Below are 72,089 nucleotides of genomic sequence, written 5' to 3'. Positions count from 1 at the left end.
CGGCTGATCTATTAGCGCCTATTTCTGGAGAGAATGTTAATGATCAACCCCAACCTTTCGCAGTCTCAGCTTGAGAGATGAGTAATCAGCATGGGAACACTGCAAGCAGGGGTATTCTGGATGTTCATAACCTGACATCTACTCAGAAAAATGTAAAGGCGCAAATCACTGATAATTGTGGGCAGCATTATGCTCTGAAAGTACATCAATCTAATGTTCCAGCTAACAAAGATATGTCCATGAAGCCCAATGATAACAATTGCCTTAAAATACTTATTCTTAATACCAGATCTATTTTAAAACATGTCCTTGATGTGGCTACGTATATTAAGAACCCGGAAGATAGACACCTGTGCTCTTACTGAGACTTGTTGTCATGATGCAGCAGGTCCTACCTTTGCACTGGCTCTTCCTCCCTGTTATTATTTGGTACGTCAGGATAGACAGGAGGGAAAGGAGGTGGGGTTGCCTTTGGATGTGTGGAAGGTAGAACTACCTGGCATCGAGGGGTGTGACATGATACAGATGAAAATTAGGACGGATGCAGAAACCACTTATAATCTGGTTCTGGTCTATAGACCATCAGGTTCCATGCCAGAGTTTGCTATGCAAATATGTCACACTCTCCTTCCCATCATCAAACCTAATACAAAAGCTCTCGCCTCGGGGGATTTTAATTTTTGACTGGGCAATTAGAATGAATCCCATGCCAGATTTCTGGAAAATGCCTTAGAAAACCTGGGCTTTGAGCAACTCATTAAAACACCCACTTATATCAAAGGGAATACCCTGGATTGGGTTGCCACACATAATATTTAAACAGGCGTGGTGTTTGCTTCCTGTCCTTGGTCAGACCATTTCTTTGTACACTTTACTATACTGTGTGACACGAGGGAGTTCAAAAATGTTACAGTAAACTCGAGGAACATTAAGAAACGTACCCTTGAAGTTATGGAAACTTGGCTATTGTCCATGACAGAGAAGGCCACTGGTCTTACCCTGTCAGATGACATTGTATGTGCCTATCAGCAATCTGTGGATGAGGCGACCAACACATTAGCTCCTCTTAAAACCAAGCAGGTTGTGGAGAGAAATGTGAATGCCTGGTTCCCCACTGATCTTCAAAAACCTAAGTCCACTAAAATCAAGTGCGTCTATGCCTGGAGATGCTCTCAGGGTGCCCAGGATAAGGAAGCATATACAATGGCAGCAAAACAATTTAAAGAAACTGGTATAGCAGCCAAAAATATGATCGAAACAATTGAAATAAGCTGGTATTGCAGCCAATAATATGACATTTAACTCCAGGATCGATAAAGCTCAATTTGAATCTAAAGAACTCTTCAAGTTTTGAATGAGTAAGAGCAGACGTGCTCTAATAAATCTGACACTATTATCAAAGACTCTGTTTGATGCACCTCTATTCGGGATGCTATGCTAGGTAAGCTTAATCAAATAAAACATAGGATTGAGATGAGCCAGGAAATTAGTGAATCAACTATTGTAGCAGCCTGCTAGTGGGCATATCCAATTCAGAGTATGCCAGATTGCACACCCTTCAAAATAGCACAGTTAGAGTAATCTCAGGTCTTAACAGGAGAGGTCATGAATCTGAGACCAGACGCAATCTACACTGGCTAGCAATAGAGGCAAGAATTGAATTCTGCCTCTTATTGATCACTCATAAATGTCTGATGAGATTAAGTTGTTTATTCTTGAGTGAAGTACTAGTTAATAAATCCAGAACAAGGTACTTGAGATCAAACAATACGAATCAGCTCAGAATATCCAATTGTGAACTGACTCAGGCCAAGAAATGTGCCTTTCCCCTGGATGCACCTTAGGCTTGCAAAGCCATTCCACCCAATCTTAGGGAAATAAGATCCACTGCAATGTTTCGAAAAAAGTTGAAGACTCTTCAGTTTAGATAATGTATCCTGGCCTGCTGCAATGAATTTCAGTTTCTGATGTATACCTCTAGTTGCTTTGTTATGGCACTCTTTGTGTAGGCTTGGTTTGTCCCAATCTCAGGGTCATTTGGTGCGCTTTATAAATGTATTGACCGTTTAACTGCCATGGGTCCCCCCCCCAGTGTCAAGGCCTTCTTTGGTGATTTCGATATTTCGCCATTCAATGCCTTCTAACGGTTTCTCTTCCATTAACCCCTTAAGTGCCAAGGACGAGGTATCTCGTACTTGGCAACAGGGAGGTAATCCCAAAGACGAGTAAATGTAAAGTGGTGTGCCTCATCTGACCCTTTGGACCAATCTAGCCCTATTCTTTTTACCGGGTCTGGGTCTTCACGCTGCTTCAAAAACCCCTTTTAGTCCCACCCTCTTCCATTGCACAGTCTTTCGTACAGTCCCTAAAGTCTGCACAAGTTGGTGTTTTTCTGGTGTTCCATCCTGTGTGCACAATGGCAAGTCGTATTTCATGCAAGTTGGTGGGAGCATGGTGTATACCTTAGCTACGGGATCTGTGTCAGATTCAGTGACTGTCTACTTAGCAGATTTCTCCACTGCTCGTTTTATTGGGGATCGTGCAGTCCTACAAGTAATATGCGAGAACTCTGGCTAGAAAAGCGGCTGGATGAAATTGAGTGATCGACAGTAGTATCTCATTATCAAGCATGCACATTCAGGGGGCATAGGGATTAGACCCAAACCCCACCTCCCAAACTCCACATCTGTGTTAAGATCGACTACAGCATACACTGTGTTGAGGAGGGGCCCTATTTCCCCTGAACAGAGTCAAACCCCTGACCCCATCACATGGGGTACGCAGGCTAAAGTCCCTATAGCATTGTTCAAGCTCAAAGTATATGCCTTTTAGAAAGTTAAATAAATAGTAGAGTCTTAAATTACATTAGGGCCCTTAAAACTAGATCTAAAGGACAAAACCACTGCAGATACCTTTCAGGCCTGTTCATTGGGATCAACAGCTTCGATTCAGGCATCAACGTTGTAATTCAAAGTTGGGTCTGTGAGCGGGTTGACAAAGTCAAACACGTGTTGTGGGTCAACAGGCAGCAATGAGTCTTGGCACAAAGATGTTTGGGAAAGGCCGGCAATTTCCAGGATGGTATAGCTCACAAATGGTTTGCAGCAGGAACAGAGCCCACAGTTGATCCTTTGTCCCAGGGTTGTTGTGAGGCCCAATCCAGGGTGTCAACGGATACAGCAAGTACTTGTTCTGCCTTTCCCAGCCAGGAAGGTTGCCAAAAAGCACTTCAAGTGTGCAAAGTCCTGGTTACCAATGTTCAGGCAAGCTTTGTACAAACAGCAGAAAACATACTCTGCTCCTCTGGGATGGGGTAAGGAGAGGGTCCTGCTCCCTGTTTTCACTCTATGGTAGAGGGTTTTGGGCAGACGGTACCCCAATAAAGAATGTGGTGAAGACTTCTTCTGATGTGCAAAGATGATTCAGTTAAAGGGATAGCCTCAGCCCCTTATAAAGGCAATCTGTCCCAGGAGAGTGGTCTGTTTCATGCTTTCCATAATAGTCTAATAGTGGCTGTTGTGATTAGTATCTTTTCCTGGTGATGTCATTCCCAGAGTACTTTGTCTGCAGGAATAGAAAATCCCACATAGTGGAATTCTTTTCTGAGCTGTCACAACTCTCTTGGTTACTCTGACCTCTCCCTCTCCCGGGCTATTCTATATCAAAGGAGGCTCTAGTAATTACCCCCTGAAGTGGCGACCACCTTGCTGGCAGGGCATGTCCTTTGAAACCCTGGATCCATCCTAGCTCTGCAGGAGCTTATCCAGTTTCCTGGGAAGGTGAGAAATCTTCCCAGGCATTAAAGAAAGGCTCTGGAGCTGGGCATATATCTGTGGGATATTTTGCCCCATTCCAACGTGACCCACTGCATCACTTTACAAATGCGGAAAGAAACAGCCAAAAGTGGATGTGCTAACCCCTGTGAGCGCAAAAATCTGCAAAACTGCATTTGGGTCACAACCACAAAAGCCTGCACCCCTGCCACACACAGTCAAAGTGAGGGTGAAAACAGAGTTATTACTGCAGGAGCATGCCAGTGGGCTGTGCCAGATTCAACATGGAGCAAAACAACAGAAGTGTGCTGAAAACCAAAGTGCCTTTTAAAATGTAGCTTTGCAATCTTCAAAGTGCTGTTTTGGCACTAGATCCATTTATTTTACAGTGAATCCTTGAGAGTAAAAGAATTACAGATCATCCATTGCGGCTCAGAGGAGCCGGGCCTCAGTGACTGGCAGTAGCTAAGAAACGTATCTCATGAAAAACCAGCCCAACAACATTTGTTTTCAATTCCACTGGTAAAATGGGGCTAAAATGGCAACATGTAACAATTTCAACTGTGCAGGCAGAAACTCCAAACAAAAGGCTGTATACATGTATCCAGACTGGAAAACAAAACCCAGCACTTAAGGAAAGAACTGGTGCTGAATAAAATGTGTGTGCTGCAGAGGAAAATCTGAATTAAAAGACTCAGTAATGCGCTTTTTCCAGGAAGAAAATGCAAAATCGCCTGTTTAAAGCATGTTTTGTTGAAAGGCCTAATTCTGTAAGAAAGGTCAAAGGATTGCTAAATGTCAGAATCCACCTATAAACTGTGTCATGTTATGTGTTTAATGAAAAATGTAGGTAACCTAAAGTAAAACCCTGTCCTGAGTTAATTAACTATTTAATTCTGATCTGACAGCCTAAGCCTGGGAATGGTTGACACCTCACTGCTGGCACGAAAGGACTAATTGCTGCTGGGAGGTTTTCGCATACTCGTGACAAAGAACTCATCAGACATTTGTCTAGGGCCCCAGCCAGAGACAATGGCAGGCTTGAACACTCATCCTCACAGGGGTGGGGGAGGAAACTTCCCTCTCAAGGAAGAGGAACCCCACCCTGATCAAAGGAATTTGACAGCTGTTTCCAGTTGAAAGAAAAGTGAAAAAAACTGCTAAGACATTTTGGTGGTTAAATGCCTATTTGTAATAGAGCTTTAAGGACTTTTAACTTCGCCACAAGAAGGATGGTAGTTGTAAATCTAATGTTATGCTCTTTCTTTGAAGATATGATTGAACCCTGTACTGCATAAGGGACCAAAGTTACACAAAAACATTAATTGCACAAAGACTATTAATGCTGCAAACCTAATATTGTATACCCGTATTCTAGGGGTGATTGCACATATATGTACTGAATTAGGAATTGTTAGGCCAAATCTTTGATTAAAATTGACAACATTCCACAGAAAGACAAAGCCATCTCTCACTGACATAGGAGTTGGTTGTATATGTAACCCGCAAAATATGTAATTTATGTGTCTGTTTTTATTGGAGGGCATAATTATAGAAATGTGTATTTGTGGGAAAGTAAAATGTTGGTCCTAATAAATGTGCTAGTTTCCCAAGTCACATCATAAAATATGACATCCATTTCTAATTTCCAACCAGAAAAAGGCAAGTGCCTTTTACCTATCAGAGCCTTGTGGGTGTGGGTTGTAAGTCTGCCCCTATCATAAACTGAGTGATGTCACTTGGCATGATAAATAAGTGAACCTCACAACACACACAGACACACTGATTCCTGACTAAATCCTGATATCCACGTGGAGCCCTGTTCCAGAATTCTTCATCTTGTCCTGATCCAGACTACTTTGCAAAACCCAGGCCTCAGCAATTGCTGAACTCTTTTTCAGCTAGGCCCAAATCCTGAAGCCATCCCAAAACTTAATAAGGTAAATAATTCTGATCCAGTCTGGCTTGCTACCATTAAGGCTTTCCTGCTGAAACTCGCAATTCCACTGATTTACAGTGTCCAGCAACCAGAATGGCCAATCCAATCCAGTCCAATTGACAAGAACCGCCCAGCTGACCATCCTACCAGAAGTGCCTTGCTGCCTGTAGACCCGATCCGTGATGACCAGAACCTGACGGTCCAATCTTAATTTACAGTGGACTGTAAGTATAAATAGGAATCATAGTAAACCATAGCATATCTTGTCTTACCTTGTCCTATCCCCATCTCTCAACCTATCCTCTCTTTAACATAAGATCTTGTAATAGTGTCAAACCAGTCTTGAAACCTTGCTTTGATTTCTAGTGCTAGTAACAATTTCTTAAAATCCTGTTATTTTGTGAAATCCCAAACCCTTAAAATCATCCCCTTGGTAATCCGACTGAGTCCTCCAAGGCAGACCCAGAGGTGCTGGAGTTGGTTTCAGCGGACCACTCTGGAGCTTACCGTGTTTCCAACTGGTAATCAGCCTGAATACTCTAGTTTAGATCATAATTGTCATTGTATAAACTGATTTCAGTTTTCATTTTTACGCCTTTATTTTCAAAAACACCTCTCATTCAAACATTCATAACTTCCTCGATTTTATAGCTAGAGACTTAATTTCAACTCTGAGCTAAACCTAAGACCTGTAGCTACATCCACAACCAAAATCCCTAAACAGTGTCTTTGACATGTTTTTATTAAAAATCGCATAGTGAAAATTAGATGGGAATTCGCATTTTTGCAAATGTTTTCCATGTGTGTTTTTCCATTCAAAGTATTTCCAAACTTCCTTTCTGATTTAAAGTGTGTACTATTGCTCATATTGTAGTTTATGTTTGTTAGGACCTGTTCAGTGTTGCTCCCATAGGAATTTATATCAATTTAAGGATTTTTGCATATTTTTCATTGTTTTCCTAAGCCATTTTCAACTGTCAATTTAAAAGTGTAAAAGTGCAAAAAACGTTTTTCTCTCTTGTTTGGGGAGGGAAGATTGTATTCAAACCCTGTACACTATTCTTTATTCCTGAATACCTGTTACCTACTGACATCTGTGTAGCACTGCTCATTTGTGAATTAAGAACTTTGCAGGGGGAAACCTTAACTTAAACGCTACCTTTTCAACAAGCCAAAACTGTTCTTTTCTCTGTGTTTTACATTCTGTGTTGCTAAAAAGTGAATTAAATTGCCTTACTTACTTTCTTATTTGTATTGTCACCACATTGGTGATTGCTGCCCCTCATATATTAAAACATATGCTGATTTGAATTTTAATAAATAAATATATATTTACCTTTACCAACCATCCTGATTCCAGGTCCATTGTGACCGGGGGGGTATTTTGAGAAGGGTGTGATATGGGTGGTATATCACTCAGAATATTGAACCTCTAGACACAATAAATAAGTATTACATATGTGCATTACATGCTAGGCGAGACCCGGGTGTATTGCCTGATTGAAATCCTTAACAGATTTGGGGGCTCGTCCGGGATTTTGAGTTTGAGTTACCACCCGTGACAGTCTAACACAGCAGACTAGCCTGGAGGGTACAAACACCTTGTTTGGTTGTTATACTGTGTTACACTGTACATGCACCTCTAAAAATAAATGCTCCAAAATCAGGCCTGTTTGTAAAAGTAAATTAACCCTTAAATAAGTCATAAGGAATTTGATATTTCCAAAATGGCGATCCCAGTACAAATCAATATGGCTAGGGAACACCTCTTGCACAAACTGTTTGTCGGGGTGAGTGGCCAGAACAGAATGAACATATTTGGCAGCAGGAAATCAAAGAACAGGTCACTGCCATGGACCTGGATATATGGCAGGACAAGGGCCCATTACACCAAGCTCTTAGTGAACTGTACATGCCCCCAAAAGCGAAAGAGGACCTGAGTAAAATTTTCCAAAATAGCGGCCTACCTGTACCTCCACATAGGTGCAATGCAGGAAAAGCATGCTGAGAACATAGTTCTGGCAAGGGATCAAGTGGAAACACTAGAGAAAATCCAGACTGATCTAGATTCTGCAGAGCAAAGGCTACTGGAGCCAAGAATTAGAGACAGAAGCTAGATAGTATGTCATAAAACTAAAAGAAGATCTGGTTCTCCTACAGCAAGAGAACTCAGAGCAGGAAACCCAACTACAGACACTGAAAGAGAAGTGTCAGGAAAGGGTGGACTCTTTACAACAGAGTCAACAGAAACTGGTGCAACAATTACATTTTAATAGAGCCTGCACAGAGCAAGTAGTCACCTTACAAAACCACATAGAAATCTTGAAAGAGGAAAATAATACATCACTTATTAAAGAAATCCACTCTCAGGAGGAATTTGATGAGGAGCACCAGAAATCCAGTGCATTCAAAAAGCAAAGGGACGTCCTGGCTGAACAGGGGAGCATCCTAAATCAGGAGAGGGACACCTTAGGCCAGGAAGTAAGCCAATTAGAAACCAAGCTGGAGGAAAGAAAGCTGGCCCTCCAGGAGCTCAATAAAGTACAAACAGAATATGAGAAGCTACTAGAGCACACCAGGCGGGTAGAGGATGCTCTGGAAAAGAACACCCAGACCAATAATGCTAAAACTCAGGAGGTGGGTCTCCTGCAGCAGAAATGGGCCCAGTATTTCCAAACCAGGCAGGAAGCACAGAAAGACAATGAGGCTCTCTGTGAAAAGAATGATGTGCTCCACAAACAGATCGCCTTGCAAGAGCGAATTATCGAGACTAGTAGGGCCCTGATAGAGGAACAAAAGATGCAGATTTTGGCATATCACCAGGGAATAGGGGCTGGAAGGGAAGAGGTAGAGAGAGACAGAGAAACCCCTGAGCATTACATCAGGACCCCTGTACTCAGGGACTCTAACCCCTTCCATGCAACAAACTCTTCCACCTTCATGTCCACTGACTCATATGAACCAGGGGCCATGGGGATGGTAGACTCCAGCAAAATGGGTAAAATGGGAATAACAGATCAGCGCCTCCCAGAAATTGATGGGCGGGCGTCTCTGTACAGATCCCCAAATATTAGGGCTAACATCTCTGATCAGGAAGACTCCTGTGAGGGGAGAGTCAGGGAACTGGATCCACAAAACTACCGCCTTCCAAGCGATCAGTGTGTTAAATCTGGTAGGGAACTCCAGGAAGTAAAACCCAAAAAGAGTATCCTAAAAACCTCTTCCCAGGCCGGGCAGTGGGGGGGTACTCCGCCAATCCTGGGAGCAGGGGAGAGTCAGAAGACTCTTCTGAGCACCACCGGAATAGGGAAACTAGGCCCCCACATTCTGCAAGCCCCTCTTAAACTCGCAGAATCAGGGAGGGCCTAGAGGATCAGATAGCCACCTCCAGTAGTAGTGACTCTGAGTCAGAGGATGAGTGGAAACGGGTGACTAAGACCAAAAAGGCCAACAAAATCAACAAGGCTATACGAAAAGATCCCCTGAAGCAGACTAAGGCCATTAGGAGTGTTATAACTCCCTATCACAAAAATGGCAAGTATTCAGTCTGGGAACACCTGGAATTATACAAACAGATGATGGATACTTTTCATCTGAAAGATAGTCAGAGTTGCATCCAATATGTGAAATGGACATTCTCCCCTGAGTACTCCAGCTTCTTTGCAGGGCTGGAGGATCAGAACCACTCAAGATGGTCCACCTACAAGGCAACCTTCTTAAAACACTTTTCTGTCCATAGAAATCCCTAAGAGGCCTCAAGGCGGCCTACAATCTGCAGTGTGAGGAAGATCAGGCCCCACAAGAATTTGAGCAGGAACTTAAACATGCCTTTGCGCAGACCACCAGGAGGATGCGCACAGATAGTAGGGAGTTCATTAACACCTTTTTCCATGCACTCCCCAAATACATCATGACCCAGCTGGTGAGGGACTTTTTTTCACGAAAAGAGATCAGTGGACTGGGTCATAGAACAGGCGACCCATATTTATGTGGTGCAGAAACCTGTAGAGAACAAAAACACCATGTAAAAACCACAAACCGGCCAACACCCCTGCAGCTGCTAAGGTGGCGGAGGTGAAGGTTGCCCTTATTTTAAATCTGGAGATGGGGGGGCATAAAGATATACTGGTACAGAAACCATCCAATCAGAGAACCAGATTTCCTCAGGCCAATCCCAGACAAGTAGTCAGGGAGGTAATCCCACAAATGGGACCCCTACCTCCCGTGATTACATTAGCCCCCCATACAAGGGCAACACACCCATCCTGGGGTATGTGTGGACTCCCCAAGCCCAAGTGGGGGGGGTCCAACCAGGTAGGAACCAACCCAGGAAACTTCCCTCCTAACTTTCCCCAGGAGGGCAGTAATCCCCCAAATGCCGGGTTGAGCTTCTTTCCCCCGGTACCCGCAAAACTTCAACCCACAAAACAACCCTCCTTTCTTTCCCCCACTTTCCTGAGCCCAGACAGCCCAATCCGGGAGAGGAGAGAACAAGGGTGGAGGGTTACCCAAACTATCCAAACCCAGGGTATTAATGGAGAAAGGATAGCTACCCTTCCCATGATCCACCTAGGATGGACCAGAGACCCCCGTACCAGCCAGAGCGGGTTTCCCAACTGGAGCACCAGGCCCAGAACTTGTCCCTGGATCTGGGTCGCATGTTGATGGCTCAGCAGAACCCTCAGATGAACATGGCAGCTCAGATCTCCACAAACCAAGGGTGTGGTACTCCAGAACAATGACGACCACTCACCGGCTCCAAGGGAGGAGGCACGGGGGGAGGTGGGGGTGTAAAGCCTTAGAGGAAGCTTCCTTCCCCACTTGTGAAAAGCCCCTGGAAACCCAGGAACCAGAACCAAAATCTTCTGCCCCCGAAAGTCTGCAACCTAAGGAACAGAGGGTGGGTAGAAGAAATAAAGGACCTAAAAAGACCCATTTTGTGGAGTAGGTTAGTGTCCTCCAATTTGAAGGAGAGGAGTCCTCAGAGGACTCTGGGAAAAGGATCTCCTCCTTCAGGGATGGGAGAACACCTCCCAAAGAAAAATGGGTCCCGAGAGATCCTAATAAAGACTGGGCGAATGTGGGAACTGTGTTAGAATTTCCCACCATTGAACCCCAGAATGATTGCTTGGAAAACCACCTTGCCCAAACCTATTCTGGTAACTGCCTCCAAAAAGGGGAGACGGCCGAGAATCAGAACCAGGGGAGCCCAAACCTCCCCCAATATACAACTGCCATATTTTTCTTACAGATCCCCAATCTTCCACACAGAATCCTGCCCAAACTACCCCTGTGTCTGAATCAAGAATCAAGAAACTAATCCACCAACTGGCCCAAAATGCACATTATCTTTGCCTCCTTGAGGAGAAGGAGGGAATATTTTATGCCCCGGTCCAAGCACAAGGGCAATGTTCATTTTTGGCACTGGTGGATACTGGATCCGAAGCCACTCTTTTGTCAAAGAGAGCCTTTGATCAGCTGAATTCAGGAAGGGGGGGAAGAGATATCCAGATCCCTCTCACTCCTCTTCCTGGACAACTTCAGAACTTTGATGGGAACGAAATTCCTGTCAAGGGGACTGCGGATTTGGAAATTAAAATTTGCCGACACAAGAAGAAACACCCGGTCATAGTCGTGACTCCGGAGTGCACACCATGTTTACTGGGGAATGACATCCTGCGTAGATAGTCTCCCCTAATAGACTGTGTAAACAAGGTTCTCTGGACCCAGACAAACCGACCAATAAAATTAAAACATAGTGTCAACCATGCCACATGTTTGAACAAAAACAGGATCACATTGTGTTCCATTTTCAAGACAACCAAATCCCTGACGTGACAGTAATTGCAGTAGGACAAAAAACTGGTGATGGGAATTACTCTCTATTTCTTTTTTTTAACATTCTTTTTTTATTGATGGTCTTGGCAGATACAACTCACTTTGCAATCACAGATTATACATGAGTATCATTAATTACAGTTCAGTTATTCCATGGTATATTAACATTTACATGTCAGTCTCCTCGTCCGAGGACATTTCACATAGATACGTTCGAAGCGGTGCCCATATATCTTTGGGGCGGTTAGTTGGAGTTACAGTTCTCCTATATTGTTCCTCGCACTCATTCACGTATGACAGTTCCCGTAGGAATTGTTCAATGCTTGGTGGTGAAGGATTTTTCCAGCAAGTCAAAATGCATCTCTTTGCAATTACACATGAAATATTAAATAATCGTCTAATAGTTTCAGCACACAGCCAATATCTCTGAATAAATATTTTTGGGGTATCATTGAGGCTGGAATCTGAGTTATCTCCTCTATTATCTCTGCTACTTTTCCCCAAAATTCAGCCACCGCCGGGCATTCCCAGTACATGTGGAATGGCCCCGCCAGAAGTGTTTTACATTTACGGCAGTCATGAGTGCCCACACGTTTATGAATTTGGCTGTTTTGGCATGCAGTACCTGGACCACTTCACGTCTGTGATGGTTGTTTTTAAACCGTTTTCCCATTTGGTCTTGACTTCAATTAGTGTGGGGGAATGTGCCTGTGTCAGCGCATATAGGTTTGAAATTCCTAGTCCAGAACCGGACGTTTTTGCCTGTAGACATGGATGTATGGGAGGGTTCATCTTGGAAGAGTGGCCAGTGTGTGTGAAACATGTCCCGCATTTTGATCTCTTTGTGTGGGTCCCACACCCGTTGTAGTGATTTATCTAATTTTGGTGGGATGTCAGGGTAGTTCCAGAGGGGGACATCTGGATCATAAGGTGTTTCTATTTTTAACCTTTTATATAGTGCACCCCATGCTCGAACCGTACTCCTCACGGGGTCATAGGGACATGTGTCCTTGTATTTGTCATTAGATATGATGGATCGTAGGTCGATAGGGGATGCAGGAAACTTTTCTAGCCATATGTGGGGTGAGCGTTCAGACAAGTCATACCAATGTTTGACAAATTGTGCCTGTGCTACATGAAAATATAGTTTGAAGTCTGGTGCTGCGATTCCCCCGGAGGAGTACGGTTGAACCATTTTCTCCCATTTCATGCAGGCGGTTTTGCCATCCCAGAGGGATGTTGCAGCCATCGAGCGTAGTCGTTTAAAGAATGCTCTACTGGGCCATGAAGGTATGTTTACAAACAGATAGAGTAGTTTAGGGAGGATTATAATTTTCAATATGGCTACCCTACCGTACATTGATATTGGAAGTTTGGCCCAGGTCAGGAGTTTGGCAACAAGTGTCTGTAGGACTTGTTTGTTATTGTCTGTATATAATGTCAGCTTATCACTGGATACCAGTACTCCCAGATATCGGATGTTGTGGGTTGACCATTGGAGCCCTGAGGTTGTTGTGGGGCATGTGGTTGCTGGCGTTAATGGGAAGATCTTGGATTTCCCTCTGTTCATCTTGTATCCTGAGTATTCAGCAAATTTGTGAATGTCAGTTATTACAGGTGCCAGGTTGGTTTCATGGTCTCGTATATATAAAAGGGCATAAGGAAATGGATTGTGGTGGGCCTGACATTCATATACATTTGTCCCTGTGTTTCTGTCTCATCCATATTGCCATTGGTTCTATGGTAAGTGCAAATATTATGGGTGAGAACGGGCAGCCTTGTCTGGTCTACCCAAAAGGAATAATCCGGAGATCGTGTGGTTGGTAAGGACTCTGGCTCCTGGGTTAGTATATGGTAGTTGGACGTATTTTATAAAGTTGGGGCCAATTCCAAATTTCTTTAGTACTGAGAGTAGGTATAACCATGACACTGAGTCAAACGCCTTCTGTGCGTCTAGGGACACTGCCACAGCACTTGCTTGGGGATTTGGGGATTTATTGGTGCGATTATACCAAACAATCTGCGTAGGTTTAACACTGTGGATCTCAGAGGTATAAATTTGCATTGGTCTGGGTGGACCATGGTTGACATGCTGGGCACGTCTGCATTAATTAGTGATATGGGCCTATAGGATGACATGTCCTGTGGAGGGTGACGGGGTTTCGGTAGTAATGTTATTATTGCTTCCCTCAATGTTTCAGGGAGTGTATGCCCTTTGAGTGATTCCTCTCATACTTTTAACATTATTGGAGCTAGTTCGGCATGAAAATCCTTATAGAGTTCGATCCCCAACTCGTCTGATCCTCGTGCTTTCCCTGATGATAGTCCCTTTATTGCCTCGATTATTTCTTCTTCCGTTATTGGTTGTTCAAGAGCTGTTTTGGTCTCTAGGGGAAGCGTTAGGAACTCTATTTCCCCAAGGTATTCTTGTATCTCCAGTTCAGACTTTACGTCCTGGTTGGAATATAAGTTATTGTAAAATTTCGTGAATTCATTATTTATGGCCTGTTCTCTTGTTATCACCCCTCCCTGTGCTGGGTTGCTACTTGTGATTAGGTTCCACTGTTGGTCGGCCTTGATGAGGTAAGCTAGTGATATACCTGCTTTGTTGCTCTCCCCATATCTACGTGCTCGAGCCAGGGTCGTGATATATTGGATTTCCCTATGTGCCAATCCATCAAACTCTTTTATGAGTTTATTTATTTCTGCTACAGTTGTTCTGTCATGGGTGTTACTGTAGGCAATTTCAAAGTTCCAGAGTCGACTCTTGACATCTGTTAATTCCTGTCGTACAGATTTCAATAAGCCTGTTGTTTTGGATATTAGTGCCACCCTCATCCATACCTTGAACGTTTCCCAGATGTAAGAGTATCTGTTGACCGTTCCTACATTATTGGCAAAAAATTCATCTATTTCAATGTGTAAGGGCTCGGCTACATTGGGTTCTTTTAATATGTTGGAGGGCATCCTCCAGCCTTTTGTAGGTCTTGGGGTATCTCTGAATACCAGTTCTAGTGCCAACGGGGAGTGATCCAATAGCGCACATGAACGGATTTCACATTTCTCTAACGAATCGGTGAGGGTTTCGGAGAGTAGCCAATAATCTATTCGTGATTCTGAATCGTGTAATGTGGAGTAGTACGTGTATTCTCTTGCATCGGGGTGCAGTTCCCTCCATGCGTCTATTAATGATAGTTGTGGTATAATTTGATTTAGAGCGGTACTCACTTTAGTTGATGCCCTGATGGTTGTGGAGGATCTATCAAGTCGTGTGTCTAGGACTAAGTTAAAGCCTCCTCCCCATATGATGTTAGATTCGTCCAGGGAAACAAGTATTCCAAGGATGTTCAGATAAAAGCCAGGGTGGTCTATGTTAGGTCCATATGTGTTAACTAACGTGATGGATCTACCCGCCAGTATCCCCCAGACAATCACAAACCTTCCTTGGGGGTCAGCTTTGTGTCCTTGAGTATGGAATCCCAGTGTGGGGTATATTATTGTTATCATGCCTCTGGCCTGAGTGGAGTAATCAGTGTGAAATCATTCCTTACCCCAGGATGATAGTACGTTGGTATTTCCAAGTCCCTGTCCGTGTGTTTCTTGTAGCATTACTATTTGGGGAGAGGTCCTGTTTACGTGGGCACTGATTTTTCTGGATTTTGTGGGGTTGTTGAGTCCTCTCACGTTCCATGACAAGAGCTTAATTCTTAGCCCGTCGCCCCCGTGATGGTTTTGTGTATGTTCTACATATGGGCATGTACCTATTGCTGGAGGGATCATATTTCGCTTGAGTGATGCTTTCATCTGCCAGACCATGCAAATTGAAACTTTTAAAACTTTTAACTGCTCGTTGTCCACCACTCTGAGGTCCTGCTAGTGTGGCCTTGGTGGTGTGATCTCCCTCTCCCTTTCATTCCCCCCTCCACCCTCATCATCAACCCCAACTTGATGATGTACCCTCATAAACTTGTGGAGTTCTCCTGGGGTAGCCATGTTGCGTCACATAGCCGCCATGATCGGGCCCTCAACCCGTCTAAAAATAGTATATGGGCCGCCCATTTAGCTCAAATCAACATATTAACCGATATAAAGGATGTATGCGTGCATCTTGTGCAAGCAGCCGGGTAGCGTTTCTAGTCCGCAGGTCGGGGTCTGTTCTTCTGTTCAGGTCTGTGTTCAATAGGGGGTAAGGGTATGGAAGATCTATTTCTGTCCCTTTTCAAGTTTCAAGTCCTGAGAATACACACGAGGGCCAGAGCGGATGCACTGCGGGGCACACCTGTCCCCCCTTTCGCTACAGGGTTATTGCGCAGTCTTAGGCCCACATACGTTCCCTTCTGGCTGCTGCTACCCACTGCAAGATCTCAAATGTATTGCATGCCCGCTGTACTTAACTCAGTGGGTAGTGATCTTCGCAGTGTGTCCTTCTTCCCCGTTGTTCCGCCGCAGTCCAATCAGCCTGCTTGCCGCTTCTTCTGCTTCCATGTGGTCTAGATGTCTCCCCGGCATTGCAGCTAGTCCCGGCTCGGCCCTGAGTGAGGTCCGCAAGGATCAGCTTCCCGCCTCTGGTCCTGTTGTGTGATCCGGATCTGTATGGCCCCGGCGGGGGTTGCCTCTTACCGATGGCCACCTTGGATATTTTTCGGCCCGCTCCTTGTTGTGGGATGGTGCAGTGTTTCCGTGATCTGGAACTGTGTGGCCTCGTCAGGGGTCGCCTCCTATCGACCGCCGCCTTAGTGGTCTTCTGGGGATATTTTTTGGCCCGCTTTTTGTTGTGGGATAGTGCAGTGTTTCCGTTGGTCTTCAGGAGCCAGCCATGTCTCTGCGCGCTTTTCCAGTCGAGGCTCCGCCCACCAGCGGTCCTTCGTTCTGCGTCTCCGATCGCCTGGTGACGGCCTGTGGTACTCTAGCCCGGCTCGGGCTGCCACCTCGCACCGGGGGATTTTTCAGTCTGTCTTTGCAGGGTGTGGCTTGGCCGGTTCCGATCGGGATTTGTTCCGCATATGCCTGGGTACCTTATCTTCTTGTTTGGGCCATTTCCAGTTCCTTGGGCAGCCTCTTTCAGGATGTTTTTAGCTTAGTATTTCGATTGGGCGGGAGCACACGTATCAGGCAGCTATTTCTATTGTGCGCAACAGCCCGCCCCGAATTACTCTCTATTTCTGAAAGTCAACTTTCCTTCCAGTTTCAAGTGGCATTCCACACTGGAAGGAAATACTCTGAAATTCTATACTAATACACAATCTACACAATCAGAAAACCCCACTTCCATAGTCCAAAATGATGAGAAACCAGCTCAAAGCTTAGCTGACATTCAGAAGATTAGAGAACAGTTGTTTATCCCTATTCAGTTAAATGAGGGGAAGGACTATGTTCTCGCCCGAGCGTGCGTGAACAACGGTAAAAGCTTCATCAGCGAAGCCATGTTCCAAAAACTCCCAAAAGATCCAGCCATTCTCACATTTAAATTGATAGACAAATGGGAAATAGACCTGGAAACTCCCAATTTTAAACATCTCATGCCTAGCAGGTGTATGCTCAAAATGTCTATGGGCAACAAAAAGATAGTGCATAACTGTTGGGTCGTGCAAGATGTCCCTGCTGCATTTTATATAGGCAGTGACATTCTCAATTGCTTTGCCATTAGTTTGGACCTGATAAACTTCAAAGCCTAGTCCCAATTAAGGGGTAAACCCATGGACTTTGAAGATTCAGAAAAAGCATTTTGGTCGGCCGAATTGCTGCCGTATGCAGTTGAAGTTCAAATTGGAGAGGAAGTCACCATCCCAGGACGGACAAGACTAGCCCCACTTAAAGTAAAAATTAAAAGAGGACAAACTGCAAAATCCTGGCGCATATGTTCACCTCAATGCCCATTTCCAACAGTAAGGGTTGGGGTTAAACCCAACACCATTAGTCAATCCAGAACGCAACACCATTCCAATATTGGTGGATAACAGCGACCTTAGGAGTATCACTCTGGGCGCAGGCACCATTGTTGGAATGGCGGTTGATGACGGACATTTTTCCATAGATTTAGGTAATGAACTGATAGGACCCATTCCCAATGACTGTTTTGACAGTGATAGTGACAATGACACAACACCAGACAGGATCTTCACCCGGCATGGGGGGAATGTTCTGGTGTACTCTTCCTGCCCTTATGGTAAGGAAGAAGTGACCTGTGACTTGAGGAGGGATGAGGTGATCTTCCAAGTCCACACAGACTGCCTTCCCTGCATGAAACCTTCTGTCCAGGTCAATACTGTAACCAGAGACTTCTCCACCCAGCTGGAGGATGCCGCTGAGATAGCCAAACCAGAAGTCTTTCCGGGCTTCAGGCAGATGGTTGAAGAGAGAGTCAACCTAGCTGATGCCTGTGAGACTCTGGAGCAAAAGCAAAAGTTGAAACAAGTTTTCTTAGATTTTCAGGATCTCTTTGCAGTGGACTCATCTGACTGTGGTCGCACCGAAATCCATACAACACCAATTCCCACAGACTCTGGCATGACTCCGGTGTTTGTGAGTCCAGTGGGATAATTTGTCCAGTCCACAGCACCTTTAATAATCCGGTGCTGGGGATTTTAAAACCGAACGGCCAGTGGAGACTCTGTGCTGACCTAAGGGAGCTAAACAAACGGGTCCACATGTCCGATGGCCTCTTCCCTACATTGACCAAGGCCTGGCCCAGATCCAGGGGTCAAACGTATACACTGCCATTGACCTGACCAATGGGTACTGGACCATACCTGTCAGTCTGGAGGACCAATACAAGCTGGCCTTTACCTTTGGGGGGCAGCAGTACACCTGGACCCGGACTCCCTTCGGACAAATAAACTCTGGCAATTAATTTAATATCTTCTTACACAAGGCCATGCCTGACTTGGGTGAAAGGGATAACCTGGCCAATGTAAATGATGTTCTGATCAAAAGCTCAACTGTGGAGGAACACATAGCGGAGATCCGTTATGTTCTCACACAGTTGAGGGTTGCTGGAGCAAAACTATCTTTCCAAAAGGCACAGTGGTGCAGGACCTGTGTCAGTTTCTTGGGGCATGAGATAACTCCTGAGGGTCTCTGTCTGCAGGAAAAGAAAGTGGAAGCACTCCTGAAACTAAAAGACCCCAGAACTCTGCGTGAGCTAAGGAGCCTCCTTGGACTGACTAATTACAGCAGAAAGTTCATTGAGGATTACGCAGAGATCGCAATACCCCTGATCCATCTGTTGAAGGGGGGTCAAGTGGGAGTGGGGTCCAGAGCAAGCCGAGGCAGTAAAGCAACTCAAAAGAAGCCTCTCACAAGCGCCTTGCCTAGCTTACCCTGTCAAAAACAAGCAGTTCTTCTTGGAGACAGGGTTCTCAAACACATGCTTGACCACAGTATTATACCAAAAGCATGACACGGTCAATAAAGTCATCTCCTATGCAAGTAAGACTTTATCCCCTGTGGATGAAAAATGCAACGATTGTGAGAAGACGCACCTGACAACGGTGTGGGCATTGAAAAATTACTGCCCGTTCATCCAGGGGGAACACATCATCATGGAGACTCCACACCAGCCTCTGCAATATCTTCAAAGTGACAGAATCGGGACAGGAAATATGAGTAATTCCAGAATTACTTCCTGGATTCTGTCAATGCAAGGCTTTCCTGTGGAGGTCAGATATGGCCAAAACAAGAAGAGTCCCCTCGTGCAACGTCTGGCTGACTTGCATGATTGTGCCAGAGAAAACTGTCTCAAAGACGAAAGTCTTAAAATCCAGGACAACATGGAGGCGTACCTGAATTCCCCGCACAAAGTCTATGAAGAACACAAGTGCGAGGGAATGCCCACTGTCTATGTGGATGGGTGCTCCTACCATGTTGACAACAACGGGGAAAAAGAACTAGTGGTCATTCTAAAGTAGGGGGACCAGACAAAACTGGAAATGACTTAGCTGATCAGCTGGCCAAAACCAGAGCCATCCAAGGGGATCTCCTTGAGATCGAGTCCCTGTTGGGGAAAATCCAGGTCACTGCTATCACTAGGTCCCAGACAAATGCTCACAATGAACTCTCAACTGCTCAGTGGAGTAAGGAGACCCCAGATGCTGATTTAATCACAGCTCAAAAAGGGGATCCAATCATTGGTAAGTTTTATCAACACATTGAGGACCCTGAGAACTTTCCCCTTACGGATACCAATTGCATTGGGAAGGAGGACCTCAGAGTGTTGATGAAATGTCCAAAAATGTTCTGAATCTAAGACAGTTTGTTGGTGAGGAGATCCATATGTGGCTGTGACCAGTGGATGGTCCTTACCTCATTCCGAAGCCTGATGCTGTCACGCCCATGATGCGGACATAGCCGGTCATCGGGGGTTTCATACTACATTAAAAATCTTGCGAGAGGTTGCATACTGGCCACACATGGGGCAGGACCTCGACCAATACTTGAAGGGGTGTCTTGTGTGTGCACAATTTCAGCCAACATCACTCACACACCGTGCTCCCCTCTAAAAGAGGGAGATAACATTGCCTTGGTCAGATTTACAAGTAGATTTCATCAGGCCCGTGATTCGATCCTCTAGGGGGAACAAGTACATGTTAACCTTAACATGCTTGTTTACTAAATGGGTGGAATGTCTCGCAGCCCCAAACTGCAAGGCAGAAAGAGCAGCTGCCCTGATGATCAATCACATCTTCTTGCGTTTTAGACTACCCCAAAGGATTGAGTCAGACCGAGGTAGTCACTTCACCAGCGAAGTGATGACAAAGATGTGGGAGATACTTGGGGTAAAAAGGAAACTAAACATTGCATACCACCAGTCCTCTAGTGGTGGAGTTGAGAGGTACAATAAAACCATTGTGAGCATATTAAAAAAAGTTTGTGGCAGACTCTGGGTCAAGTTGGGATATTTGATTACCCCTTGTCCTGATGGCCACCAGATCTACCAATTCTTCTGCAACTAAAATGTCTCCATTTGAGCTGATGACTGGACGAAGCATGGTGCTACCCCAGCATCTGCTCTGTAGAACCCAACAGCAGACATTGATAAATACCTCTACAACTCATGAGTATGTTGAGAATCTGAGAAACACCTTCAACATGCTTTTTCATTTGCTCAGCGGAATCTAGAAAGATCTGCAGACAGTATGAAGACCCACTATGACCTTAGGACAACCAAAAAGGAATATCAGGTAGGAGACAGGGTCTACTTGTACAATTTCCAAAGGAACTAAGCCAAGGAGTGCACATTTTTGCCCAGCTGGCTGGGACCTTTTGAAATTGTGGACAAAATCTCACGTCGCCTACAGAATCTGCATCCCCAATGGCGATTTGACAGCAGAAGACAAGTGGGTCCACATCAACCAGCTAAAGAGTTGCCATCCCAGGCATACTTTGAGGCAAATAGAAGAGCCCACAGAAAACACACTGGGAGAGAATTCTGAAGCATACATACATGTCAATATTTACTGAATACATGTGTGCAATATTGTAGATTGACACTGAATGCCTATGTATATCCCACGGTTGTTATCCCTATTGGCGGCCAGTAGTGGGAACATTTTCATAACTGGGTTGTGTTCTGATTTATAGTTGCATGAATCAAACCTAATCACCAAGCAGGACCTCCTCAGGGACCCGGGAGGAAAAACCAAAGAAATCTGAGTGTCGCTACACACCCTGAAAAGAAGCATGAGAGGAGACGGGATATTGTTCCTATTCCAACCAGAACCAGCGAGGAGAGCATGTCGCGTCATTTGCTGATGGGAGAAGAACCTACACCTGAAGAAACCTGTGTTCTTCACATGGTAGAAAAGAAAAAATTCCCACGTGCCCAACTTCCCCATGACTGGAAATCAAGCCGAAGTTGGGAGTGGGGGGGCTTCTGTGGGATATTTTGACCCATTCCAATGTGACCCACTGCATCACTTTACAAATGGCCAAAATGGATGAACTAACCCCTGTGTGTGCAAAAATCTGCAAAACTGAGTTTGGGTCAAAACCACAAAAGACTGCACCCCTGCCACACACAGTCAAAGTGGGGGTAAAAACAGAGTTATCACTGCAGGAGCATGCCAGTGGGCTGCTCCACATTCAACATGGAGCAAAACAACAGAAGTGTGGTGAAAACCAAAATGCCTTTTAAAATGTAGCTTTGCAACCTTCAAAGGGCTGTTTTGGCACTAGATCCATTTATTTTTCAGTGAATCCTTGAGAGTAAAAGAATTACAGATCGTCCAGTGCGTCTCAGAGGAGCCGGGCCTCAGTGACTGACAGCAGCTAAGAAATGTATCTCATGAAAAACCAGCCCAACAACATTTGTTTTCAATTCCACGGGTAAAATGCGGCTAAAATGGCAACATGTAACAATTTCAACTGTACAGACAGAAACTCCAAACAAAAGGCTGGATACATGTATCCAGACTGCAAAACAAATCCCAGCACTTAAGGAAAGAACTGGTGCTAAATAAAATGTGTGTGCTGCAGAGGAAAATCTGAATTAAAAGACTCAGTAATGGGCTTTTTCCAGGAAGAAAGTGAAAAATCACCTGTTTAAACCATGTTTTGTTGAAAGGCCTAATTCTGTAAGAAAGGTAAAAGGATTGCTAATTGTCAGAATCTACCTATAAACTGTGTCTTTTTATATGTTTAATGAAAGATGTAGGTAACTTAAAGTAAAACACAGTCCTGAGTTAATTAACTATTTAATTGTCATCTAACAGCCTCACCCTAGGAATGGTTGACACCTCACTGCTGGCAGGAAAGGACTAATTGCTGCTGGGAGGTTTGCACGTACTTGTGACAAAGAACTCATCAGATTTTTGTCTAGGGCCCCAGCCAGAGACAATGGCAGGCTTGAACACTAATCCCCAGGGGGGAGGGGCAGGAAACTTCCCTCTCAAAGAAGAGGAACCCCACCCTGATCAAAGGAATTTGACAGCTGTTGCCGGTTGAAAGAAAAGTTTTAAAAAACTGCTAAGAACTTTTGGTGGTTAAATGCTTATTTGTAATTGAGCTTTAAGGACTTTTAACTTCGCCACAAGAAGGAGATAAATCTAAGAGTTGGTAGTTGTAAATCTAATTTTATGCTCTTTCTTTGAAGATATGATTGAACCCTGTACTGCATAAGGGACCAAAGTTACACAAAAACATTAATTGCACAAAGACTATTAATGCTGCAAACCTAATTTTGTATACCCGTATTCGAGGGGTGATTGCACATATATGTACCGAATTAGGAATTGTTAGGCCAAATCTTTATGATTAAAATTGACAAAATTCCACAGAAAGACAAAGCCAGCTCTCACTGACGTAGGAGTTAGTTGTATATGTAACCCACAAAATATGTAATGTATGTGTCCGATTTTATTAGAGGGCATAATTATAGAAATGTGTATTTGTGGGAAAGTTAAATTTTGGTCCTAATAACTGTGGGAGTTTCCCAAGACACATCATAAAATATGATAGCCCTTTCTGACTTCCAACAAGTGCCTTTGACCTATCAGAGCCTTGTGGGTGTGGATTGTAAGTCTGCCCCTACCATAAACTGAGTGATGTCACGTGGCATGATAAATAAGGGAACCTCACAACACACACAGACACACTGATTCCTGACTACATCCTGATTTCCGCGTGGCGCCCTGTTCCAGAATTCTTCATCTTGTCCTGATCCAGTCTACTTTGCAAAATCCAGGCCTCAGCAATTGCTGAACTCTTTTTCAGCTAGGCCCAAATCCTGAAGCCATTCCAAAACTTAACAAGGGAAATAATTCTGATCCAGACTGGTTTGCGACCATTAAGGCTTGCCTGCAGAAACTCGTCATTCCACTGATCTACAGTGTCCAGCAGCCAGAAGGGCCAATCCAATCCAGTGCAATTGACCAGAACCGCCCAGCTGACCATCCCGCCAGAAGTGCCTTGCTGCCTGTAGACCCGATCCGTGATGACCAGAACCTGACGGTCCAATCTTAATTTCACAGTGGACTGTAAGTATAAATAGGAATCATAGTAAACCATAGCATATTTTGTCTTACCTTGTCCTATCCCCATCTCTCAACCTATCCTCTCTTTAACTTAAGAACTTGTAATAGTGTCACACCAGTCTTGAAATCTTGCTTTGTTTTCTTGCACTAGTAATAATTTCTTTAAATCCTGTTATCTTGTGAAATCCCAATCTCTTAAAATCATCCCCCGGGTAATCTGACTGAGTCCTCCAAGGCGGACACGGAGGTGCTGGGCTTGGTTTCCGCAGACCACTCTGGAGCTTACAGTGTTTCAAATTGGTAACCAGCCTGAATACTCTAGTTTAGAGCATAATTGTCATTGCATAAACTGATATCTGTTTTCATTTCACACCTTTATTTTCAAAAACACCTCTCATTCAAACACGCATAACTTCCTCAATTTTATAGCTAGAGACTTAATTTCAACTCTGAGTTAAACCTAAGACCTGTAGCTACGTCCACAACCAAAATCCCAAAACAGTGTCTTTGACCTGTATTTATTAGGAATAGCATAGCGAAAATTAGGCGGGAATTCGCATTTTTGCAAAAGTTCTCCCCGTGTGTTTTCCCATTCAAAGTATTTCCAAACTTCCTTTCTGATTTAAAGTGTGTACTATTGCTCATATTGTAGCTTATGTTTGTTAGGACCTGTTCAGTGTTGCTCCCATAGGAATGTATATCAATTTAAGGATTTTTGCATACTTTCCATTGTTTTCCTAAGCCATTTTCAACTGTCAATTTAAAAGTGTAAAGTTCCAAAAACGTTTTTCTCTCTTGTTTGGGGAAGGAAGATTGTATTCAAACCCTGTACACTATTATTTATTCCTGAATACCTGCTACTTACTGACATCTTTGTAGAACTGCTCATTTATGAATTAAGAACTTTGCAGGGGGAAACCTTAACTTAAACGCTATCTTTTCAACAAGAGAAAACTGTTCTTTTAGTTTAGTTTCTTTATTTATACCGCGCGCCGAACCCTGGGGTAACTGGGCACCGGAGACGAGGAGGTTACAGCATAGTATAGACATACAGTAAAATAACAGTAAGTGCGGTTGACCGGGTTACAAGATGGTCGACAGGAGATAAGTACATTTAAGAAGAAAGTCAGATGGAGGTCTTTTCTCTGTATTTTACATTCTGTGTTGCTAATAAGTGAATTCAATTGCCTTACTTACTTTCTTATTTGTATTGTCACCACATTGTTGATTGATGCCTCTTATATATTAAAACATATGTTGATTTGAATTTTAATAAATAAATAAATATTTACCTTTACCAACCAGCCTGATTCCTGGTCCATTGTGACCTCGGGGGGTATTTTGAGAAGAGTGTGATATGAGTGGTATTTCACTCAGAATATTGAACCTATAGACACAATAAATAAGTATTTCTTTTGTGCATTAACATGCTGGGTGAGACCTGGTTGTATTGCCTGATTGAAATCCTTAACATATCCGATTGTTGAAGGACCCCAACCCAGATAGGCTAATACTCAAACTCTGACAAGAAGTGAAGTCACTAGAAACCCGGCAGACAATAAAATGACATCAGTGGGTTTATGCCATCATGACTGTATATTCCCCTAAGCCACCATATCAAGACAGATATTGATATGTTTATTTAATCATAAAACTGCCACCAGGTCCACACAATATACCATTGTATTGCAAGCTGCTGGTTTACTTTTGAACTGATTCCGGTTTTTATTACAAAAATGGCCAATGCAACAATTAGAAAAACTGTGGTTCTATAATGCCAGCTACTAATAATTTGGATGACATCTTATTGAAGTAGTCTTGAATGTAGCCTCCAAATTGTATACTTCTACCACTTTTGTAGCAGATTTGGCACCCTAAAGCCGGTTTACGATTTTTAGTGAACAAATCGTCTGTGGCACGTTCTAAAAGTGAAGCCCCATTTCTGCTAACATGATGCTGGCCTGCCAATTGCTGATACCTAACAGTAGGTATACGGGGGTGGGTTTCATAGACTGATATTGGTGGGTACAATCATGTCCCAATGGCAGGCAGGCCCAGGTGGGTGCAAACCCACCAAATAAAAAAACACAAAAACTGGGAGACTCCCGCTTATCAGATGGAAATTAGGCACAATGTTGTGATGTATGCATATACATCATGCACTCAGTATTAGGAAAGCAGTCTGTAGACAGTGCCTCTTCAAACATTATTTCAGGCATTACGGCTATTTATTCAGGCCTTTTGAGTGAGGTGCATCACATTATGCATACTTGGAAGCACTGGGACTGCCATGCTCTTCTGCAGCATTAATTGGGGCCAATTAGAAATCAACACAGTGCAAGGCGTAGCGACCCCCACCCCATTTGCAAGATCGTTCAGTGTCCTGGGAGGACAGCTCAGTGGCAACCTGCTCGCCTTGGAAGCAAGACGACAGGAAGCAACACAGGTTCGATGCCAGGGTCCGTGCTTAGAAACCTCTGGGTATTTAAGCGCGTTATAAATAGGGAACTTAGACAACAACAACATTCTGTAACAGCTCCTCGATGCCCCTGGGCTGTGTCAGCGCTTTAAAAATGCAAATAAATAAGAATACATCATTAAAAGGGCCCTGTCTGGACAACCCTGGTTTTTGAGGTTCCTGAAGCGCGGGTGATGGGCTTCTGCCCTCAGCCTTGAGTCCAGGTGACTGCAGAGCCCTTGTGAGCAGAGCAGCCCCCATTGTGATGTTATTTCAACACTCACTGATGGATCAGATCAATACTATTATTTAAAATGCTATTGTATAAAACACGCCCAAGTGCACAGTATCTAAATGCATCGTTCATTCTTAACACGGAAGACTGCCATTGGGTTCTTTCGAAAATAACTCGAGTTGGGCAAAGTGTTATTTCTACACTACATTTCTACAGATCAAGGAGGTTTTGGTATAAACCAATGGCGGACTCAGCCTTAGGAATGAGAAATTAAAAAAACGTATTTTGCTTAAGGTTCAGATTTTCTTAATGAGCCGGGAGCAGGCGTAACATTGCAATTGGCTGCTGTGCTTCAGGTGTCTCGAGCTGTGCACTCTCCCCAAGGCCCTATTTTAGGAGTATTTTGCCTTGCTGGGGAGGGTGACCCCATGAAATGCCGTGGTGTAGGGTGGCTGTCAGTGAGTAGTGTGAGCACGCACTTCCAGCGGGGAATTCTGCAGAGCTTGCGTTGGGAAATGTTATGAGCACAAGAAAGAGTGTGGGGTTTCAAATGTAATTCATCTTAAAATGCAGCATATAGGCCATATCGGGCACCTAATAGCCAGTTGCACGCATTTGGGGGCTGGGCCCACTCACACAAGCTCGGCATCGCGAACAAAAGGCGACAGGTTAACCGATCGGTCTTAGCGCATTCCTGGTTTTATAACCCAAGGCAACTCATCATTTAGTGTCAAACGCGGTATGTCCGCTGCTCGGGGACACGAACAGCTCGGTTTCAAGACAGAGGTAGGCGCGAGGCACACGCAGCACAGCCGGAATTATAAACAGCGGCGCATTTACCTCAGGCCAGGGCCAAGGTTTGATGTCCTAAACTAAGTGGCGGGAAAATAACAGGCATTTCATTTTTACAAAGTAACAGCGCTCGCATTGTCGACATGCTTGCAAAATGAATATATCTTTACCAAAAGGGACAAACCAACCTCACTATTAGTCCTTAAACTGAAACATGGAAATAGAAAAGATACTATTCTCTGGTCCGAGGTCAGCTATCACTGCTCTCTGGCCCATCACTGAGGCGGACAGACAAAGAAAGTTACAGCGTTCAAATGTGATTGCACCTAAATTGTATATGTGGCAGATGACAGTGTTTCGTGTAGCAATGATATGAAAGCCTGCAGTTTACGGGAATGACAATCCCAGTCAGTTCATTTTTACATTTTTAAAAATGCACTTTGGAGAGAACTAATAAGAATACAAAACAGCCAACTTTGAATGATGTTGCTACATGTTTTATTTATTTATTTATTTATTTAATTTATTTAATTTGTTGATAGCGCTCAGGACCCACAGGCATCAGAGCGCTAGTGTCCCATTAAATCAGTGCATTTGAGACATGTAGGCAACAACAGAGTGACGGAAGGCAGTTTTCGTTATAGTTAATGCCTTTCAAGCGAGGGAGTTATTAGCCATATTTGTTAAACAGAAGTGTTTTGATATTTTTGCGGAAGGCCAAATAGGAGGGGTCTTCTTTGACGTTGGGCGGAAGGGAAGCATGTTCAGAGGGTGGGCGCGATAACAGTGAAGCTTATTCCTCTAGCTCTTTTTCTGGTGAATCTGGGGGTAATTAGTGAGGTGGAGGAGGAGGAGCGCAGACTGCCTAAGAGGTTTTTTGGAGATACTGTGGGTGAGGTTGGGCAGGACGGTGTTGTGTAGGCAGCAATGAGTAATGGATATGATTTTGAACTCGATGCAGGCCTAGATTGGAAGCCAATGAGCTTCGTGTCTCATACTGGAGATGTGATCAGAATGTTTCAGACCCCACACTGCTCTGAGGGCGTTATTTTGAATAGGCTGCCGTTTTTTGATGTTTTTTTGTGGAGTTTCCTGCAAGGATGAAATTGCAGTAGTCGAGTTTGCCACCTATAATGGCTCTGGTTAGTGTGAGGCCGTTGTTTGTCGTGAGAAACTTCCTGGAAAGCTTGATACGTTTGGTGGAATAGGCAGCGGAGGAGGCAATAGTCTTAGCATGTTTCTGTGTGTTTAGCTCCGAGTCGAGGTGTACCCGCAGTGTTTTGGCATGGGAGGAAACAGGGGTGATGCTACTGTCGATGCAAAAGGAGGTGTAAGCAGGGTCAAGGTGTTTGAGGCGGTACGGAGAGCCAACAATGAGCAGCTCTGCTTGTCATCATTCAGGCAGAGGTGGTGGATAGCCCGGTTGATATTGTCTGAGTCAACCACATGGTTGCCGGTGAGTTTAAGGAGGACCTGGACCATGTTATGTTATATTGCTTTGTTACACGCCGGTAAATCGACATACATCTCATAGGCACTGGGGTTTAGGCAGGGGCATTGCTGGGGGGGCTATGGGGGGTATAGCCCCTGATCTTTTGGTTGTAGCCCCGGATAGAATCTCAGGAGCTACAACCAAAAGACTAGCTAGCCCCCAGTCCCGGCAGTTCTGACATCAGCTTAGCCCCGGGTCTTTTCCAGACCTAGCAACTCCCCTGGATTTAGGTATAGTGTTTCCTCATGCAACCATTGCTCCAATGCCTAGTTCTCTGCAGCCTGGGCTGTCCCACACAGCTCCCAGCATTCTCTCACAATAACCCAACACACAGCCCACCACAGATGCTCTTATATGCACCCATTCACTCCCCAAAAGACTCTGCAGATCAATCTCCTACCGCAATCCAATTTGGACAATTGCTGGCTCCAAAGAGGGCCATGACCCCCAGTTGTGACATAAAAACAACATACTTTGAAATCAGCGATGAGCAAGATTACGAATTAAAGTATTAACTTGCAACTCGATCACAGCAGGAAGAGGCGGGCCAAATATGGCACAAAGCATTTTGCAAAACCCTAAGATAAAGAAGCTTCTGCATAAAGGGAGAGGTCAAGATTGGGCCATAGAGCACAAGTTGGTCCTCAAAACTCCATTACAGAAATAACTTCTAGCTCTAGCTTATTCCAGACTGAGATTATTAAAACTCTATATTTGTGACAATCAACAATCAGATTATTTCCCCCACCCCCTACCAACAGGAGGGCAGAGGTGATCCTATATAGATGTAAACGGGTGCTTTAAAACATTGCTGAAATTTCAGGCACAAAGTAATGTCCTGGCATGACCACGACCTATGCCAGACATACTCATCACTCTCCACCCATTATGATAGGAGGACAAACTGCCAATTAGGGACCATGTCACGGATGGGGCATAATACAATGATCCAAAACAATACCTATAGAGAGATGCCTTGGTGCTTGATATCACACACGTGATCTCACAAGTCGATTAATGACAGCTAGAGACTCTGATTCTTAAGGCACAATATGTATTAACTTGTGCCACCTGATCAGGGTACATTTGTTTTACATTAGCACGAACGTCTTCATTCTGATCATTTAAGAGGCGTCAGGAAAAGTGGGTGGTGTCCAGGCTAGAGAAAACCCCCGGAGAGTGATGAGCAACCAAGAGCATTGACAGTTATAGGCTGAGCGAAACAAAATATGTATCAGCTACCATTAAAAACATGTTTGGTAGGTATCAGTAACAACCAACCAACCAACCCAGGAGCCACTGCAGATCAGGGATAACCTGCTTCATGATCAATGTGATTCTGCTTCAACCTTAGAAAGAAAAACTGTCAAAGGGCACTGAACAACTGCAGATCTGGTGGGAACTGGGTTTAGTTGTTTTTAGGTGTTAGGGAAAGAAGTAGGAATTGACACGACAGTGGACATATTTTTTTTTGGACATTCTGACAGGTTTCTAAGTTTATTATTTGAGGCAGGGAAAACCCTCTTAACAGTAGGAATAGGTGGGGGATTCCCCTGTCTTTTGGATACAATAAAAGTTTGTAGCAATCACCATACCACCTTTGTGTCGATCTCTTACTTCTGCACCCTCTCAGTACAGACCCATCGAAATAGGGCTTGGAATTTCTACACACAGAGTTGGTGCCCATTCAGGATTCTTATCCACTTACCACATTTGTAAGCTTATGTGACAACTTTACTGAAGCTTAAAGCGCATTGCCACCTGATTGAGAGGTAAACTGGGGTGGGTGCATCTGGTAGAATGTGCGGACATAGACAACCAAACTGAAGGGGCCTGGACCCAGCTGTACCAAGGCTTGCTGTACCAAAGGGCCACAGTCTGGGAGTAACTGGCAGATCATACCTCTGGTGCCTCTCAGAGCTACACCACCACTTGCTGCCTCGTGTTCACAGGGGATGCCCTACTGCTTCTGCCCCAGCCCAATCCAACTCTTGAAGGAGGTACACTTTCCATACTTGTTAGTCGACTGTGGATTACCTGAGAAAGATGAATCACCACCAGTTTCACACAACTCCTAAACTGCCCCCGCACTGAACCACTGACTTCTAGGCACACTCACTCTGTAGCAAGTAAGTTACAAACTACCTAGAGGCGATCTGAAAGACAGTGCACCACTTAAATGGCTCTCATAAATATACATGAATTGTACATGAATAATACATACATATGTAGGCAATAATATAGTAATTTATTTCCTAGTATTTCAATGTATGCAAATTACTCATTACTCAGTGAAAGCGGAAAAATGGCACCTAATATTTACAGATTTCAGACACATGTAATAAAGATGAGTTACTTGTATGTAGCATTTGCTGCCAACTTATTGGTACTTTGTAGTTTTTTAAATACATTGCATTACCCAATGTAATACCCAATGGATGGGTACTCATTTTCATCAAATCATTTGGAGCATCCAGGGTACAAATACTTGGTTTGTCGAATGTGATACATGCAGTAACATGCAGCAAAAAATAATGTCTTGCCATGCTGCACAGAAATGTATCCTAGCTAGCTAACATGCGGTTACCTTTGTAAGGGACACGCATGTAGAAATAAGGCAACATGTCCCGCCATGGTGTAAGAGACCAGGAATGGGTTCCCGCGGAGGATTATCCTAGACCTAGGAGGAGAGATACATTGCAGTCTCTCTCCCTCTACATCTCTCAGGAGGAAGCTGCTGTGCCACTTATCCAGAGATGGCATTTGTCCATGTTTTGCATTTATATTTATTTGGTTGATAAAATTGGCACTTCAACCCAAAGATAATCTTAACAAATTCTACTACCTGAATGATTTGATGTCAGAGTGAAGTGGGATGGGTTCGGCAACCCATGGGTAAGAAGTCAGCAGAGAAAAGGAGCGGTAGAGGTAGGCTGCACAGGAGGGTGGCAGGGCCTAGTTTGATAAGGGGTATTGCGACCTCAAGAAGTAGAGAAGAAGCACATGGCTTTAGCTGGGTAGTGGGGAACTATGCCATGAATAGATTTAAAAACAAGGAGCAGAAGCCTTAAGATGAAGTCATTTTTCATAGAGAGCCTTTAATTAATTTCTCTTTTAATGTGATTAATACCGGAGTCCAGTCTCTAAGCGCGGAACCGGGAGTCAAACCGGTGTTGCTCTGCATTGCTTCCAAGACAAACTCATTGCAGCATGGCCCACCAAAGTGAGAGAACAACTACGCAGGCTATGTAGAGTTCATGGGGGAAAGTTAAGTATTTTGTTTAGCAGAGCAAACATATGGAGGGCGTGGATAAGCAGGCCGGAACAGTAGTCAGGTTTACTGAGGATCAGGGATTTGGCAGAGTGGTGAGTATGATGGGGACGGAGCTTCCTGGTAGTTAGAAAGCTTATTCTTGCTACAGTGATTAAGTCATGCAGCATGAGTTTGCTGTGAAAGAGGAGCCCAAAGTTGTGAGGATTGGGTAATGGAGTGAGGAGGTCAGGGGGGGAAGAAGATAGGGTGTGTAAGAGTTGGCTGGCATTGGAGGATGGGAGAACGAAGACACCAGTCTTAGAGCACTTTAGCATCATGCCATCCAGTCACAAATAACTACTGCAACAGTTGGTAATGCACTCACATGTCAGAGGTGGAGGAGGAAAGATAGAAGAGGATCTGGTTGTCATCAGCAGAGAGATAACAGAAGCCAAAGGACAAGATGGACTTACCCACCAAAGCAATGTAAAAGTAAAAGACAGCAGTCCCAGGACTGATCATTTAGGGATGCCAATTGGAAGGTTAAAGGATCCAGAAAACAAAGGAGGGGGCTGAGAGATAGGAAGGCGTCCATTTAAGTATGAGTAGTGGAATAGTGGAATAATGGGAAGGGTGTCCCATATTTTTGTTGTTCTAAAGGCGAAGTATGATACAAATTCGTAATCGGAGAAGGGGGACATGGAGGGATGTTACGGTGGGTGGTGAGCATGGTGTTTTCGGTCATGGACAGTTTGCGGGTTTGAGAGGATAATAGATCAATGTAATAGGAACATTAAGCAGAGTGTGGAGCAGTTGCAAGGGCAGCCAGTGAATCATTGTATACAGGGTGCAGAGCAGGGAAGCAAGCTTTGTGTCAGCAGTGTAATTGGAGACACAGGGCTATTCATACCTGTTGGGATGGCTGGGGCGATTCATGGTTGTGGAGGCGGGCAGGAGCGAGTGAAGGAGTGAGCTGGATAATGAGTGTCAAAGGGTGTAGTCAAAACTGTGGTGCTGTGAAGTGAGGAGGATAGGAAGATGAGACTTAAGTGGCTGCAGGAGCGGGTAGCTAGGTTGCGTAAATTGAACAGTGAGTGGCCAGAGTGATTTTCCAGCTATATTCGATGGGCCTTGTTTATATTAGCGAGGTGGAGATCACTGATGAGGATGGCTGTGACAAAGGTTGAGAGAGTGTAATCCAAGAAATAGACGCAATAGCTTCTTAAAGGAGTTTGTTTAAAAAAACAGTATTGCTGTTCCTTACTCAGTTGACATGGTTTCTGACTGGGACCACCTGGGGCTGAGGCAATGTGAAAAAGCAGCAATACAGCTCTTACATTTTGGTGACCAATCCCGGTAGTCGCGTCTTGTCAAACTGTAAAAAGGGGTAGGAGGTGAAAATAACATGAAATGAATTGCATCAATTAAGCAAAACGTCATGTGCGAACTGGGGAAGGGGGTCGGAAGATTATAACTGTAGGGTGGTCTTGGCAAAGATAATTTTGTGAAAAATAGTTGCGAATAGTTAACCAAGAAATGGGGAAAAATGGAACATGCGGGAGCCCCTCAATTTTGGAGGCTTTCCGTTTGGAAATGTAGAGATGCTGATCACATGATCTCAATGCCATAGCCCTTGCTTGCTTCAGTCTGCAGTCATGTTTTAACAATGTGACATGAACACTGACCTCTCTATAAAGGGAAGAAGCTTGTTGTACACATATTTAACTTTGTCTGGGCTCAGACTCACATTACTTATAAAGAACCTTTTTATTTGTTCTCTCTGATCCAGGGCAATTGATAGCTCACCCTTCACCTTATTAATGTACACCGGAAATGTTATGGTGGGTTGAAAAGGCCTTGAAATGAACCGCTCCACCCGAAATATGGCAATAGAATAAGCCATTTTAGCCAAGTCACACATGCCAAAGTGTCAACCAGTACCGTCACTAGAAGTACACCTCCAAATCTGAGCCATATGAGCAAAGCATTGTAAAAATGTTAATCAGACCCAAATGCAAGCCTTGACTCTCAGAAAATTGCATGTGCCTTATATGGCAGTGCTATATATTACATAGCTTCAGTAACCTATGACAGATGGTTTTCAAGTATACAGACAACTGCAGTGGTTGTCCAACTGCATACAGTTTTCACCCTCATTAGGGATCATCGGTGCATTATAGTCAGACAGCCTTGTGGTTGGATCGCAGCAAATACCAGAAAAGTTTTAGTAGGTTTAAAAAGGCTTGAATAATCCATTCGCCTTGAAATATGAGAGAATAAGCCATCAGGTCTATGGGCAAAAAAGCAGAGTTCAGTTTGCCTGATAGCATGACACAGATGGCACCATTCTAGCACCCACTGTCTAGATTTCAGGCCGGTATCTCACTATTAGGGGATTCTGGCTGTTTCCAACTAGAGCTGTAAAACATTCAGCTCTGTTAACAAAAGAGGTATAATAAATCATGAACTAATATTCAAACAAGCCGGGGCAAAATGAATAAAACAATGAAATGCATTCGACCAAATAGGGGCCATACTAATTGTGAGGATGTTCTCTTGCAAGAATGAAGCCACCTGTCATGAGAGGAGGAAAGAGATGCTATCAGGGCTGAACAGGTGCTTAGGTGTTCACTGAAGAGCTGGCTCTTTAGTTCCTTCCTAAACTAAAGGAGAAATGCAGCCAATCTGGTGTGTGCTGGGATGTTATTCCAGAGTCCGGGTGCGTAGCAAGAGAAGCCCTGTTATTTGGTCCCTTCCTTGTTTCATCTAATAGAGTCATGCCCCGGGATGTTGTTGCTTCTGGTGCTGTGGGGGCTCCAGATATGCTGATATTTTCAGCAAGGTGCAAGCTGTTTTGAAGGTTATGCGGGTGAAACGGGTAACCAGAGTAGCTGATGGTTAGGACGAGGTGATCACATTTCTTTAGTCAAGTGAGGAGACGGGATGCGGCATCTTGTACGGCTTTGAGTGGGTCTTGAAAAGACCAGTGAGAAGTTGCTTATGCCTGACCAGGACTGGATGATGGTTCAGCTGTTGGGTCGCAAGTCTATGGCAAGGGATGAAGGCTTGATTTTCTCAATGGGACAGAGCTGGTACAAGGTTGCCCGAGTAATCTTTGTGATGTAGATTTTGAAGGATAGGTAGCTCCTGATTCTGAAGCCCAGTGATTCAGCGCTGGATGTGAGCTGAGATAAACCATCCATTTTCAGATTTCAATTCTGCCAAAGTAAGTCACGAGAGTCATTTTTATTCAGGACTTGTATGTTTTATGACTCTTTGTTGTGAATGGTGGTCAAATAGAGAGTTGATACAATTTGCATTATGCAAGAATATCCACTGACTGAGGTCCCTACCAAAATGAATGGAGAGGGAGTGTTATGTAAGAGCCGCCATTCACCATCAATTTCATTCACAGGATGACTAGACTATGCAACAGAGGGACACAGTATATTCTTGCATTTGCTGTGTTTGCAAAACAAATTCTAGTCCAACATGGCCGCATATGTATGTAATAGTAACAGTGTGGTTGCTCGGTAGAGGATCATAACTTTGATAAATGACTCAAATATGGTGTCTTACCAGCCTTGACAAATCTCCATAAGGAGTGGCCAAACATATCACTGCTTGTGTATCCTCCCTCCTAATCCCAAGTCCTAACATCCCTCAAGGCCTTGTGCAAGAAGACGACCATTTTTAATTTAACTAAAATCTAGCAAAATCTTAACATTTTGATTACCCCAAGCAGATTCCCTATTTTTCTCTGTTGCTTAATTGTGGGCCTGGCTTAACATCTGCGAGAGCGCACCATCCTTTAGCTCCAGTGATCAGTCTTATTTGAGGTCCGGATCTCCATCTATATAGCAGATATACATACATATTACTATTATCATACTATGTTCTTTATGTTCTCAAATTGTTTAATACAGCCAGGATTGCATTTACTTTTTCACTCTCCAAAATGCGAGGGTTTTAGCAAACTTCAAACCAGCAAAGTCACTATTAAATGGTTAAAGCATACCCACTCACATGAAATCTAATTGAACTGGATGTAGTTGGCGTAGAGGAAGGTTAGATTGAGACACCTGCTTGATCGACACATGGAATTTTGGTTCCACAGTTGATAGTCAAGCCACAAGGCTGTTCATGGTGGGATCTGAATTTCACCCAATGTTGAGAAGAATCGTATGCACCGGCTTACCAAGGGCTTCATACAAACAGATAGCTATGGGCCAATAGTAGTTTTATTTTATTTTGTTTTTGGCTGTACTTGTTTTAAGCAGCAGATGTCCAGGCTGGAATTTGGCTATAAAGCGAACCATTATTGCAAAATTTCTCGGTGGAGAGATACCACACTAACTCGAAGTTATTTTAGGAAAGTGGTCATAGAGATGTGCAATTTCTATCACCTACTTAAATCGAGATGTTCAGTATAGGTGACCCAAATGTGCCGGCATCCAGGCTTACAAAAGGATCTAAGCTCTGTAGCACACGATTCCACACATATTTGGCTTTAAATCCCTAGGTATTGCTCAGCTCATATGCACTATGTCAGTACTCCAGTATCTGCAAAGCAACGATGATCCTCAAAAGAGAATTGAGGGTGTTTATCTATTTATTTATTGTTTGCTTGTTAGGCACTTATACAATAAGAATATACAGTTTCAAAGCACCCACAGGGCAGGTGGGGAGAGAGAGTGGGAAACACATTACTACAATTACAACACAATATTTAAGAGAAGAGGGGGAAGAGGGAGGGAGACGAACCTACTATGCCTTGTGAGTATTCAGAATGTGCAAGTGCAGAAGGAAGAGGGAAGAGTGCGTAAGTGCTGGGGCGTTCGAGCCTGTGGGTGAGCCATGGACGAAGTGCTAGGACTGTTGAGAGCTACACGGCTGGGGCCGAGGGAGGTGTAACTGCGAGTCTCCAGAGCGGATGAAGTGTATATGAAAAGTTCTGTGGAAAGACAGGAGCTAGGAAGAATTGGTGTGGAAGGTCAAGGCCCCGAAGATGCATAAGGGCCAAGGACATCGATTCAGCAACTGTGGATTAGCAGAAATGGGGCCAAGTACAGAGATTTGCAACACACATTTTCTAACAAATAAAAATAAAATGGGTCCAATTGGTGCATTCTGGAACACACATGTTCTGAAAAGAAGCCTTACACTGGGTATGCATTTCAACTTTACTGCATATTATTTTCGGAATGTGTAAGATTGTTCTTCACTTCTGCTTCTCTCTTCCGTTCACTTAGCAAGCCTGCCCCGTCCAAGTGGTGCATTGGTCATGCTATGAGTAACAATCTCCTAGGAAAGGTAGGATGGGAAAATGAAGAGGCAATCATAATTCACCTTGTCAGGCGTTGGACAGCACAACCATCTTCTTTGTTGCACCTATTTTAGATGATCATGCCTCAGGGAGCAGAACTGGCTCACTCTGACATGCCTGCCCAAATGATCATTATAGCAACAAGAATGTTTTTGCAAAACCAAAGAAAGGGTGCCATAAAAGCACCACCTGCCCAGAAACCTTTTAAATATCAGTTTGAAATGTTTAAGAAAAAATAACGTTCGTCCTTAAACATCAGCTTGCCATTTTCTGAAAATACAGTGTGTCTCCAGCTTTACATTTTTAGTGAATAAAATGGCCAACAGCACAAACACCTTACAATGGACAAGCTCGGATAGAGCCCCTTCTACTTACATAAAACTATTTTATGCCAGCAACGAATGAATTCTTTTAGATGCAGGATTGCTTTGTGTTGCATCAGTAAAGCGCAACGTTCACCATTTCCATGGCTTCTTGGCGCTGATTGCTGTTACGGAGGCAAGTTAGCAGGGGTGGGTTGCCACGAGGGAATGTCGTTCCATCAGGGGGTAGTGGTGCAGCCATGCTACCATCCCAATCCCTCTACAGTACTATGTCAGTATGTCTTTGGCTAGCGGGTGGTCAGGCATTGAGACGTTCTGCAAAGCCTGGGCATCAATGTTAAAGGGGGTCTGTTGAAACAATGCACATGAGACAGTAAATCCCCTTACGGTCTGCCCAAGACCTAAACAGGCAGGTTCTAGAGGTAGTCAAGCTGGTAGATATTATGGGCATTCTTAAATGAGTGGGGATTTTGAACTATGGCTCCCCTGGAAGCAATGCCCTGGACAAGGCTGCCTGGAAGGTCTTTAGGAATTCTAGGAGCACTACATACAGGAGGTTGGATGTATTCCCTCTTGGGCTGAGGCTGGGATCTTCGGGACTCTTCTGCGAGTTCTCTGATGTGATGACATGTCATCTTCAACATTGAGGAGAGTACCGAGTATGAAGTCTTACTTCCCTGACCAAGGTCAGGGGACACAGTCTGGAACTGGAAGAAAAAGTCGAAGCAGGTCAACATCGTGAGTAAGAGGTGCACCCGGCCAAAGTAAGCCATGGAGCAGGGGTGAGCAGCAAGACCATGGGGCATCAAGGAGGACAAGCTGAGTTAGTGAGTCTAATGCCAGGCACAAAGCCATAAACAGTGGTGAGGACAGCATGATACAGGGAGAATGTGAAGAAGAGGCAAAGGAGTAACATCAGACCGTGCCGCCCAACCGAGCAGCCAGAGGTTATCCTGATGACAAGGTATGCAAATGTAGCTGACCAGTAGATAGAGCGGGCGCACATTGTATAACCGAGACAGAAGCAGAGGTACTCACACAGATGCAGAAACCAGAGCAAAGATCACAGAACAGAGAAAAGGCAACCAAGGGCAAGGCCTGACGAAGTGAAAATCTGGAGAAATGCTGCTTGCTGGTTCTTGAGGAGAAGGGTGTTAGAGTTCCAAGAACACATTGAGAAAGGAATCAATAGGAGAAGCGTGGCGCGCAGTAGAAGGCCTTAAGACAAGCGAACATAGGAGAAACCATATACGCTGGAACTTGGAGGCCCTCCCACTACAGATTGAGTAAATATAAGGAGGAATGTGACATGATTGACATTGAAGTTCAAGTTCCCAGAGAAAATTGAGATGGTAATTAAAATGCTACAAATTGAACTCATGAGGGTGCAAGGTCGAGTTTCCAAGAGACACTGAATCAGTGAGTTCACCATCATCACCATTGAACATTAACACTGTAAATCCATGGTCTCCAAAGATGCTGAACAAGTGATTGCTAGAACATACATTGAATATTGGGACTTCATGTCCATATTCATAAGAAACGTTAAAATAATTAGCAGTAAGACAGCTAGGAATGCTGTTCTCAGTACCAAGACACACATTGCATTGTGGTTAGGATTTGGGCGCCGCACCGCCCAGGTCCACACACAGCGGGAATACAGGTACAGCAGCGCCCATGTCCGAGCACAGCGAGTCCGTTCCTATTGGCATACCAGGCCCCTGGCGCATGTCGGCTTCCAGGGATAACTGTGTGTTACAGAGATGACGGCATCAGAATGTCGTTTCCTGGGAAACTATGATGGAGGCATAGAGCGTATCTATGTGGTAGGGTGCCTTAATCTAACCACGAGGTTGCGCGCTTGCCTGCTGTCACGCTTCTGCCATCCCCAAGATGAGCCCTCATTAGGCTGTAGGAGTCGGAAGACCGGCATTCTCGCAATGGTCATGTCCATGGATCCAGCAAGCAGTTTAGTGTCAAGGAATTAGGTATTTAGTAATAGTTAAATTACTTTACCTGCCACTCTGGTACCCTGTTGGATTTAGGATACAGGAAGACAGCAGTCTGTTTTCAGGTACAGTGAGTTTTGCTAATTCTTATTGAGACCCTAATTGATGACTATTGCTTGTATACCTGATATGTTATTAAAGCATTTTCCTTTGTAATCAAATACAGCTCCTGTTCGGATTGCAGAACTAGGGGGTGTGTCAAGTAGCACTCCCGCCTGGGAGGACCTTCCCCAGAGTGTATCACTCTGTTTACCTGTGGGAGGGTTCCTCCAGGGTGTGAGTAGTATTGTCTCCAAAGGCTCCTGAGAACATTTCTGGGGAGACTTCTAGAGAATGATAATTGTGGAACCAGCGGTCAAATGTCCTAAAAGGGACTTTTGTGACTTTGCGAAGTCAAAGACTAGAGTTGCAGAACATCTAAATGACATGTAAAGTGCTATGTTGCTGCCTTATTAGATTTGTATTATTTAAAACCCCAAATACCTGAGAAGCTCCACCAGAGACCCATGTCCTGGCTTAAATCCCCATAGTTTTTAAGTCTGCTGAACTTCATAACGAAGCCGGCCCACCAGCACCAAGGACCACAGAACAAGGACAACACCTGTTTGCTGCCTGTTTAGTGCTGTGACTGCCGTCTGCCAGACCCCCTGGCTGTTTCCCCCGGCTTCCTCTCACGGTAACATTTGCAGTCCACCTTATATTGTCGCTGCACCTGTTATGCGCCAATCTTCCTCATTATTATAGCCATCTTGTTCAGGGATGCAGTAATGAGGCTGATCAGGAAATAGGCCAACAGGTTAGTAGAGAGTAGACACATGCTAAATGGTGCGGTCGAGGGTGTTGTGGCGCCCTAAGTAGTACCTGAATTTAGGTGACCACAAATGGTTATGAAGGACTATGTGACACCTAGATAAGGGTAGTTGATATGGCTCAGATGTCGGAAGTGGCCTAAGTTTGAGGTGTAGGGACGGAGTTACTTAAAATACATTGAGTAACACCTAGGAGGTAGGGCAAATGAGGCCGGGTGGCCACAGTGCCTAGATGACACTTCCGACATCTGAGCCATATCAACTACACTTATCTAGGTGTCACGTAGTCCTTCATAACCATTTGTTATGGCAACCTCAAAACTTCCACTCAAGAATATAACAAGATTATGGCCACCTCACTGGACCGCATCGCCCCCCTTAAACTTAGATCCAGTAAACCGAAAATGCACCTCAACACATGGTACACATCATTCCTTAAAAACCTAAGGCAGCAAAAAAGAAACTGTGAGGCCATTTGGAAAAAGTCCCCTTCAGTCTCAAACAAACTCAAACTCTCCAAACTAGCTGCACTTTACAAAAAAGAAATCTACCTGGACAAACGAGCCTCATTTGACTCTCGCATATCCCAAGCTAAATCCAACATGAAAGAACCCTTTTCAATCCTCAAAGAAATAGAAACCCCCATAGCACCCCTTGACACTTGCATCAAAAATAAAAACTGGTGCTCAGAAATTCAAAGTGCCCTAGCAAATAAGATCGTGACTCTTCAAAATAAAATCTCCAGCAAAGAGACTCCTTGAATGACACCCTCAACTCAAAAATTCCCGACAAGCTTATGCCCACTGATCTAGCCCGCTTCCAGTTCTCTAAAGTCAACACATTGGAAGTTGAAAAAATGATCTTGTCTTTGAAACCGTCCAATTGCAAGGGAGATCTGTGCCCAGCACAGCTCATTAAAGATGCTGCCCGTGACCTCTCCCCTTTCATTACAAAATTGATAAATGCCTCCTTCGCTACTGGATCTATCCCTACTAACCTAAACAATCATGGGTACTCCCATTACTGAAAAAACCCACTCTCGACCCAGCCATCCCCAAACATTACCGACCCATAATGACCGTTCCCTTTCTATTAAAAATATTGGAAAAGGTTGCCTATGTACAAATACAGAAGCACCTGGAGGAACACAACCTCCTAGGATCTAGACAATCTGGGTTCCGTCCCCAACACGGGACCGAAACCGCTCTCATTGACTTGAAAGCGCAGATTGATACGCTCAGAGATAATGGGCAAGCCGCCCTACTCCTCCTCCTATACCTATCTGCAGCATTCAATTTGGTTGATCACTCTGTCCTATGTTCACACCTCCACACCTCAGCTCACTTCTCCACAGAGGCCATCACCTGGATCACATCCTTAATGGCAGGACCATGAGGGTCTTCTCTCCCACTCCTGCAGCAGACCCCATACCCATCACATGCAGCGTTCCTCAGGGCTCTTGTGTCTCCCCCACACTATACAACATATTTACCAAGCCCCTTTTCGATGATTTGGACCATCTCGGTATCACCTACACTAACTATGCAGATGATACTCAGATCCTCCTTCCGCTTTCTGGAGATTATGGAAAGGATTTGGCCTTGTTAAATAGGGTGTACATCATCATCCAGGCATGGATGGCCACTCATGGACAACGCCTGAATGATGATAAAACAGAACTTATCATCCTAGGTACTACACTCAGCATAAAGAAACTTGGCCCGGCCTACAACTCCTTCATGATTGAGGGAAAAAACATCAAAGTCGGACAGGAGGTCAAAACATTGGGATTCTATGTAGACTCCAATTTTTCCCTCAAAAGACAAGTGAGACCCCTTGCATCCTCCATGGCTTATACGTGCAAATTAATCCGTGCAGCTAAACCTTTCCTGTCGGACTCTAGCTGCTTGACACTCGCCAGAGCTCTCATATTGTCTTGCCTCGACTATTGCAATGCCCTTTACCTGGGATCCACCAAGGCCACCACTAGTAAACTGCAAACCCTTCAGAACAATGCCCTCAGAACAGCTCTGGGCATTTCCAGAAGAGAACACATTACAGGACTCAGCCAACGGAACAACTGGCTCTCCACTAGAGATAACATTTTATTAAAAACGGCATCACTTACATATAAGTCTCTTAATAATGCCGCCCCAATTTACCTGATCAACAGATTCCACAGACAGTCCTAATTAAGACCCACCAGAACTGCATACAAAAACTGTCTTTCTGTTCCCCACTACAAACGGGCCACCATAGGGGGCAATAGCTTCCCGGTAAAAGCTGCCAAGTTGTGGAACTCCTTGCCTCCAAACCTCAGAGCAGACTTGACCTATCAGAACTTCCGCTGTGTGCCTTCCTGCTTACCTGTATATAATGGCCTGTTGGCCTTACTACTGTTTTGTATATAACACTGTTATACTCTATTCTTGTATTATGCATATTGGCTTGCTGGCCCTACTTCTGACTTGTATACAATACTGCTGTACGTATTTTATTCTTGTATTATGCATATTCTTTGTACTGTAACCAAGCTTCGAAAATTCTTGTAAAGGCTGCGCCCTGATACCCTCGGGTATGCTGGCACATTATAAATAATAAAAACAAACAAACAAACAAACAAACAATAACACAACCTTGCCTCCTGGCCTCTTCCTGGGTTGCAGTTACCGTGTCCAGTTGAGTGAACAGTTCAGATCTTACATCAACCAGGGCTGCCGAGTCAGCTTACCAACTTACATTTCAATGTCTACATTTTGGACAAAGACTCAGTGGCTCTTTACCTGCATTTATTTATTGGGATGTTTTGTGGAGTGCTGCAGGTCTCCTTCTGGTAGCTTCAGAGAATTTGTCAGCCTCAGGGATGGCATCAAGGTAGAACATGTGCCCATCATATAGATAGGTAGCCCTGATTGTCTTACCATTCTTGGTTTCGTTAGGCGTGGGAAGTGGAGAGCGATCAGTGGATTGTTCTTTCTTCATAAGCCAGGAACAGATTTGTGTTGAATATTTTACAGTCCCCCAGTATGCAACAGTGTAGGTCCAAGGCTGCAGTAAAAGCAAGGGCCAGGGCCCCTACCATCCTTGAGGTAATTGCCTAGCCCAGAAACATAAGGGGGGTCATTACCGCCAGAGTCATGAATTTACCGGCATCTGGCAAAGGGGACTTGCTAGGGCATTACAGCCCCGACGGACCCAGTACATCCCCATTGCCGGGTGCGGTAATTATTACTCCCCATTCCCACTCCATGGGAGTAGGGAGGCCGGATGCACCAGCACCATTCAAGAATGGTGCCGTGCATCCGTCGAGGTCTGCTCACGGGGGTGGTCCACCCACCAGATACAACCTAGCGGCCGGAAAGACACCCGCTAGCAGAACTCGTAGTTTGCCGCTCCAGTAACAATGGTGCCGGTATCTTACCAGCACTGTTGTTACCAGACCGGCAAACTTGTAATGAGGCCCAGGTCTTCTGTTACAGCCAAGAGGATCAACAAAGGACTCAAGAAGCACTTGTTTGAAAGTAGATGTTGTTGTAAACAACAGAAGAAGATCCAAAGAGCAAAGAAAAACAAGATAGGATGTGCCTCAGCAAAAGTAGTGAGGACAAGAGAAATGATAAATGTGGTGGAGATTCCAGGGTTCAGGGTCACTGAGTAGTTATTCTGTTAAAATGATTCATGCAATGCGCTACAATTTCAAAGTCAAGGTGGCTTATCTATAGTGTGGCAACATCTATTGTGGCTCTCAGTGCCTGCGTTGCAGAGGTCCCTATCCAATAGCCACTTCAGCATTCTTGTGCAAATGCTCCAAATACTACTTGGAAAAGACTCTTTGGCAATGGTAGGCACTAGAGGCACTGTTACGGTTGTCAGTAGATTTCCTCATGCCATCACCATTATATCATTCCCTCTCTTCCATGCGATGGCCAATATTTAATAGCAATATTTTCAATTGTCTCTTAAGCCTATCACAGGCTCAGTTCTCTTTTTGTGTTTTTGTGCTCCCAGGCTCAACCTTTGGGACACCCCTTGGTTTCTAGGTGACCAGGGACGCATCCTGGACAGAAGTCAATGGATCCAGACAGCTGGGTAAGTGTTATATAATGTTGTTAGTGTACTTGCCAGTTCCATCAGATCTTCTTTGTTGCTACCAACAAGACATTCTGATTTGCTTGCTCAGGGCAGTTTAGACTTGGACCCTACGTGGTCTCTGACAATGGTTAGTAGGGATTTCCCGCTGCTTTAGCACTGATGCTCTGACACTTCCACAAATCAGTTCTATGTACGCCCCCTACTGCCGTGGACCCCCACTCAGCTCGTTGGCCCTATTGGCTTGGCCAAACCTGGGGTTTCCAGAACCTCACTATCCACCAATTCTTCACTCCCATCTCCTCCTATTTCCATTTTCCATTTTTTTCCCCACTCCTTCTCTCATCTCTCCAAATGTTCATCTTCCTCCTTTCTCCTCTCTTCTCCAATGATGCCCCGTCGCACCTTCTTCATTTCTTTAGATGATTCCCTCTGCCTTTCTACTCTTCACCTTTCTCCAGATGCTCACCTTACTTCATCCTCTTGATCTCTTCCTTCAACATAACTCTTTTCTTGCTCAAACGTTCCTCCTTCCAACTCTTGCTCTCCTCCCGCTCTGGCACTCCTTGTGCTTTCTCTGCTATGCTTCTATCTCTCCAACCAGCTTCAAACATGCACACTAATGCCTGCATTGGGCCTGGGTCTATAGTTAGTTTAACTTGCTACGTGATTCATAGTGTGCACCTGCAGGGTCCTTCTGCTTGGGCTTTGGGATTGGTCTGTTTCAATTGGCCCTGCCTCTGATCCAAGTGAGATTACATGATTGTTAATGTGGACTGATCAACATACAGCTCGGCTGGCAAATCTCATAATAGCCCAGACTTCCATTTTGAAATCACGTTGCTGTGTCATGGCAGCTACCAGATTCCAGAATGGTTCCCCAGCTGTGCCTCGGTTGCTCAAATGCTGGTTGTTCACGGTTGAAGGCAGTGTCTGTCGTTAGTGTTCGGTTGAGTGATAGTTCGCGAGCTGCGAGCAAGTGCCCATTGAGTCACAACTTAATGGTAACGATTACAGGTTGAAAATGCACACACCTATAAACGCGAGAACGAGCAAGCCTTTCTGATTACTTTGTGTGAATTATTCCATATCTGTTCAGAGGCAAAGAATAGAAGGTGGAGGGAAGAGGCCCTGGAGGATCCCTCTTATAGAATCCTTTGGTCAACATTGGGCCATGGTTGGTCTTTACCAACCCCAGACCGTTTACATCACACTACACATACATTAGCCAGGGAGCATGGCTGCAGATGCTGGATTCAGCTATTGAAGAGGACTATTTCCTGGTCTGTTATCTCCCCCTACAGAACCCCTGACACAAATGTGGGTCGCACAGTTGCTTGTCCCTGAAGAGAAACCATCGTACAGCCACTCAGGAGAGTTTACGGTTATATGGAACCAGTGTGGGAGACCTGAGTGCAGGTGTAGCCCAGCACTTCGCCTGCAGCGTAGGCTTCAAATTGGTGGGGTGTTCTACTCGCCTCATACAGGAAACCTTGACATACTTCTCGTGAGGGAGAATATTGACATTCCTCAAGGATGTCACCGAGACATGGTTCACAGCCAGCTCTGTTTGACAAGCTCCTCCCCGATGGCTACAAGATCCTCTCTGCGCCCAGGTGTAACCGCTCCGGAGGGGTTGTAACCCTTATCTTCCCCAAGTGGATTCCTGCCTCTGTTATTCCTACGCAGGCCTACTCTTCCTTTGAATGCCTCGTCTGCAGGCTCTCTATCCTAGCCATTCCCTTACTGTGGCTAATATCTATCGGCCACCTTGTCAGATTTCCCCCTTCCTCTCTGAGTGGGCAGACCTCTCCTCCTCACTCCTGACCTCCACCACTCAACTTCTCCTTGGTGACTTCAACATCCAGCTGGATGTCTCCTGTCCTCCCTCTGGACTTTTTCACGACCTCTGCGACTCTCTCTCACTAACTATTCTCCCCTCTGGCCCGACTCACTCTGCAGGACACCCTCTGGATGTTCTGATCTCCTGAGACCTTCCCCTTTCTATCCCTCTCACCACTCCTCTCTCTTGGAGTGATCACTTTCTCCTTTCCTCCCAGCTCACCCTCTCTACCCCTCAGGCCAATCCTCTTCCATCACTGCCACCCTTCTTCTCGGTCATTCGACCCAAGAAGCGCGTATCAGTTGAGGCTTTTGCCACCACTTTCTCACCCCCCCTTCCCTTTTGGCTGACTCTCACCCTGACACAGCCCTCTCCACGCTGCTATATCTGATACTCTAGATATCCTTGCCCCTGCCATGAGGATCTGCCTGAAGCCCAAAGCCAAGTGCAACTCCTGGTACAACTCAGACCTCGCCACCCTAAAACGCAAGTGCAAGGTGGCCGAGAGGAAATGGTGTGCTTCTTGTACATCCACTGACAAACTGGTCTGCCGCCTGCTCCAAAGGCAATATCGGCTCTCTGTCCTCACCAAGAAGAGAGCTCATATCCAAGCCTGCTTCTCTTCAGCATCTAACAACTCGGCTGAACACTTTAAAATCTGCAAGGAACTGGCCAATCCTGCTGCAGTCTCTACCTCTCCTGTCCCTTCCCTCTGCACGGCACTGGCTTCTCACTTCATCTCTAAAACTCAGGGTATCCTGTCCTCACTCTCCTCCTCTCCCCTCCCTCCTGCTACTCCCTGCTCTTCCTCTGGCCCTTCCGCGGCCACCGCGCCTCTCTCCTTCTCTGCCTTTCCCCTGTTCTCCACTGATGGGATTTCTAGACAAGTCCAATCTATGAAAGTCTTGTCAAAACAGGTTCACCCCCGTTCCTCCAAAACCATCAAGGACCACATAGACACCCTGGCTCCTGCCCTGGCTGACTTCTGCAATCACTCCTTCACCACTGGAGTCTTCCCATCCCCCCTGAAGCACTCCCTTGTGCACCCTCTTCTTAAGAAACCCTCTGCTGATCCCTCCTGCCCGGCTAACTGTCGCCCAATTTCCATCACTCCCTTCCTGGGCAAGCTCCTGGAGAAATTGGCCGTCTCCCAGCTTAATCTTCACACTGAATCTGTTGTCTGCCTTCATGACCATCAGTCTGGCTTCAGAGCTACCAGAAGCACAGAACATGCTCTCCTGAACATCTGTGAAGACCTGCTCTCCAACCTTGACTCTAACACCCCCTGTGTCCTCACCCTGCTCGATCTCTGTTCTTCCTTTGACACTGTCAACCATGCCATCCTGCTTAATTGTCTCTGTGATAACCTTGGTATCACTGGTCAGGCCCTGGCGTCGCTGACTTCTTTCCTCTCCGACCGACCCTCCCAGGTCCAACTTGGGTCCTTCCTCTCAGCTATCTTTGAGATTCTCCTCATCGGCACACCCACTCCCTCCTTTCCTGTCACACTCTGGCCAGCCTTCCTTGACCCATCCTCCTGCTCCCTCCTGTGAGGCAAAAAACCTTGGGGTCATCTTCAACTCCAAACTCTCTTTCTCGCCTCACATCTCTGAGGTCTCCAAGAAGTCACACTACCATCTCCACCTTCCTCTCCTTCCCCAGAAGCTCACTGTCTCCAGAGCTCTGGTTCTCTCTAGGTTTGACTACTGCAACAGCCCCTTTCTAAATCTGCCTGCTTCTACTCTCCGCCCTCTGCAACTCATCCAAAACAGGACTGCGAGACTTGTCCTTGGCCTCAAGCCCAGGGATCGTATCTCTCCAGGACTGAAATCTCTGCACTGGCTCCCAGTGGCTGCGAGGATTAAGTTCAAAACCCTCTGCATTGTCCACAAGGCCTTCTGGGGCCTCAATACCTTCAACTCGCTCTTCCTAAATATCTGCCTTCTCGAGCTCTTCACTCATCCGCCTCCATCTCACTTCACCAAGCAACGAGTTGGTGGTAGAGCTGTTTCTTCGGCTGGGGACTCCCTCTGGAACAGCCTCCCTGTCTCCCTGAAACATGAGGAGAACCATCTTCTGTTCAGGAAGCACCTTAAAACCCTCCTCTTTGCTTCTGCTTTCTCTCCCCCTCTCCCTTGCTGAAGTCCTGCTGATACTGTTACTGCTGGGTTACCTGGCCACCCGTCTCATCCTGGGCACATGCCCTGCCAGTTGCACGCCTACACTGCCTCCCTGGCAACCCCTGCATCTGAGGACTCTTTTCTGTATCCTTACAGTCCCTCCACCTGCACTTTGGCTGCGCTCACCCGGCACTTGCCACCAGCTGGCCGTTGCTATATTTATCTAGTTATTTATTATCCTATGTACTGCACTTTCCCGCGTACCCCAACACCCCTGCACTTCCTTTCCCCCCTTCCTTTGCACTTGCTCGATCTGAATGACGCCTGGACTAATAAGATCGCTGTCTGTCTTCCTTCTGTTCCCCCTCTCGTGCTTTGAAACACTTATGTATAGGCGCGTTATAAATGTCATATCATATCATGATCAGCAGAAACATCAAGCAGCACTCTCATCACAGAAAAGGCAGTTCCTTGCGTAGCATGATCACACCCGTGCGTTCTGCTATCCCAAACAGCTCCCACTCTCTCAAGTTAACCCGGCATACAGCACACAAGGAATGGCAAGATGCAGACACATGAATAAGTTGCCCTGGGATGATCATATCACCTGTTAACTTCCAAATAAAAAGCTCTGGTACCTAACCTCAAGGGTCATTAAACGAGCAGCTGCCTAGGTAGCACACACCTTTTCTGATCCCCAGAGCTCACAATCCGATGACCCGGTAGACTATGTTATGACCCTAGCATGGAGGCACACACCTCAGGGGGCAGCATCAGTGAAGGATATGAGAAGACAACAAGGGGAAAGAAAGCACAGGGCCAGGCATAGGAATCTGTCACTGCTAACTCTCCACCAGCACACAACACAGTGCTGCCTGTCAAGTCTGAGCGGGAACGGCTCAGTGTTCAGAGTCCTGAACATTTAAAATTATTTTCTAAAGGATGAAAAATAAATCTAAAGAAAAAAGTATGTGTCAATGTTTTGGTTTGGTCCAACCAATGTGTAACCTGCTAAAAAAAGGTTTGTGTTGGCAACACTGCCCTACGTAAACATGATTTCTAATTAGTTCATATTGAGTGCGACGGGAGACTCGCAATTCCTTTATGAAAAACACTGCAGCTGGAAAAATAAACAGGCTTCAACAAAATTCCGGGCATCTGCTTTTCAGCAGAATTGCCCTACTAATGTGAGGCATTATTCTGTGTGGTTTGCCAACGCTGTGCCTACAGGGAGTTTGCAACACAAACAGTGCCTGCAAGAGGCAGCCCTCCTGCGCACATGGCACCTTGCCATGCAAGCCTTTCCACAGAAGTGGCAGTGCCTTACAAGTGAGCCAACACAAACAGGAGCCAACTGCATGTCACATCATTGCTTGATGAGTCCGGTAAAGCAACAGAACTACGACAGACTTTCCAACCTTTAGGTGACAGTGAGATCAGAATGAAACATTGACCAGCAGCGCCCTGGCTCTTCTAAAGTATGCTGGACTCCCAGGATGAATGGGTGTTTCTCCTTTCCAAGGGCTTCGCCAGGGTTTGCAAATCGACTGCAAACGGACTGGATAAATAACTGTGCATTGCTGGGTCACTTTATTTTACGAAACGTGGGCTCAAGCATCATAAAAGCATGGGTCTTGCTAAAAAATAAGCATGCGTTCAAAGCAAGAACCAGACTCCGAAAAGGGGAAAAAGCGGGATGAATCGAGCCAGGCAACAGGATATTATGTGAGATAAATGGTTTATAGTCATAGCATCGAATGCCAAAGCATCGAATGCCTTACCATCTAAAAAAAGCGTCGAAAAAAGCATCTAATGCAGTTTTTTTTCTTTTTTTTTTAATGTGAGGTCCCCCAACCCCCTTTTTTTAACCTTTAAAAACCCAATACAATTAAAATAAACCCTTTACCTTAAAAGGTGATAAAGCATTAGCTACAGAATAGATATATTATTTGCACACATGTATGCTTTACAGCACATGATCTCCACCGCCATAGTAGCCTCAGTGCGCGCTGGCTTGTCCGTGGAGTAGCTATCTGAAGAGTTTTGGGGGTGCAGGACTTCCCTCTCTGATGACAAGGCCGCAAAGAAGATGGAACTTGAAGAAGCCTCTACGTAACCCCTCGTTATGATGATTGAGATCAAACTGTGTTGAGTCACATTTCCCCGTTGATGTCAAAGAGACCTTATATTGAGCTCGGGGCGCAGAGTGTGGCGCACAGAAGGTGAGGCAAGGAGCAGCAAATCCCGGAGGGGGGATGAAGTGCCTCCTGTGCACCAATATGGGCATCTGAAGAGACCGCCAGTACCGTGGGACTGCAGGGGGACAGCTCTGCAAAGAGACAGTGTTGCAAAGTTAGACCACCACTGACCACTTTGTGGGCATTGCAGGACCAACAACGCGGCTTTACTACTGACCTCGCATCTGGTTTAGCCATCTCAGCTTTTGTGGACACAATACGGTGCAATCTGGCTGTGGAAACACATAGACACTATCTGTAACCTGCTGACCCTTAGTTTGTTTCGCTCCCAAGGAAGTAGATGACTGGTAAGGGGGCAGCTGACGAGCAGTTTGCAATGGTTGTGTGGCCTGGGCTGGCCTGCTAGGGAGCAAGGTGTCCATCAACCTGGGAAAATGTGAGAGGATCTGGACGGAAGAGTACTATCTGCTACGCAGGCAACCAGCAACTGTCCTAGCCAACCACAAACCTCTCCATTACTGTGCACCTCCCATTTTACAGCTTTCCCTGCAGTGTTCATTTGCAGACAGATTAACAGTAAGTTAGAAAATGATGCTAATATGTTTGTATAATTTTTCATGCAATGTCTTGTTTACGCTGATGGAATCCAAGAATGCAATTGTTCAAATGCATGGCAATTTACAATGTTTATATGGACTGCCACTTTTCATGCACTGCCAGACCATGATCCTTCGAAAAACCAGTCTGGTACAAAGCTGAATTCCCCAAGAGACCAGAGCAATGGCAGAAAAAACCTTTGCAAAGGACAATTGTAATGATTCAGACCTTCATCAGACGGAGGGACAGGATGATCTCCTGGTGACTGCTTTGTCAATCAATTTCCACGTCATTTTCGATTCCAGTAATTACTTCGAAATGCTACTTTTTTTAAAAAAATTGTGGTTCCCTCCCCATGACTCCTATTCCCCTGCACTACTACCGCAAGCCCCCCTCCCTTTTTACCCACAACCCCTTATATATTTTCAAAGTAATTACATCGAAGTAATTACTGGCGTTGTAACTGTGGGATACCATTCTTTTATGCATGAGAACAGTCAGAGATGTCCGATAATTCCTGAACCCCCTTAAACCCAGCAGATGCACGGGGTGCAGATGCTGAGGGTAACGAAAAAAACTTTCACTTAAACAATAAACAGTCCTGTGAAGATTCAATGCTACTGATTACAAAATGTTTTCAGTGAAATTGATAACAAGATCACATTTTTCGACGGCAAAGAGGTTATCTTTGAGCTACTTGGTTAAATATCTCTTTAAATATTAGCTTACTTTTATCATTATCAATTTGAGGAAAACAATTTGAAGCAACCTCTGAGGCGGCAAAGGAGGGTAATAATACAAGGTCACGCCACCTTTAATTTGATGAGTGACGAGTACCCAGGGAGTCCCTACACGTTTCCAGCGCTTTGTATAGCTCGGTTATAGAAGCAAAAGCGACTGGTGGAAGGTTTGGAATTAAGCATAACCACTGGCACTACTCTGAGTAACGTTCCATACCGCTATTCCCTCGCCAGTCTGCGCAATTGCAACGGGGGGCTAGCCATATGCAAAAGACTCTGGTATTGCAACAAATAGGAGCAGTCCAGCCGGAACTGCTGGGCCACAGAGGGGTACACAAACACGCATGACAAAGCATATTTCGGCCTTGTCGGGCATCACCAGTGAGGTGCAGCTTGGTTCCCCATGACACAGCAAACAAGGGCCCCAACGTCTGGCATGGAAAAAAGCCAGATTTGCATATGATATGATAGGTTATTTATAACGCGCTTAATACGCAGAGGTTTCTAAGCGCCTGTGTTGCTCCATGTCGTCTGGCTTCCAAGGCGACCACGTTGCCGCTGAGCTATCCTCCAGAGATGCATATGGTCTTTCCCCTTCTGTATTGGCTTGGCAGACAGAAAAATGATGGTCTGGAGGGTTGCCCAGAGCACTGCTAGAGGTTAGAAGCGTTTGCCGGTCACACTGAATGGAACAGGTATGCCCAGGCGTGGGTCCTGAGCTTGCCATGCCTGGAGAACCATGTTACACCTCAATGACTATGGCCAACGACCCTGACACTTGTCTGGGGTTGCTTGTGGTTTTGTGTAGAACAGATGTGATCCAGCAGTTCGGGCTGGGTTGCCTCTTTTGGAATGGGAGCAGTCTGATTTGCCTATGGTTTTTACTCTTCTGCAATGCCACAGTAGTCTGAAAAACGATGGTTTTAAAGGTCGCCCAGAGCAATGCCGGTGGTTATGATTCAGACTGCAAAGTGCAAACAAAACCTCATCACAAAAAATAAAAAAACACAATTTGTCAGTCTGGTTTGCACCACATGAAGCAAGACCGACATTATTACGTGTAACTGTAGAGATTTTTCTAACACAAGACCCGAGTTAATTTCTAACACCTGCACTCTTGATTTCTAAAAGACCGGTCGCAAAATGTAGGCTGCAACACTTTTCATTAGATGAAAAAACACCACAAAAAGGAAACGAACAAATGCTTTTGGGACCTCATTTCCCACAGAGCTGCCGTGTACTTATTACCATGGGAAAATAGTTGTGTTGAGGGTCCAAGACATTAGATCGTGTAATTTTCCAGTGAAGTGTTACAGCAAATGTCCAACTAGTAAACCTAGCGGGGGAGTTGGGTGAAGTTCAGGTCCGAATGATACGGGGCCTAACAGAGGCCTGCTGGCATTAAGCACCCCCTCCCGTCCCCCCGTTAGGCTAGGGAGAAAGATTTACTCAGGTGTAACAGGAGACCCACAGAAAGAGTAGAAGAGAAATGTAAGGCTATTTGGAGAGCTGCACAATATACATCACTTGCGAGAAGTGAAGGCAGCCATCTCTCTGATGTGGACCCCAGCTGTGTTGCATAATATAATTAATGGGTGCACGATGGGAGACATGGTTTTCATTCTCTCTGGCCACAGCAGAGGCTAAGGACCATAACTCAGGAGAGCCCAGCGTGTATGCAAGGAATGGACATGGAAAGTAATAGGCCTTGCTTTAAGTGCAAGACCCACAGCATAATTATCTGACAAAAGTGCAGCTGAAGTGACCTTTACCTTGCAATCCACGCTCATCAATGTCAAATTGTGACAGTTATGGAGTCAAACACTCAGTGCATTGCTGAAGGCATCGCAATGGGCGTCATAGTCTGACATCAGGGGCAACATTGCGCCTCCTCCCAGCTTCAACTAATGCATACCATTTCCCTGCGAAGAACATCTGAAAGGGTACGAAGCACAGCAGCACATCTGAAAGGGTGAGAAGCACAGCAGCACATCTGAAAGGGTGAGAAGCACAGCAGCACATCTGAAAGAGTACGAAGCACAGCAGCACATCTGAAAGGGTGAGAAGCACAGCGGCAAATCTGAAAGAGTACGAAGCACAGCAGCACATCTGGAAGAGTACGAAGCACAGCTGCACATCTGAAAGGGTACGAAGCACAGCTGCATATCTAAAAGAGTGGGAAGCACAGCGGCAAATCTGAAAGGGTACAAAGCACAGCGGCACATCTGAACGGGTGCGAGGCACAGTGGCACATCTGAAAGGGTACGAAGCCCAGCGGCACATCTGAAAGGGTGCGAAGCACAGCGGCACATCTGAAAGGGTGAGAAGCACAGCGGCAAATCTGAAAGGGTGAGAAGCACAGCGGCAAATCTGAAAGGGTGCAAAGCACAGCGGCACATCTGAAAGGGTACAAAGCCCAGTGGCACATCTGAACGGGCGGGAAGCACAGCAGCACATCTGAAAGGGTACGAAGCCCAGCGGCACATCTGAAAGGGTGCAAAGCACAGCAGCACATCTGAAAGAGTACGAACCACAGCGGCACATCTGAAAGGGTGCGAAGCACAGCGGCACATCTGAAAGGGTACAAAGCACAGCGGCACATCTGAAAGAGTACGAACCACAGCGGCACATCTGAAAGGGTGCGAAGCACAGCGGCACATCTGAAAGGGTACAAAGCACAGCGGCACATCTGAAAGAGTACGAACCACAGCGGCACATCTGAAAGGGTGCGAAGCACAGCAGCAAATCTGAAAGGGTGCAAAGCAAAGCGGCACATCTGAAAGGGTACAAAGCCCAGTGGCACATCTGAACGGGCGGGAAGCACAGCAGCACATCTGAAAGGGTACGAAGCACAGCAGCACATCTGAAAGGGTACAAAGCACAGCTGCACATCTAAAGAGTGGGAAGCACAGCGGCATATCTGAACGGGTGCGAGGCACAGTGGCACATCTGAAAGGGTACGAGGCACAGTGGCACATCTGAAAGGGTACGAAGCCCAGCGGCACATCTGAAAGGGTGCAAAGCACAGCAGCACATCTGAAAGAGTACGAACCACAGCGGCACATCTGAAAGGGTGCGAAGCACAGCGGCACATCTGAAAGGGTACAAAGCACAGCGGCACATCTGAAAGAGTACGAACCACAGCGGCACATCTGAAAGGGTACGAACCACAGCGGCACATCTGAAAGGGTACAAAGCACAGCGGCACATCTGAAAGAGTACGAACCACAGCGGCACATCTGAAAGGGTGCGAAGCACAGCAGCAAATCTGAAAGGGTGCAAAGCACAGCGGCACATCTGAAAGGGTACAAAGCCCAGTGGCACATCTGAACGGGCGGGAAGCACAGCAGCACATCTGAAAGGGTACGAAGCACAGCAGCACATCTGAAAGGGTACAAAGCACAGCTGCACATCTGAAAGGGTGCAAAGCACAGCAGCACATCTGAAAGAGTACGAACCACAGCGGCACATCTGAAAGGGTGCGAAGCACAGCGGCACATCTGAAAGGGTGCAAAGCACAGCGGCACATCTGAAAGGGTACAAAGCCCAGTGGCACATCTGAACGGGCGGGAAGCACAGCAGCACATCTGAAAGGGTACGAAGCACAGCAGCACATCTGAAAGGGTACAAAGCACAGCTGCACATCTAAAAGAGTGGGAAGCACAGCGGCATATCTGAACGGGTGCGAGGCACAGTGGCACATCTGAAAGGGTACGAAGCCCAGCGGCACATCTGAAAGGGTGCAAAGCACAGCAGCACATCTTAAAGAGTACGAACCACAGCGGCACATCTGAAAGGGTGAGAAGCACAGCGGCAAATCTGAAAGGGTGCAAAGCACAGCGGCACATCTGAAAGGGTACAAAGCCCAGTGGCACATCTGAACGGGCGGGAAGCACAGCAGCACATCTGAAAGGGTACGAAGCACAGCAGCACATCTGAAAGGGTACAAAGCACAGCTGCACATCTAAAAGAGTGGGAAGCACAGCGGAATATCTGAACGGGTGCGAGGCACAGTGGCACATCTGAAAGGGTACGAAGCCCAGCGGCACATCTGAAAGGGTGCAAAGCACAGCAGCACATCTGAAAGAGTACGAACCACAGCGGCACATCTGAAAGGGTGCGAAGCACAGCAGCAAATCTGAAAGGGTGCAAAGCACAGCGGCACATCTGAAAGGGTACAAAGCCCAGTGGCACATCTGAACGGGCGGGAAGCACAGCAGCACATCTGAAAGGGTACGAAGCACAGCAGCACATCTGAAAGGGTACAAAGCACAGCTGCACATCTAAAAGAGTGGGAAGCACAGCGGCATATCTGAACGGGTGCGAGGCACAGTGGCACATCTGAAAGGGTACGAAGCCCAGCGGCACATCTGAAAGGGTGCAAAGCACAGCAGCACATCTGAAAGAGTACGAACCACAGCGGCACATCTGAAAGGGTGCGAAGCACAGCGGCACATCTGAAAGGGTGCAAAGCACAGCGGCACATCTGAAAGAGTACGAACCACAGCGGCACATCTGAAAGGGTGCGAAGCACAGTGGCACATCTGAAAGGGTAAGAAGCCCAGTGGCACATCTGAACGGGTGGGAAGCACAGCGGCACATCTGAAAGGGTGCAAAGCACAGCGGCACATCTGAAAGGGTACGAAGCCCAGCGGCACATCTGAAAGGGTGAGAAGCACAGCGGCACATCTGAAAGAGTACGAACCACAGCGGCACATCTGAAAGGGTGTGAAGCACAGCAGCAAATCTGAAAGGGTACAAAGCCCAGCGGCACATCTGAAAGGGTACGAACCACAGCGGCACATCTGAAAGAGTACAAACCACAGCGGCACATCTGAAAGGGTGTGAAGCACAGCAGCAAATCTGAAAGGGTACAAAGCACGGCTGCACATCTGAAAGAGTGGGAAGCCCATTGTCACATCTGAAAGGGTGAGAAGCACAGCGGCACATCTGAAAGGGTGTGAAGCATAGTGGCACACTCACAAGACCTGACTTTCATGTTCACATTCGCCATTTTACCTGCGGCAAGAGCAAGTCTTCTGTAGCTCACAGCCTCCCCCTTCCCAAACAAGCATTTGCAAAGGCAATATGGATTTAGCAAATCTAAACGGGAAGATTCTTTGGGAAAAGTCCCTACAGGACAAACAAATGTTGCTCTTTACCATTGGAAAACCAGCCTATTCGCTTGCTGCATGCACGTTTCTAAGGTGTTGCTTTTGGGTATCCTGGTCTTTTAATAGTCATTTTTGCTCACCTCTGGCTCATGTTATTTCATGCACTGCCTCATGTCTGATGATGCACGTCACTAGTCAGTGAATCAAGATCCATGCAGCCATTAGATTGGCATCTGCTCTTGAGGATCTTAGTGGTTGCGCATCTCGACGGTAAGCGCTCTATGCTGAGAAGGAAATGGTGCAAAATGTGTGCACTTAGTTGTGTACATACAGCATACCGAGAAGGTGGGTGTGATGAAAGGTGAAGTGGTTCATGAAAGCGGGCATTAAATGGCAGAAAGTTCCAATATTTGAAGAGTATTTCCAGTAATGCTGGCACCAGGGCCCATTTTGCTCACAGAGGTGGATGCCATGATGTGCAGATCTGTGGAAAGAATCATCGATGAGTGCCATAGGAGGTGTGATTCACAAAGCAACAATGCAAAGTTATATTTTGCTGTTACATTTACAAGGCTAACAAAGAAACTTGAATTCTGGAACATACAATGAGGGGATTATTTGATACAAACTAAATCATTTCAGTAATGCAAAAGAACCCTCAAAGCACATTTGTGACATTGCATCCGAATTAATATATTTCTATAATGCACAGTAACATGCAAAGAAAATGTGTACGTGTGTGTCTGTGTGTGTATGAGCGTCCACGGATGTGACCCAGCTTTCCAATTATGGGGCGCATAAGGTTCCCTGCTACAAATATAAAAACCCACACACGCAACCAGCCTCTCTCTCTCTCTCTAAATACCTGGCCTTCAGTTGTCCATGATATCATTGATAAACAGAGTTGCAAAGGCAATACAGACTCATCATCCATGCAAAGAAAAGAGCGCACATTCAGGCACGCATCTCTGGCTCATCCAATATCACGGCTGAACTTTTCAAAATCTGTAGGGAACTAGCCAACCACTCGGCAGTCTTCTCCTCTTCTTCTCTTTCCCAGGCCCTCTGCAATGCATTGGCCTCACACTTTGCCACCAAAACTCAGGACATTCTAACCTCCCTTTCTACACTCCCTAACATCCTATCCCACACCCGCCCTCCACACCCCTGCCCCTCCTTTCCCTCTTTCTCACTTGTCACACATGAGGACGCTACGAAAGTTGTCCGCTCCATGATGGTCTCTTCTAAACAGATCTCTGACTGCTTATCCAGGTCCATCAAGGATAACATTGGCTCTCTTGCCCCTGGTCTCGCTGATTTCTGCAATCACTCTTTTACCATGGCATCTTCCCCTGCCCCTTAAGCACTCCCTTGTGAGCCCACCCCTGAAAAAACCTTCCTCTGTCCCTACCTGCCCTGCCAGCTATTGTCCTATCTCCATCACACGTTCCTGGGGAATCTTCTCGAGAAGCTGGCCTTGCCCCAACTTAACGCTCACACTGAACTTGTTGGTGGCCTCCCCGACCATCAATCTGGATTCCAAGCATCCAGCGGCAGAGAAACTGCTCTTCTGAACACCCGTGAAGAACTTTCTGCATCTCTATACTACAACTGCCCAGCTGTCCTTATCCTTCTTGATCTCTCCTCTGCATTTGACACAGTTAACCTTTCCATCCTCATACAAAGGCTCCACGATACACTTGGTATCTCAGAGCGGGCACTGGATTGGCTGTGCTCTTTCCTCACTAACCGCCCCTCCCAAGTCATCATGCTCCTCTCCTACTTCCATCCCCACCTGTGGTGTCCCCCAGGGCTCTATTCTCTCTCCCTGGCTCTTTAACATCTACGTTTCTCTCCTTGCACGGCTCATCTCCTCCTTCTCCTCCAACTTTCAGTGGTACGCAGACAACACACAGCTCTTCTTCAGGCTCCCTGCTGACCCTCTTGAACCCTCCATCATCCCTGACTGCCTATCTGCCATTCAGTCCTGGTGTGCCTCCAATGATCTCTGCCTCTACGCCAGTAAAACTGAGATCCTTCCCATTGGGACCCCTGCTCCCTCTTTCTTCCCCTCACTCTGGCCTTCCTCCTTGGGTTCTCCCCTTGCTCCTTCAAGCCAGAAACCTTGGAGTCATCTTCAACTCATCTCTCTCCTTCCTCCCTCACACCCACGACATTGCTAGGAAATCCAACTATCAGCTCTTCCTTCTCAAAGGAATTCTACCTTTTCTCACTTTCCTGCAGAGGCTCAATGTGACTCAGGCCCTAGTTCTCTCTAGACTTGACTACTGTAATAGCCTTCTCCTGAATCTTCCTTCTTCCACTCTGCAACCTTCATCTTATTCAGAATAGGGCAGCAGGACTTATCCTTGGCCTTAAACCCAAGGACCGCATCGCTCCTGCACTAAAAAGTCTTCACTGGCTCCTCCGGTTGCTGCACGGATTAAATTCAAATCCCTCTGCATTATCCACAAGGCTGTCTGTGCCTCAGGACCACACTATCTTCAACTCTATCTCACTCAATACTCTCCTTCTACACTAATGCGTTCCTCTGGCACCACCTCTGTGTGTAAAGCATTTTGCTAAAAAGAGGGCAGGGGTCGCTCACTTTTCTCTGCTGGCTCCCTCCTTTGGAATAGCCTCCCCCTACCCCTGCACCTTGAGCAGGATCTGCTCAAATTCCGGAAGCTCCTTAAGACTTTAATCTTTTCCTCCATCTTCCCACCTTCTCTCCTCTGCTAGTCCCACAGTTGCTGAATCAGTGGCCTTGGCCCTTATGCATCTTCAGGGCCTTGACCTCCCATACCAATTATTCCCAGCTCCTGTCTATCCAAAGCACTTTGCATCCACACACCCTTCACTCTGGAGACTCGCACTTACACCTTTCACGACCCAGGCTGTGTAGCACTCAACATTCCTAGCACTTCTTCCATGGCTCACCCACAAGCTCGGACTCCCCAGTACTTACCCGCTCTTCACTCTTCCTTTCTGCACGTTCTGAATACTCACAAGGCATAGTAGGGTTTTCACTCTTCTTCCCCCGCAGCTCTTAATATTGTGTTGTAATGTATTTCCCGCCCTCCCTCCCTGCCCTGTGGGCGCTTTGAAACAGTATATTCTTATTGTAAAAGCGCCTAACAAGCAAACAATAAATGCATAAATAAATGGTCCCCCTTGTTCAGTCTCTGATTTTTTTAACAGTATTTTGTACATGGTCTATCCATGAATCACAGCGATTAAGTCAAGGGTCTATCTCCAGGGGTATACACGGATTTCCAACCTCTGCTTGTCCATGGTAACATGCATAAACCAAGTTCCCTATTTATATACATGGTCATCACTGTTCGTTCTCCCCCAGAGATTGTTGTCCATGCATTACAGTAATTACATCCATACTCCCTGTTCCTGTAACAGGGCTTTACAAGGACAAGCAACCACAGGTGTTCATTATTCTACATGGTAAGCCTTGTTTATGTTCAGTGCAATTTAACCATGGGGTGTCCATGATCCATACACATGCAACTTTGATTTTATTCATTTCTATTTTGTGGGTAATTATCAAATCAAGGGGTGTTCATATAGGGAAGGAAAATGTGTATGTCTGTTACAAATAAAGCACTACTTACTGTTTTTCAGCCCCTCCTCAAAGGAACCAGAACTCTGCAACTCTGCCCTTTTATAGTCAAATGAATGTCAGCCCAACACCAATGATTCGCCTTTTCCTCCATCCCCTACAAGTCTAGGAAACATACTTGCTCTTGTTAGCACAATCAGTTGTGAAATGTGAGCAGGTGGCATAACTCTTATGCGATGCAGGATAGATTGGAGTCCTCGATTACTGGGATAGAAATGCGTGATCTTTTTCCGAGAGCTTAGCCTATCTGCATACCCACAATCCTTTGCAAAGTTGCAGCAGGTTATGTTTTCATTTCAACATGAATAAATACATTCCTAAAAGACTTCACTCGGTAAATGTTTATTTCCGTACAGCACCGTCAAGGTATTTCCACAGTATTGTTGATTTAAGTCATCCTGTTATTGTTAGGATTCTTTAAATTTGTGGGCTTGCACAAAGCAGCCACTTGTTATTCAACAAGCACACCAGATCGGTTACAGTTGTTTTTGCATGATGTCTGCTTTCTCACTGGTAGTTTGTCTGAATTGTCTACTCTGGTATTGATGACAGGAAAATATTAGAATCAGGAGGGCTGTTTTCTGAATAGTTCCTGAAACTGTGCTTTCTGGTCACGATTATTACTAACCATAGTTATACTTGGTTTTAATTGTAAACCACAAATTGTTGACAATGCAAAGGTGAAATGAACAAGGGATGAACAAATATGCCAGCGCATCTAAATGTTCATGTCTATTCACGATTAACCAAACTCTTCAGGATCAGGTACAACCATGTATATACTAGAAATATAAACTATGAAATGTAAATATGTTATACACCTATATTTTAATCCGTGCATGTGACGTGTGTGTTTGTGGTCACGATAGTCCACCATGCATGAGTGTGCACGATCAGTATGTTTGTCCATGTATATTGTGAGTGGTCAGTGCTTTCATCCGTGCATAGTTTATGCATGCAGTCTGTGTGAATTCAAGCATGCTGTTCAGAGAAGGTATCTTTTGGCGAGCCCCTACCTAGTGCGTACAAATCCAGACGATGGATTTTTCTTTACGTTCACCTGCTCTTAAGCAGTAACTATGGGCATGGTGACATGTCCATTTCACAAAGAAGAATAAGAGAAAGAAAAATAAATCTATAGAAAATAGACCTGAACAGGAAATTGCCAACCATCATTGAGACAAATCAACAAGGGCATGGAAACACCAAGCTTAGTGAAAGTAGAAAATGTACTGCAACTATCAAAAGTTTTAAAGAGCAAATACTTTCAAAGTTGAGACAAAGCAGCTATTAAAAACAATATTTGGGGAGTGTGGTTTGGCGGCCAACCAAGATGACTGCACTTTGTTGAAGCTCCGAGCAGGAGTGAGCTTCAAACCCCTTTCAGTTCCTAAATGTGCATCCAAAACCAGGTCTTGTGAAGAGTGAAGACATCGTTCCCTGCCCAGTTGCTTCGATGAGGGGAAAGACTTGTATTCCTAGAGCTGGCAACGTTCCTTGGAGGTCATTGGTAAAGAAGCCTTAACTGATGTTTTCCAGGAGCACAATGGCTGGGAGGGCTACCGAGCTCAGGGGGCGGCCATCTTTATTGTGGGCAAAAGTGACTAATTCTTTCCTCGAGCACTTCATATCTAAGGCTCTGATGTATGCAGGACGGGTTACAGTTAAGCATAGAAAATATCAGGAATGGCAGTGGTATTCCATGTGAAGCATATAGATTGCTCACAGTTTATGGCAACTTAAAGTACACAAGAAGCAAATTAAGCATTTAGGGAGCTCATTTGACAAACTGAACGAAAAGGAGACCCAACTAGAATCTAGAATCTCCACATTGGAACAAAAATAAAGCACAAAGCTGGATCACCAGTGGGCCCATGCTGTCCCTGCAATGAAGAGGCTGGGAAAGAGATGGTGGCAGTGATTAAAGGGACTAGAAGGGCATGGAGAACATGCTTGAATACCTGAAAAAATTTGGCATGGGTGAAGCAGATTAGAATTATCGATGGCCCTGCAGGTGTGGAGGGAGATGACCCAATTCATTTTGCATCCACCTGGCTTACAGAAATGCTCGCCCGAGAAATAGAGGAGGATCTTATATATTATGACAAATGGTATATGAATAAGACGCGTACACCAAAAAGGTCCGAGGTTCTACAGCGGGGCCAACACTCATCATTAAGATCTCTGACATCTGAGACAGGGATAGAATTTTGAAAACTGCAAGTGCAAAGGGGGCATTAGAATATCAACACCATAGAGATCTTTCCAGAAGTCGAGCCTGCAATTGAGAAGAGGATGAAGAAACAGGACACCCTGAAAAAATCCTTACTGGCAGAAGGAGTGAAAGCAGGTTCACTACGACCGGCTAAACTCTGAGTCAACTGGAGAGAGAAAGAATATATTTTCTACGATGCGGAGAGGGCGGAGGAATTACTGAAATCAATACCAGAAGTGTCCAGTGTCAACACAGATAAGAAACCACTGTATTTGGGTAACGAGGTATAAAAGTGTTCTAACAAGGGAACAAATTGATACCGCTGGTCAAATGATATACAGGGACTGCTGGTCTCCTAACAGATCATAGGTCTCCCCTGACCTAAAAATGAAAACACTTTTTCATCTGAGGAAAAGCGCTGTCCTCCAAAACTCAGTAGAAATAATTCTTTGCACTATGTAGCATCAGACATAACTTAAGACTGCATCACATTTCAGAATGATCTGAAGACTATTTAATTGTTAACAGTCATAGGCCCAATCGGTGCCAACACGTGTTTCGACCACCTATGGTCTTTCTCAAGGCGGGGCCTGGTTGCAAATGATTATTATGACATACCGTATTCATACACAAGGTTGATGGGTCCAAGTTAGACCCACAGTCATAGATTAATTGATAGTGTAAATATAAAGTATATTCATGAAAAGAACAGAAAACGATAGCCAACAAGGCATTAGACCCACAAGTTTAACAGAAACAATGGTCACACAATTGTTTGGCAAAGTCAAGTCAAAAGCAAAAGCCAAAGAACATAAAGAATTTTATTTTTACAAGTGTGATGAATGTAATAGATAAAAGGTAGAATAAAGTAAAATGAAGTAAAATAAAATAAAAAATATAAGAAAAATTGAGATAGCAATTGATTAGGAAACACTTTTCCAACTCTTTACCATTCAATTAACAGTAACTGGCAACATAGCCAGTGTCATTTAATGTTGCATTTAGCTGTAACACCTTAAACACTGATAAGTGATATTTGTCTATGTTAGATATTCATGAAAATGAGAAACAATGTGCTTGAAATTAATACATTCAGATGGCCCCAGTGCAGACCCATAGAAAAGGGATCCCAAATTGGAAAGTGCCACTTGTGAAAACACCATTACTGTTTGTCATATTAGGGCATCATCCTGCATGTCTCTTAATCCCAGTGGCAAGGATTAGCTAGTGAATTGAGCCAAAATTAACCTGATACTTCAGCCACGTAGAAGATTCCTGTCGAAAGTGTATAATAATAATGGTCAAGTCTTTAATTGTAATTTAGTGCATTCATTCCAAATACTAAGCCTCTGATAAAACGAATGACTATTGGTGCATTAGTAGATACCTGATTAGAATGTTACGCTTTAGACTAGTCTTTATGATGTAGTGCTGTTTTCTCGAATTTTCTGAAAGATTGTGAAATTAGCTATGCTTCAAATGCGCCCTGTGATTCGCGACGTTTGTGTCCTAAAAATCATAAAGATAGTAAATTGTGCGCTGTTTAAAATAGTGTATATTGTTCTTAATTATTGATTTCTCTTACTGTTAAGCGTGATTTGCTGCGTTACTTGAAAAATGTGCCTTGTATCGTCTGTCGCGTGTTGTTCAGCCCAATGTTTGCTTAGCGGTCACGACGAACCTAAAAAACATGGGATTCTTCTTTTTGAAACGAGTCGGGGCTTACATACTATGAATAGTTGTTCAGTAATGGAGACATCGCTAGTTACACAGGCTTTAGAACAGGGGTCATGAGAAAGTGCATCAATCTAAAGTTAGAGAATCATATGAAACACTGTACATATAAGGAAAACAAATTGTTCTATTCTATAGATGTTGGAGGTACAGAAGGATGCTGCAGGTTATAAATGTCATCTATGCTATGGAGTGCCTGGCGTATACAGGGATTAGCCAACCAAAAACCAGGAAATTGCTCTAGAGGGGATGGTAAAGGGACAGCGTGTCAGATAAATTTATTTCATGTAATGGTTTTGGACATTTTTTTAGAGAAGATTTATTTCTGCTCCTGAGAACCTTTTTGTCACTCCCCGCGACTGGCAGGACAACCAGCAAAACCCCAGTGTTGTTTGATTCTGTTTATACAAAGGTGTACATATATTGGGGAAGTGATTCGCCTGTTGAGATCTTTGCTCTTGTTGGGACGTATTTGTAAAGGTTTAACCAACAGAAATTGAAAAACTATTTATTTCCTTGGTTTTTTGAGCATAATGTTTTTCAATTCAAAAGTTGTTAAACCTTGAAAAAGCACTACATGTGAAACATTGGCCAAGTGGTGGCTTTCCCAAACCCCCACTTAATTTTAGGAGGTCAACTAGATAGCTTATTCTAGGAAAGTCGTAAATCAGTTAGGTTGCATATGAATTAACCAGTGGATACCACATTTTATGTTCATGGACTTTGTAGCATATGGAAAATGTATTCTTCTCTTTTACCTATTATTAATACATCTTTGTAAATTATCTCTTTAAACAGCAAATATTTTGTTTGTGACCATTTGAAATAAGAAAAATAAATGGAGCAGGGCAGAATGATATCCCTCCGAAACGCTCTTCTTTTGGAAACAGCTCGGGTGTTTTAGGAGGAAGTTTGACAAAGACAGTGGGACTTCTAGAACAGCAAAATTCACTGAATACGAAGGAGCACTTCAACTAGAGCTGGGTGTATTATAAAAGAATAAGTACAGTCCCTTTTTAAGTTATCTTTGGGAAAAACAGACAAGCCATATCCGTATAGAGGCAAATTGTGATCACATCCAGAGTGACATCAGTACCATGGTCTGTGGGATAAAATGGAAAGAGAGTCAAGGGGACCAGAGAAGGGGAAGAGTGTGAAAAGCTGGGGAGACAAAAACATGCAGACTCAATTCACAACATGAAGGGAAATAAACTTGTTGAGTGATCGTGATCATTAGTAGAAGGAATGTATAGTTTTTAGTGTTTTGACCAGAAGAAAATGCAATCATAGGAAGGAGTGAGAGCTTCCCTTATTGTGCAGCAGAACTTTTGTTGCGGCAATTACTAGTGTTGTGGTGATATTAGTTAATAAATCATGTTGTCGTGTAGGAATATTTTGTGTTTTTAAATCTTTGGCTCAATGCAGGCGCAACCTGCCAGTCTCACATCACCATTTGTACAATCCCACTCCACATTTCTGGGCAAGGAGCGTGGTATTCAGAAATCGAAATTAATTTAAAAGGATAATGCAACCTCAACCACATTTGTCTCCAGCTTTACACCATGGAGATCAACACAATCCTATAGCAAAATCAATTGTCAATAAAAAAAAACGAATTACCTGCCTAAATCAATCCCTCTATCAGTTCATAAAAGCATTCACTCATAATTTAAATATATATAGAATCTTCAAAGATACTAGGCATTATCAACATTTCTATTCTACTTTGGCTTCAGTCTTAACAACATATTTTAACTCAACGATAGCAGTTCAAGATGAGGCAAGTATGTTTAGAACATTTGATTTAATCCAGTATCAAGACAAGTATGGTATAGGAGAAAGTTGCTTGGCTCATTATAGTATATATACAGTCAACCAAATCCCCTATTCATAGGTGAAGTAGTGAATGTTTTGGCGATTAATAGGTCGTTTCAATCTAGACAGTGGTCAGCTTGTATTTGTCTCCTGCTATATCGATGTGTGTGTGTATTTCTAATATAGCTAAACATGCAGCTTTAAATTCACTTGTGTGTACGTATTGTTTTCAATCTATGTATGCCCTGCTTGTATTTTTGAGCTGAAGATAAGACTATTCCCCTATAACATGTACAATTAAAAAAAAGTCCCTTCCACATTACACATGATGCATTGATGATAGGGGAATGCAGAGTTTTGCACTTCACACAATTCTTACTAAATAGAATTGATTCTGTCAGCATGCATTTATGACTATGTGCTCCACCAGGTGCCTTAATGCACAATATCACCCTAGGAAATGGCCTTCATCAGCACAGAACATCTTATTTCATGTCTTAAATTAATCCCCTGTTCAGCGATGTGTTCTTCCCAATTGGTTTAGTTATTAAATTGTCTTGCCTTATGAACGCGGTTTTGATTACGACACATACTATGCCAGTACCCAAATACCATGTCTATGGAAGAGCAGAGAGAATATTTTCTTTAAATTAAGGTAGTTGAACAGATGGAACAATCTCCCTATGGGTGATGCACATGACATATTTAACGTTCAGTTTTAATAACAAAATAGATCAGGTAGAACACATCGCTGAGAAGGAAATTCATTGAATGACATTAAATAAGATGCTCTGTACTGATGAAGGCCAAACATTGAATGAATATGTGGGACATACTATCCATTCTGTACCCTGTGAAAAGGCGAAACACAATGTGGCAACTGTTTGATATGTGGTCTGATGGCATGGCTGCCATTGAATAAAGACTTTTGATCCCCATCACAATGAACGGGATTGCCAAAACTCAAATCCTGTACACATATTTGATCTTGATAACTATGAAAATTAAAAGATATAGGGGTAGTATTTCTCAGAGGTATGTTGTAAAAGATGATGAGACTATGATGAGTTTTGCACATGTACTAACCCCATAGCACTTATTGATGCTCTGGTGGATTTTTAAGGATGAATTGTATTTATTTTTGAAATTTGAAATAAAAGCAATGCTTTGTACATATACTGTTTCAGTAGTACTGTCTATTGAACAAACCACATGTTAGTCTGAAGAGCAGGAGAAGGTTGTTACTAATGTTTACAATACTTGTGGCTAGCCCGATCACCTCATCAGGGACAGAATGCCTCTAATACAATCACACCTTTGCTGAAAAAACGCATAGAATTGCTCTGCCTTCCTTCATGAGGGCAGAAGGGATCCCAGTATACTCTACTATGGGCTAGTTCTCTGGAATTCTCTCAATTTCTCTGCCCAGTGCATTGAGCAGAATATGCAGGTTTAACGAAAAATTATTAACTTTCAATTTCAGAACACATGGGGCCTTATTACGACTTTGCCGGTCCGGAAACAAGGCTGACGATAAGCTCAACGGCACCCTTGTTTCCGGACCGGCAAGTTACAAGGTTGCCTACCGGGCACAGCGACCACGGTCGGCAGACTGTTCTCAGAAGCGCCGGCACCGTTAGCAACAGTGCCAGCACTAACATGCACTCATTCCCATGGAGTCCTATGAGAATCCACGGGAATGGGGAACAACATTTACTGGCACCTAGCTTGCTGGTCGGATGAGGCTTGTAATGTCCCAATGGCACCGGCCATCTAGGTGCCGGTATAATGTCATGAGTCCAGCGGCAACCCACTGGTAGCACCGGCAGGGTTACCGCCGGGCTCGTAATGAGACCCATGATCATGAAAAGGCATGGAAACACAAAAGGGGGGCAGAGGGAGTAGTGTAACGTAAGGTGTAGGGATGTGGTAAGAGAAAAAAACAAAGGGTATGGGGTCAACCTCCCCTAGAAGTAAGGCAAAACATAGGACAGATTTGTGATGTTGAATTTGTGAAATTATCTTCGTGAATCACTCAGACTCAGTTCAGCCCACAGGTAATTAGGGGCACTAAGGCTTCATTGTTTCTGGTAATGTTGAAATCGTTATGCCCTACAATTGGTCAGTGAGATTCACAGGGCCAGGTGGATACTCTGAGCACCGGTGTGAACCATAACTTACCAACTGCACCTGCAGATTGACACATGCCTTGCCATCAGGCAGACACACAAACCTTTAAGCATGTGGGCAAGTGCATGAGTGCAAGTGTTGCTGGTTGGAAAGTATTTTCCTTCACCGCCTCATTCGGGAAGACGGCTTTTATACTTTTGTGAGCACATCCATGTTAAGTGTTGGGAACAGTCCTGCAGTCACAGAGCAAAAGAACTCCAAGCCTCCTCGCATCAAAAATAACCCAAGTGGGAAAGCTAATTCTCAACTCCAAGCCACTACACATCACAAATCACAGCAAAGTCCTGGCCACTAGAAATACGGAAAGTCTTTCTTTTTGTGTCCAGTATAAAACAATAGGCTGTGTGACGAATCGTGGGATTCTATTCTAAAAAATCTCTATTAGGTACTGAGATGAGGAGACACCAAAGAGTAGGAGAGATTATAAAATTGCCTGATATTGGGACGAGGAAGCCCAATGGAGTTAGGCTGAGCCCAACCCAAACACAAAGGAAGGACCATTGCTGGAACTTGGGGAAGTCTCAGTGTGGCAACATGAAAGGGAGAGGAGCTAAGCCAAGATGGAGAGAGACCCAGGAGTTTCAAACAGGTTTATCAGAGACAGAGGCGCTGGTCTCCTTTCTGCCAAAGAGGGTGGAACGTCAGGTGTGCAAGGAGCACCCATGTATGGGGAGCCTACTGAGAGGCTTCGAGGCTCCGAGCATCCCTGGAGGGACTCTTTCCTGAATGGTGGCAGCTAGAGAATGGTGGAAGGAAGGAAACCTCTCTGTGCCGAGGCCATCAAGGCGACGGTATCCTTTGAGGTGCCTAAAGCCGCAAGAGAGCTGTGACGAATCAGAAATGATTATCCCAGAGATCCTGGCCTGGGACCCATCTCATGTGGCCAGGGAAAAGCAGACAATTCCTGATCCTGACGCTGGGGGTAGTGTTCTGCGGCAGGATCACATCAGGGGGGAATCGGATATTTGGAATCAGGATAATTGGGAGAACCCCTCTAATAACTTCCATAGAGACCCTAAAGTGGCTCAGTGTAGAATTGAGGTCCTAAATGAACAAGATGATCAGAACATTGGGCACTTTAAGTCCCACAATGCCCTAAGTACTGGGACGAGGACGAGAGACTCAGAGGCACTAAACTACAAGATGCAGTCTAGTTGTTCTAATGACCCGCACCTGCGTGGGATTTTTGAATATATAGGGCCCCCTCAGGTGCAGGCCATTAGAAGAAGAAGCAGAGGAGGTGGAGTGGCTGTAGAAGTGGTCAGCCGTAGTTGTAGTCTAAGGAGAAAGGAGACACCGGAACCACCACCACTTGTGATGTAGATGTCGGTCCTGAGATGGTCGCCAAATCTGATTACCTTAATTGCAGAGGCTGCGCAGCGGGAAGCATTGTGCTAACAAGCTTTCCCCCTGGATAGGATCACTCTCCTAATTGTACGCGGTGTCCCGGTGGCTGGCGAGCACCAGAGCATACTGTCGTGATGCGTCCCGGTGGCTGCCAAGCACCGGAGGACACTGGGAGCAGGAGAAGCTCCTTTCCTGGTTGGCGCAGACTGCGGGAAATCCAAAGTGGACTGCTGTGTAAAAGGCAGCAGCAGAAGCATCACGAAGGTCAGCGTGGGCTGCAAGAAACCCACAGCAGACCACCGTGTAAGAGGCAGCAGCAGAAGCAGAATGAAGCGTGGCAGCAGATTTAGTGGACACATTTGCAAATACTGCTGAGTTTACCATTGACAGGTAATGCTTGCGCACTCCGTATTCGACCGCTAGCCGCGGCTAATTGTTTTGAATAGTGAAATAACATAAAGAAATCCCATTGCCGGCATTAAGAACTTAACAAAGAAAACTTATAATCATTACCATCAAAACCCATATGGTTGCCAAGATAAAGAGAGAACAATACTGGAAAAAGGTGGCCCTAACAACCATTGCCAAAGCAAAGAGGGGGCAATATTTTACAAAGCATATAAACCTGATTGGCCAAATAGCAAGTGCATATTAGCACATAAAGATTGTAACCTCATGCGCAAGGTGAGCAAGAGCCCATAGTTGAACACGATGTTAACAAGCAATGCCAAAGCCGAAGAGGAGCAAATGTGATAAAGGAACATTGTAAGCAGTTGTATGTTGTGAAAGTGGGAAACAAGAGTGGCAGGTGAGAAGCCCTTCTGGTAGTGGATATCCAGGAGTAGAGGAGTATAACCTACATTGCCTGGGCAAATACCACAGTGCCATATACAGTACCAATGTGAATCGTGTTTTCCCAGAAAAAGTTGTGAATGTTGCTATTATGGAAAGTTAAGGTCTTTTACTAAAAGGCTTGAAGTGAACCTCACCACGGAATACTTGTAGTAGTGTTAGGAGCTTTTAGTTCGGACAGGTGAGTATACCAGAACAGGGTGTTTCTAGTGGCAGTCCTGGTAGGTCAGTGGACCAGGAAGTTACCATTGTTGATACAGAATTGTGGTTGAAGGTTGTGAAGAAGACGAAGAGGCAAAGACCACTAAAGTATTCACCAAATTGTTATGCAATCATCCTGACAAAACATTGTTGTTGATACGGAAGAATTGTGAAAGTATTCGTTTGTTTCATACTAAGAAGAAGTAATGTTGAACTCTTGTCTATACTTGAAGAGAAAGCCTTGTCATTTAGTTGAACTGTTGGTTAAAAACCAAGTGAAAACCTCTTTGAATTATGAAGAAATTTATGATCAGAACTTTGTTGCAAAACAGAATTTTCTTATTGAAATCTTTGATTGAAATGCCTGCTTTGAATCTGGGGAAGGGGGTCTGAACCAGGTTACAAGGATACATAGTTATTAGAATTAAGTTTAGTCGATTACCTTAATGAGTTTGATGTATGTACAAGTGTGAGGGACAGATTCCTTTTGTTAGAGTGTTTTCCTTTAGTTGTTTTGATAGGTGGGGAAATCCTCATCAGGTTAGGGATAACGAGGCGTTTATCAAACCCATATTATTAAATAAAATGGCTTCTTGTGACAAACCTTTATCTAGTTGTCCGCCTCACATTTCATGCCACTCACAGAGCTGAGAAGTGAAACTTGCCTGGCGTATAGTGATCAGGGGAAGACGAGAGAGAGAAAACCTCCCAGAGCTGATACCAATGTTCCTGAGGTACGTCACGTTGTACCGAAAAGCAGACTGAGCCAAAGCAAGACAGTCATCCTGACTCAACGAAGAGAAGCAACGAGCAGAGACGCCGGCCCGGTGATGCAACCCCAGACCCAGGAGACCCGGGGAGAGGGGCGGCTGTTCCAAGTGGCTTCTTCATACTGTGTTTCTTTTGTAAAGTAATGGGTTGGTGCAGCCTCGGGTAGAGAAAGTGAAGGCTGTACACCTCACAGTACCACCCAAAGACAAAAAGGGAACTCAGGGCATTTCTAGAGCTTACAGGGCATTTATAGATGCTTTATCCCTAATTACTCCAGGATCACTGCCCGATTGACTGACAAACTTAAGAATGCTGAACCACAAAATCTAGTCTAGGGAAGAGGCAATCATGAGCGCTTTAACAACCTAAAGAACATCTTATGCTCCGAACCAGTGTTAAAGTTCCCAACTTTA

The sequence above is a fragment of the Ambystoma mexicanum genome, chromosome 4q (assembly GCF_040938575.1).
Source record: "Ambystoma mexicanum isolate Mex_15411 chromosome 4q, UKY_AmexF1_1, whole genome shotgun sequence".
Lineage (NCBI taxonomy): Eukaryota > Metazoa > Chordata > Amphibia > Caudata > Ambystomatidae > Ambystoma > Ambystoma mexicanum.
Note: the sequence above shows the minus strand (reverse complement) of the source record.